This window comes from Phyllobates terribilis, unplaced genomic scaffold, assembly GCF_046119375.1.
Source record: "Phyllobates terribilis strain yellow unplaced genomic scaffold, ASM4611937v1 Scaffold_12__6_contigs__length_324123572, whole genome shotgun sequence".
In the NCBI taxonomy this organism is placed as follows: Eukaryota; Metazoa; Chordata; class Amphibia; order Anura; family Dendrobatidae; genus Phyllobates; species Phyllobates terribilis.
This window is the reverse complement of record NW_027362772.1, coordinates 43,835,164-43,907,079: the sequence shown is the minus strand read 5'-3', so window position 1 is coordinate 43,907,079 and position 71,916 is coordinate 43,835,164. Positions and strand designations below refer to the sequence as shown.

At 48.4% G+C, this 71,916-nt stretch overlaps 1 protein-coding gene across 6 annotated transcripts; it reads left to right on the top strand.

Annotated features, from left to right (window-relative positions):
- Positions 1-40,586: 40,586 nt before the first annotated feature.
- Positions 40,587-57,379, top strand: LOC141173028 (chemerin-like receptor 2). 6 transcript variants are annotated; one of them, XR_012252573.1, is made up of 3 exons: positions 40,609-40,758; positions 43,221-43,283; positions 50,430-50,718. XR_012252573.1 is itself a non-coding variant. In XM_073657655.1 (3 exons), exon 3 carries the CDS (start codon positions 55,710-55,712, stop codon positions 56,685-56,687), a length of 978 nt encoding a protein of 325 aa, XP_073513756.1. In that variant the 5' UTR covers positions 40,609-40,758; positions 43,221-43,283; positions 55,689-55,709; the 3' UTR covers positions 56,688-57,379. The 6 variants fall into 6 exon arrangements, 4 of the variants coding, with proteins under 4 accessions (XP_073513759.1, XP_073513756.1, XP_073513758.1 ...); XR_012252572.1 differs by having other exon boundaries at positions 50,427-50,718; XM_073657655.1 differs by lacking the exon at positions 50,430-50,718 and adding an exon at positions 55,689-57,379.
- The last annotated feature ends 14,537 nt before the right edge of the window (positions 57,380-71,916 follow it).

The following is a 71,916-nucleotide window of genomic DNA, read 5'->3' as shown; positions in this document are numbered from 1 at the left end:
CACCTTTCTTTGAGAAGTAGTGCCGACTGGGCATCTGGTACTGGGGCACTGCGACGGACATAAGGTCTCGAAAATCCTCTGTGTCCACCAGGCGGAAAGGCAGCATTTCTGTAGCCAAGAGCTTGCAAATGGTGAAATTCAACCTCTTAGCTTTCTCATGGCTAGGAGGAAATGGTCTTTTACTTGTCCACATCTGAGGGACCGAGGGCTGGCTATTGTGCTTAGACGGGGTTGATAAGGGTGTCCCTGGCAAACTGCCGGTCTGTGAGGAAGATGCAGGCGGACATGTTAGGTTGCCTTGATCCAAAGGTGGTGCTATCGATGTCGGACAGCGCTCAACACCAGCTGGTGTTACCACCTCCAAAGAAAATGATGACCTGCCAATCACGCTGGCTGTTGCGGGTAAAGAGGTGGCAGGTCTGCGCCCCAAAACAGGTGTGACTGCTGTCCCCCCAGTCACAGAGGATGAAGAGGCCACGGATGCACAAGATATGGCAGACGGTAGTTGGCCCGACCGGCTAGGCCGCATTGTAGCACACTGAGCTTCCCACTGCAACTTATGCTTCATGTCCATGTGCCGGTTCATGCATGAAGTACTCAAACTATGTATTTTTTGGCCTCTACTTAGCTTTTGCTGACAAATGTTACAGATAACACGAGTTGGGTCATCTTTATCGATCTGAAAAATTGCCCAGGCTATGCAAGGCTTAGCACCCATGCGACCTGAAGAGCCACCACGACTTGTAGTGAGAGGCAGAGTTGTGTTTGAGGATGCAGTTGTTGACGTGCTTCCAGTACTACGTCTCTGTCCAGGAAGGCGCAACCTGACCTCGTCGTCACTAGCATCTTCCTCCACCTCCTCTGCTGACCTCATCTCTTGGCTGACTGTGGGTTGACAGTAAGTGGGATCTCCAACCTCATCATCATCACCCTGTGCGTTATCACACCCGTGGTCCTCAGAGCCAACCTGTTCCTGCCCTGACAAAAAAGTAAAGTTGTCGCTCCAATCAGGTATTTGAGTCTCATCATCGTCTTCCTCATTGTCTCCACCAACAGGAGTTACAGTTTGGGAATGAGGGTCTACATTATGGTCAGAACCTTCTGCGTCTGGTCTTGGATCCGACTCATAAAGATTCTGGGCATCAGTGCAGATCATTTCCTCGTCTGGATTCACAGAAGCGCTGGAGTCGACCTTTGATTCCCAGGCTATAGTATGAGTAAACAGCTCTGCAGACTCAACCATCTGTTCTACCTCATACTCAGACGGGCAGCTGGAGATTTGGGAGCTGTGAGGAAGCAAGTGCGATTGGGGTGACACCTTTGAGGACTGGAGTATTTGTGATGTTGAAGTTGATGTGGAGGAGAGCCCACTTAAAGGAGCACTTGATATCCATTGAAGCACCTGCTGTTTTTGTGCCTCATCTGGAATTTGTAGCGATTGGCGTGGCCGTAAGAAAGGGATCTTATCACATTGTCCGCTAAAAGATGTAGACATTTTAGTTTGGCTGGAAGATGGTCTTTCTTCTGCAGATGTTACTGTTGCTTTAACACCTACTCCACGGACACAACCTTTTTTCCCCTTCCCAACACGCCTATTCCCCTTTCCACCAGCAGCAGGCCTTTTTCCACTCATTTTGGTGGTTAACTAATTCACAACTCTGGAGTTGTTTGCACAAAAAAACAATGGATGGGAACCGAGCAGAGCTGAGTGGCCAAACTGGGGTATTAGGCCAAAACTATTGGCTGAGTTAGATGCAGAAAAAAATTATATTCAATTTGCAACCTGATGGAGGTCAGTATAGATGGACTAATAGAACAAGTCCCACACACAGCTAGAAGCCCAAATATTTTTTCAGAGGTAGATGCAGAAAAAAATTGTATTCAGTTTGCAACCTGATGGAGGTCAGTATAGATGGACTAATAGAACAAGTCCTACACACAGCTAGAAGCCCAAATATTTTTTCAGAGGTAGATGCAGAAAAAAAATATATTCAGTTTGCAACCTGATGGAGGTCAGTATAGATGGACTAATAGAGAAAGTCCCACACACTGCTAGAAGGCCAAATATTTTTTCAGAGCTAGATGCAGACAAAAAATTATTTTTAATTTGCAACCTAATGGAGGTCAGTATAGATGGACTAATAGAGAAAGTCCCACACACTGCTAGAAGGCTAAATATTTTTTCAGAGCTAGATGCAGAAAAAAATTATATTCAGTTTGCAACCTGATGGAGGTCAGTATAGATGGACTAATAGAACAAGTCCCACACACAGCTAGAAGGCCAAATATTTTTTCAGAGCTAGATGCAGATAAAAATTATTTTTAATTTGCAACCTGATGGAGGTCAGTATAGATGGACTAATAGAGAAAGTCCCACACACTGCTAGAAGGCCAAATATTTTTTCAGAGCTAGATGCAGAAAAAAATTATATTCAGTTTGCAACCTGATGGAGGTCAGTATAGATGGACTAATAGAACAAGTCCCACACACTGCTAGAAGCCCAAATATTTTTTCAGAGCTAGTTGCAGAAAAAAATTATATTCAATTTGCAACCTGATGGAGGTCAGTATAGATGGACTAATAGAATGATGCTATGCCCAAAAGATTTTACTTCACTAGGTGCAGTAAAAAAAATTGGTATTCTATACACAGGTGGTATATCTTGCAACACAGATAGGCTACTCCACTGACTAACACACTCTGCAATAGGCCAAAAAGGATTAGCTTTGCTAGATTCAGCCAAATGCTGTGAAAAAAACTTGCACAGCACTGGCACAGACCTGCCTGGCAAAAACTGATAGAAATTGATGTAACCTAGTCCTGAAAAGGACTGCAATTACAATTAGTCTTTACTCCCACAATCTATCTATTTAAGAGCACAGACCTGCCTGATAAAAGTCGAAGGAAATGCTGTAACCTAGTCCTTAAAAGGACTGCAATCACAACTATTCCCTACTCCCAAGCTATCTGTAGATTTGTGTGAAAATTGGCTTGAAATTAACAAGGTATAGCGCACACAGCAACAGCGGTGCCGTCTAACACGCAGCTGCAGCAGTGAGAAAATGGTGGCGACGGGGAAAATGGCTTGGTCTTATAGGGCATGGACATGTGACATACACTGCCAATGACACATGCCCTTGCTTGTGTGAAAAAAGCACTTCGCTCCGTGTGTGCGCTGCTGATAGGCTGACAGATTGCACCTCCCCACTGTAAATGCGGGAAAGAGAAAAAAAAATGGAGATCTTCATTATTTCTGCAGAGATCCATCCCCTGCCCCTCCCCCCACCCCGCTGTACACTCAAACTGCGTATTAACATTAATTTTCATCATTTTTGAGAAAAAATCCAGTTATGATTTTGGTGCACAAACAGTTATCGAACATAACCTCGATCAGCCGAATTTTTCTCAAATCGTTCGTGTTCGCCGAACAGCTCGAACACCGCCCAAAACAGCTCAAATTTGAGATTGGCGAACAGTTCGAGTCGAACAACGCTCATCTCTACTCTGGGATAATACTGAAAACAGAGAGGAGCCAGAGGTGTAATTGGAGCAAGTTTTAAATCTGTAGTACAGTGGATGTGGACAGAGCAAGAGAATTTGCCGGACACACAGCAGGGGATCAGCTGACGTTACTGAACCCCAATAACACTGCAGCAAGTGTTGACTGTGTAGACGGCACTTCTGAGCGGCAACTGGCGGTATTGGAGCTCAGGGATAATACTGAAAACAGAGAGGAGCCAGAGGTGTAATTGGAGAAAGTTACAAATCATTAGTACAGTGGATGTGGACAGAGCAGGAGAATTTGCCGGACATACAGCAGGGGATCAGCTGACGTTACTGAACCCCAATAACACGGCAGCAAGTGTTGACTGTGCAGATGGCACTTCTTAGCGGCAACTCGCGGTGTTGGAGCCCAGGGTAAATAGTGAAAACAGAGAGGAGCCAGAGGCCTAATTGGAGCACTTTTAAAATCAGTAGTAGTGTGAATTTGGACAGAGCAGGAGAAATTGACGGACACACAGCAGAGGAACAGCTGATGTTACTGAACCCCAATAATTCGGCAGCAAGTGTTGACTGTGCAGACGGCACTTCAGAGCAGCAACTGGCAGTGTTGGAGCCCAGGGTAAATAGTGAAAACAGAGAGGAACCAGAAGCCTAATTGGAGCACGTTTAAAATCAGTAGTAGTGTGAATGTGGACAGAGCAGGAGAAATTGCCGGACACACAGCAGGGGAACAGCTGACGTTACTGAACCCCAATAACACGGCAGCAAGTGTTGACTGTGCAGACGGCACTTCTGAGCAGCAACTGGCAGTGTTGGATCGCAGGGTAAATAGTGAAAACAGAGAGGAGCCAGAGGCCTAATTGGAGCACGTTTAAAATCAGTAGTAGTGTGAATGTGGACAGAGCAGGAGAAATTGCCAGACACACAGCAGGGGAACAGCTGACGTTACTGAACCTCAATAACACGGCAGCAAGTGTTGACTGTGCAGACGGCACTTCTGAGCAGCAACTGGCGGTGTTGGAGCCCAGGGATAACAGTTCAGGTGGTAGAAACATGAACACAACAGGAGACCTGGATACTGTTGCAAACCAATTATTTAATCTAGAAGAGGACTGGCAATTTCATGCGAGATCCAGGCCTTGTTCATTTTCAGAAAAGTAAGCCGGTCAACAATATCGGAGAATAGTCGGATGCGACGGTCTGTTAGTACACCACCTGCAGCACTAAAGACACGTTCCGATAATACACTAGCAGCAGGGCAAGCCAGCACCTCCAATGCATACTGGCTAAGCTCTGGCCATGTATCCAGCTTACAGACACAAAACTTGAAGGGAGAAGAGCCGTCTGGGAGTACACTGAGAGGGCAAGACATGTAGTCTGCCACCATCTGACGGAAACGTTGCCTCCTGCTGACTGGAGCTGTCTGTGATGGTGTAGACATTTGTGGCGGGGACACGAAACTTTGCCACATTTGGGCCATACTGGTCTTGCCTTGTGCTGAGGCCATGCTTCTGCTCCCTCTTTGTGCAGAGCTTCCTCCACTGCCTCGATGCACTGAAATGCTTTGGAAAGCACTAGCAGCACTGCTCTCGGGTCGAATGGAGAGCATGATGGAATGCACCAGTGCGTCTTGGTAGTCCCGCATTTTACGCTCCCGGTTCAACGGTGTTATGAGGCTTTGTAAGTTGACCCGGTAGCGAGGATCTAGGAGGGTGGACACCCAATAATCAGCCATGTTGAGAATGTGGGCGATGCGGCGGTCGTTTCTCAGGTCTGCAGCATGAAATCAACCATGGGCTGCAGACTGCCAACTGGCCAAGAAACGCTGTCCCCTGCTTGAGGCGCAATTCTGCCTGCTCTGCATCACCCCACCCTCACTCTAGATACTGACTACTAGAGCATTGTGTACCTCCCTCCTCTGGACAGATGTCTTCCACCTCCATTGACTCCACCTCATCCTCCTCACAAAGTGTCCCCTGCCTAGGCCTTTGTGAGGAACCATGTTGCACAGACTGTACAGAAGCAGATGGCATTTGTGATTCCTCATCCTCCACCTCTTCCAAAACCTCCTCCCTTAGTGCTTGCAGTGTTTTTTCAAGCAGGCAGATAAAGGGGATAGTCATGCTGACTAGTGCATCATCTGCACTCGCCATCCGCATGGAATAATCAAAGGCACGCAAAACGTGGCAAATGTTCTTCATAGAGGCCCACTCAGTGGTTGTGAAGTGTGAACGGCGTGCACTGCGACTTGTTTGTGCCTGCTGCAGCTGGTACTCCATTACTGCTTCCTGCTGCTCACACAACCTCTCCAACATATGTAACGTTGAAATCCACCTGGTGGGTAGGTCACATATGATGCGATGTTCCAGAAGACGTAGTCGGCGCTGCAGAGCTTCAATGCGCGATCTTACGTTGCTGGAATGCCGCAAGTGAGCGCACTCTATGTGTACCTTGTGCAGCAGTGCATCAAGATCCGGATAGTCCCTCAAAAAACTCTGCACAACCAAGTTGAGCACATGTGCCAGACCTGGGATGTGAGTGAGGTTGCCTAGGCCCAGAGCTGCCATCAGATTTCGACAATTGTCACACACTACCATGCCTGGCTGGAGATTCGCTGGCACAAACCACATATCGCTCTGCTGCTTGATGGCATTCCAGAGCTCCTGCGCTGTGTTGCTTCGATTCCCCAAAGAAATTATTTTTAATACGGCCTGTTGACGTTTGGCCACGGCTGTGCTCATATCGGTCGTAACAGGTAACCGTTCACGGGTTGATGTAGAGGTAGACCGTGACGGCTCCTGCAGCGCTGATTCAGAGAAACTGGAGTATGAGGAGGAATCAATGTGTACAGACTGGATTCCTGCAATCCTTGGAGTTGGCAGAACACGTACAGCGTCAATCTCAAGATCTGTACCCGGCTCCACAACATTTACCGAATGGGCAGTGAGGGAAAGGTATCGTCCCTGTCCATGCTTACTGGTCCACGCATCGGTGGTCAGGTGGACCTTGCTACTGACGGCGTTTTGTAGGGCATGTTTAATTTTTCCCTCCACATGCTTTTGCAGGGCAGGGACGGCTTGCCTGCTGAAATAAAAGCGGCTGGGCACGATGTATTGTGGGACTGCCAATGCCATCAAGTTACGGAAGGTGTCATTCTCCACCAGCCTGAATGATAGCATTTCAAGGGCCAGTAGTTTTGCAATGCCAGCATTCAGAGCCTGTGCACGGGGATGGTTTGCCGAGTATGGGTGCCTTTTCTCCCATGCCTGTGCTAACGATAGCAGTAGACTGGCCTGGGAGTGTGAGGATGACAGGGAACGTGGTGCTGTGGGTGGAATGACACTGTGTCTCTGTACAACAGTGCCAGAGGTTCTTCCATAGCGATCCTGTGAGGAAGCAGAACCAGCTGTCTGTGAGCTGGAGGAAGAGGCTACAACACAAGCTGAAAAGGTGGTAGGTGGCGCTGTAGGTTGGCCAAGGTCTTCAGTGTGTCTTTGTAACTCCACCACTTGCTTGGTCCGCACATGTTTCCACATATTTGTGGTATTGAGGTTGCTGCCACTTTTCCCTCTTTTCACCTTCTGATTACACAGCTTGCATTTGACAAAGCAAATGTTATTTGCAACTGTGTCAAAAAAGGACCAGGCACTGCAAGTCTTGGGAGCGTCCGTTTTGGGTTTTGGAAGAGCCATGCTCCTAATGGGTGCCGAAGTGGAGGCTACAGGCAGCCAAGTCTGCCCCCTCCCTCTCCCTCCTTTTTGGGCCATTCGGGGAATCTCTTCCTCAGAGCTGCTCCCACCACCTTCCAGTCCCTCACGCCATGATGGGTCAAGGACCTCATCATCTACACCATCCTTTTCAAACAACTGCTTCTCCTGGGTAGTCACAACAGCACAGTACGCACCAGAAAGTGGCACCTGAGTCTCATCATCAGATGTGTACTGAGGTGTGTTGCTTATCATAGGCACTGACCCACCCGCCTCTTCAGATTCAGAGAGACAAAGCGGTTGCACATCACTGCATACTACCTCTTCTTCAAATTCTCGAATTTTGCTTCGCTGGCCCCCTCTTTCCAAGCCAAGAGATTTAGAGAACAGAAGTAGACATGGCTCCTGTCCAGGGCTCTGTGACTGCCTGGGCAATTTGGCAGGTGGTGAAGAGACAGATGGGTGCTCTTCAGTGCTCAGGACCTGAGAGGATCTGGAACTAATTAAAGTCGATGCATTAGCTGCCATCCATCCGACAACGGCTTCAATTTGGTCCTCCCGCAGCAGTGGGGTACGGCTAGCTCCTGCAAAGCTGCGCATAAAGGACTGTTCCCTGGTAAAACTGGGGGATGCTGAGTCACTGGTGCCCGCAGCAGGCACAGAATCCCCACGTCCTCTCCCTGCAGGCACAGAATCCTCACGTCCTCTCCCTGCAGAAACTCCACGCCCATGACCACGACCACATGCCTTACTCCCTGCCTTCTTCATCTTGGTAGACTCATAAAAATAGGCAGAAAAGTACTAAGTGCTTAGTGTGCTTATTCCTGAACAGCTGCTAACACTTATAAGAAACAGTAATTTTACAAAGTGTGGACTAGACTTTAATATGTGCTAATGTGGCCTACACAACTGTAAAGTGGAGTGTTTGGTGAACTTTATTTAGTTTTTTTTTGTCACAAAAAGACACTGGATGTGCCCAAAGATGTAATACCGATAGTATCACAAACTTTTTGTAGCTATTACATTGCAGGAAGGTAACCTACAATGCAATAGATGAGGCTACAAAAATTAGGCTAATACTAATCTGGCTGGGGCTGAAGGGCACAAGGCTGCAGAAAGGCTCCTCTATCTACTCCTATATAGTGTGTTTGGAACCAATGCAGCTGGATATGGATTGAACCACCACACTAATAGGAGAAATCAGGAAAAATGATCAATTAGCAAAAAAGGACAATGTATGAGACAGTGACGTACGCTGAGCGCACTACAACCAGACGTGGCTGAAGCACACACTACAGTGTGAGCTGCACTCACACACAGAGACCTTGAAGACAGCCGTGAAGAGTGCAGATGCAGAGCACTGTGCACTAGCGCTGCAAGACAAAATAAAACTTCTCTATCTACTCCTATATAGTGTGTTTGGAACCAATGTAGCTGGATATGGATGGAACCACCACACTAATAGGAGAAATCAGAAAAAATGATCAATTAGCAAAAAAGGACAATGTATGAGGCAGTGACGCACGCTGAGCGCACTACAACCAGACGTAGCTGAAGCACACACTACAGCGTGAGCTGCACTCACACACCAGACCTTGCAGACAGCCGTGAACAGTGCAGATGCAGAGCACTGTGCACCAGCGCTGCAAGACAAAATAAAACTTCTCTATCTACTCCTATATAGTGTAGTTGGAACCAATGTAGCTGGATATGAATGGAACCACCACACTAATAGGAGAAATCAGGAAAAATGATCAATTAGCAAAAAAGGACAATGTATGAGGCAGTGACGCACGCTGAGCGCACTACAACCAGACGTGGCTGAAGCACACACTACAGCGTGAGCTGCACTCACACACAGAGACCTTGCAGTCAGCCGTGAACAGTGCTGATGCAGAGCACTGTGCACTAGCGCTGCAAGACAAAATAAAACTTCTCTACTCCTATATAGTGTGTTTGGAACAAATGTAGCTGGATACGGATGGAGCCACCACACTAATAGGAGAAATCAGGAAAAATGATCAATTAGCAAAAAAGGACAATGTATGAGGAATTGACGCACGCTGAGCGCACTACAACCAGACGTGGCTGAAGCACACACTACAGCGTGAGCTGCACTCACACACAGAGACCTTGCAGACAGCCATGAACAGTGCAGATGCAGAGCACTGTGCACAAGCGCTGCAAGACAAAATAAAACTTCTCTATCTACTCCTATATAGTGTGTTTGGAAACAATGTAGCTGGATATGGATGGAACCACCACACTAATAGGAGAAATCAGGAAAAATGATCAATTAGCAAAAAATGACAATATATGAGGCAGTGACGCACGCTGAGCGCACTACCACCAGACCTGGCTTAAGCACACACTACAGCATGAGCTGCACTTGACTCGCCCCCTGGGCCGCGTGGGGAACCTGGAACCGGGCCTTTGGTGGGATGCTGGGGGTTGTAGTCACCGTGGTGATGACCCGGTCCCGTGGCTCAGGGTGGTCAGACCAGTGGCAGTCAATGGATAGGGTTTTCATTATTGTCCGACTACGCCACCCGTGGATTGCGGTCTGGATAAACTGCCGCTGCAGGGCAGACCGCTGGGGCTGGTGTTGGTGAGCAGCACAGGGATGGTATAACTCCCCACAGGAAGAGTGTAGCCCCAGGGCAATGTAGGTGAATGATGGGGATGATGGTGCGTGGGAATAATAACTCAGAGTCTCTGTAATGCAGTCCAGGATCTTTACTCACAGTTCATGACTCCACGTTACTCCTGCCAGCTGTAACTTCCCGCATCGCACCATGTTCACCAGGTGATGGGGCTCGGCCAACTCTCAGATAATTTTGGAGCGCTTCGCACGACCCCCTTTTCGTGTCCTTCCTCTGTCCTGTCAGACCCCAACAGTGACCACGCTTCTGTCCGGCTGCCTCGGGCCTTCCCTGGGCAACCTTCGGCGCCAGTTTCCCTGACCCTATGTGGTGCCTTCCTAGCGGGTGTAGCGAGGGGCTGCACCATATAAAATGTCACAGCCTCTGGTTTCTAGTTGAGGGTAGTTCCCCGCCTCCACTAGTTTCGAAGACCGGTCTCCCCCTTGGCCTGACCCCACTACTCAGGTAGATGCGGGCGTATGGTGGCTATCAGCTGGTCCACACCCCTGGGGTCCCTTCTCTCCTCTGTGTTCCTGGAGCCTCCTCCGCTCTTCTTCATCTCTTCTCCCCAACTCTCTCTCCTTTCAGTGCTGACTGGGTCTCACAGGCTAGACCAGCGTCCGGAGCAGAGCTCCACAGAGTCCTGCTCTGTCATATCTTCTCTCTGACTGAACTCCACCGACTTCTCCCATGGACTCCACCCTGATCTAACATGGTGCCCACCTTTTATACCTCCCTCTAGGTGCACCCAGGAACTGCTTCCTCCCTGCTCCTGCACTACTGGGTTCCCCCTTTCCGAGGTGTTCCCTCCCCACACTCCAGCCAGGGACAGGGACTGTCGCGCTCTACTTGGAGCATATCGGTCGCCCTGCCCCCCGGAAAATGTGGTGTAATGCATGCAGGTGTCGGGGTCCTAGTCCATACTCCATCCTTATTTGAGAGTGAGAAATTGCACATCTGGATGAGATGCAATACCTCTGTAGCAACCGAACCCCCAGGGTGCTACATTCCCCCCTGGTAAATCACAGCACGACCGCGGGCTGGAACAGAGCAAAAGACAGTTCAAAACATGCACATTTTTGGAATGCATCCACATATAAGATTATAAACCATTATAACTCATCCCTTTATGGGAGGCAATTTTTCTTTTAACAGTTACGGTCGTCATCAAAAATTTTTCACTTTCAATATAACTTTCAGCGTACAAATTTAAAACAGATTTTCAAGTAGAAAAACACAAAACTCTTTCAGCAGCATCATTACGACGGAGTCCTTCAGCACTTTACAGCTCCTGCTGCGACTAGGTGTCCATTTTTAAGGTGAAAAACTTTTTAGCAAAACCTTTAAACATGAGGGACCCGTTCGTAAACCGTCAACGAAGGCCCTGGGGTGGCTGCAGGGCGTAGCTAATCTAGCTACCGGACCTTGTCTTCGGCCACCTCTAACGGGTTTTTGTTCTGAGGTCAGTTGTTGTAGTTTCTTATAAAACCAGTAGGGGGCACTTTAAGAAGTGCAACTATTTACAGAGTTGACCGCTCCCAGTCCTCGGTCGGATAGCTCCTAAAGAGTGGCTGCTCCCAGTCCTCAGCCGGATATAAACAAAGAGTTGGCTGCTCCCAGTCCTCAGCCAGTTATTCAAACTACATACAGGCAACAGTCAGGCAACAGTCCCTATCCAGGGTGAACGTTCTCTTCTGTACCCAAACGGGCAACTATTTACAGTGCACTCACATTTTAATAGCTGTGTCCTCCTCCACCCTCTGGACATTGAGGGCATACCACCCTTTTAGGCCTCGATGCCGGGTGTACGTTACCCGATCTCCCGGGAACAGCTCTCATCTCCGGTGTCCCTTTGGCAGGTGGCCCTCCACATCCCTGCTGTCAACGTAGAGATCAGTGGCTGTGGTAGAGTCCCGGATAATCCCCCACCCTTTCTCCTGGTGGACCTTCAACACAGTCCCAGCTACTTTAGGACCGCGTGCTGCATGGGGGTTTCTACGAGTCTGCGTCTTCTCCTCCGCGCTCTGGGCCTACAGCTATTCCCTCTTCTAACGCCGCGCCCTCTCCTCCTTTGCTAGCTGTGCACAAATCTCTCGCCTACGGACTGCGGCCGCCCGCGTCTCCTACGCAAACCCCATCGGATCCTCCCGGGACTGGTCCCATTCTATCTGGACTTCTTCCTCCGGGAGCTGGGAGACGGCGACTGGCTGTGGTACGGGCAGGAGTGGAGCAAGCAGGGCCTCGGCCTCTGTGGACAGGTCTTTCCGCCGACTGGGGTGAACCCATCCCTCCGGCACAGGGACCGGCTCTCCATCGGGTCCGGCGAGCCGGCTGCACAGGTCAGTCCCAAGGGGTGGTGGCTTCGGGACCGGGGGCGCACGTGGTTCAGAGGCGCCTGGGGAAGCCAGGCCTTGCGACCGGGCCTGGAGCGAGCCGTTTCCGACCGCATCCGGGGTCAGGGGGCACGGCCTAGGGCTTGACTCGGCGACGGGACTCACGGCTTGGGGCCTGCGTGCCGGCGGTGGGAGCGGGGTAGGCGCAGCGACGTCCGGGACGTCTGGCTCCGCGACAACGTCTAGAGGCAGGTTGGTGGCATTAGGGTTGGTGGCGGGGGTGTCCTCCTTACCTGCCTCCAGGGCTATGCTGCTCTCAGCCTCAGGCTTCCGCTCCTCGTCCTCAGGGGCTGGCTCGCTGGTCGATGCTGGCGGTGTCCCGTGCTGCTGGGCTGCGATCCGCCGGGCCGTCTCCACTCTCCACTCTTCTACAGCTTCTCGCTGCGCCTGGACCATCCTCCGGTCCAAATCCTCCAACGCCGTCCGAAGGAACTCTGGGTCTCCTCCTAGGGAGCTGCGTCATCAGCTCCTTGAGGCTGTACGGGGCTACGATGGCCTGCAGCAAGCCACCCGTCTGGGTGCTAGAGTCAGCGCTGCTTGCCATCTCCCGGTGTGGTCTGCCGAGACTGATCCAAACCACATCCTGCTCCCCGGTTTTCTTCTCTTTCCGCTCCCATTGGGGGTGGTCCTGGGGCCATATTCTGACAATCACTCTCAGGGGCAGCCCCCCCACATTGATGGACATCTCTGCAGCCGCACTCATGGCTGATGCGGGTGGACTCCGCCGTTGGCGCCATTCTGGGACCTCACCCACGATGGGAGGTGGCTTCTTGTTATCTTTTGGCGCGCACATTATGGCGTCTGTTCTTCTGGGGTGGACGCCATTTTCAATACAGTTAAACAGTCTCTTTTCAGGCACGCAATACCCGCTTGTGGCGGGTTGGTCACGATCCTGCCGACTACGCCAAAGCTGACTCGCACCCTGGGCCGCGTGGGGAGCCCAGAACCGGGCCTTTGGTGGGATGCTGGGGGTTGTAGTCACCGTGGCGATGACCCGGTCCCGTGGCTCAGGGTGGTCAGACCAGTGGCAGTCAATGGATATGGTTTTCATTATTGTCCGACTACGCCACCTGTGGATTGCGGTCAAGATGAACCGCCGCTGAAGGGCAGACCGCTGGGGCTGGTGTTGGTGAGCAGCACAGGGATGGTATAACTCCCCACGGGAAGAGTGTAGCCCCAGGGCAATGTAGGTGAATGATGGGGGTGATGGTGCGTGGGAATAATAACTCAGAGTCTCTGTAATGCAGTCCAGGATCTTTACTCACAGTTCATTACTCCACGTTACTCCGGCCGGCTGTAACTTCCCTCGTCACACCATGTTCACCAGGTGATGGGGCTCGGCCAACTCTCAGATAATTTTGGAGCGCTTCGCAGGACCACCTTCTCGTTTCCTTCCTCTGGCCTGTCATACCCCACCAGTGACCATGCTTCTGTCCCGCTGCCTCGGGCCTTCTCTGGGTAAACTTCGGCGCCAGTTTCCCTGAACCTATGTGGCGCCTTCCTAGCGGGTGTAGCGAGGGGCTGCACCATATAAATTGTCACAGCCTCCGGTTTCTAGGTGAGGGTAGTTCCCCGCCTCCACTAGATTCGTGGACCGGTCTCCCCCTTGGCCTGACCCCACTACTCAGGTAGATGCGGGCGTATGGTGGCTATCAGCCGGTCCACACCCTTGGGGTCCCTTTTCTACTCTGTGTTCCTGGAGCCTCCTCCGCTCTTCTTCATCTCTTCTCCACAACTCTCTCTCTCTCCTTTCAGTGCTGACTGGGTCTCACAGGCTAGACCCGTGTCCGGAGCAGAGCTCCACAGAGTCCTGCTCTGTCACATCTTCTCTCTGACTGAACTCCATAGACTTCTCCCATGGACTCCACCCTGATCAAACATGGTGCCCACCTTTGATACCTCCCTCTAGGTGCACCCAGGAACTGCTTCCTCCCTGCTCCTGCACTACGTGGTTCCCCCTTTCCGAGGTGCTCCCTCCCCCCACTCCAGCCAGGGACAGGGACTGTCGCGCTCTACTTGGAGCATATCGGTCGCTCTGCCCCCCGGAAAATGTGGTGTAATGCATGCAGGTGTCGGGGTCCTAGTCCACACTCCATCCTTACCTGAGAGTGAGATATCGCACATCTGGATGAGATGCAATACCTCTGTAGCAACCGAACCCCCAGGGTGCTACACACACACACACAGAGACCTTGCAGACAGCGGTGAACTGCACAGAGAACTGTGCACTAGCGCTGCAAGGCACAGCAGTTTATAAGGTAGCTTGGGTAAAGCAGAATAGAGAAAATAGGTAGCTAAAACTGTCCCTCAGAACAGCAGCGTCCTATCCCTAACTGAATTCACAGCAGAGTGAGCTCAAAATGGCGGCGGCGGCTTTTATAGTGCATCATGACATCATTTCAGCAGCCAATCACAACATGCCATTAGTTAACATGCCTACATGCCTAACAGGATGTGCCCACGCTTCTTAGGATTCTCATTGGCTGAATAAAATGAAACTGGCTCATTGCATTATGGGAACTTCCGATTCCGGTATCCGATATTCTAAAGGCATCGAAACTAAGTATCGGAATTCCGATACCGCGAATATCGGCCGATACCCGATATTTCAGTATCGGAATGCTCAACCCTAGTAGGTATTCTACAAGATTCTCAACATATCCATCTCAATTAACAGTCCTTCTGAGGACTAATCCAGCTGCAGAGATATCAGTGCTAGGCAGGCAGGGTATATAACAGACTGCAATGCACATAGCAAGAGGGTCCATTCCAGTTCTGTCTGCTGGTGCTTTTACAAATATTTGTAGAACTAGCCCCAGGTATCAGGGGCCAGGAATATTTTTTTTTATCTTAATCCTGATTATTTGCTTAAAAAGCAATCCAGAGAACACCGTTTTCCTGTGCCATTTGCTTGTTGGCTCTTCAGAATACAGCGAGATCCTTTCCATATTACAGCGCTAAAAATCCAGCTATTTAAAACTGTGGTTTATCTGTTACACAGATCACAAATAATTGCGCTGAAAATTCTGTCATTTCTGGCCTTCATTAAAATTTTGTGTCAGTGTGTCAGCGAACTTATTGACACCAGTTTGCTGTTGTTAAAATAGTTACCTACAGGCCAGGTATTTAAAACTGTGGTTTGTCCTTCACACGGATCACATGTAAGTTGGCTCCAAATTCAGCCATTTGTAGTGAGCGTGGAAGACATTGTCGTCCATTTAAAATGGGCACGGTGGGTGGCAAGGGACGGGAAACTTAATGTGATGGTGATGATGGTGCATGCAGAGGAAGTCGGCAAAGGAAGGAACATAAAGAAAGGGGGTCCCGCTAAGTGCTTCTGATATACTTGAGGGAGTGCTGAACCCCTGCCTGGCAAATGCAGTGCGACGCGGGAGGCTGACAGCTGGACAGTGTACCCGAGGAACCTAAAGAACTGTGAGTAAACTCGGATGACTGTACTCCACTGCTTCTGTCAGTTATTTCTACCATGCTACTGCTCCTGCACTACAATGCCCAGCATTACCATCTGCAACTACACTGCCCCGGGGGCCCGCTCCACCTGTGGGGAGCAGAAACATCTCAGCTGCCATCCCATCGCCACCTGGAGGCCTGCAGCAACGCTGGTACCCATTACCAGGAACCACAGGTGGCATCACGAGACAAAAGTGTTAGCAAACCCCTTTTAAAGAGTGACCCCAGGTACGGGCCCGGGAGCCAACCGCCGTGATATCCCAAGTAGATAAAGGCCCGGGTATTGAGTCCCCTATATCCCCCTGGGCGAGTCAGTGCCACAACAAACCCCCACATCTTCTCGCTCGAGCTTCCTGTCCCAATTAATAGGGGACCGCAGAACATCATTATTGAACACAGAGCAGTGTGAAAAGATTATTGGTTGGATAGCAGATAATTAGGGATGAGCGAGTATGCTCGTTACTATTCGGTACTCGGGCTACTCGTTACTCCGCGAGTTTCCTTGTGACTACTCGCTAGGAGTAACGAGTATAATGTAAGTCAATGGGAAATGTGAATAAGCCGCATGATTGTTTAAAAGCCGGCGGCTTTTTACCAGCTTTTTAAACAATCACTCAGCCCCATACTGCTTCCCCGCCGCCTCCCATCTCAATCCTAAGTTAGGACCGGGCAAGGAGCGCAGCACCAGAGACCGGGAGCGAAGGACCCGGGCGGGGAAGCCGGCAGTGAAAAGACTTCATCGCCAACCTTCCCGTTCGATGCTGCGCTCCCCGCTCCCAGATGTACGCTCCCTTCTCCATGGTGCTTCGCTCCCCGCCCGGTCCTAACTTAGGATTGGGATGAAAGGCGGAGGGAGGGAGCGGGGGTCGCAGATCAGGGAGCTGCAGGCTTTCCCGCCGGTTACTTCAAATGAACAGCTGAGGTATCAGCTGATGCTGATAAGCTGTTCATTTGAAGTAGCTGCGGTGCCCTCAGAGGGCTTTCCCGCCGATTATTTCAAATGAACAGCTGAGGTATCAGCTTATGCTGATCAGCTGTTCATTTCAAGTAACCGTGGTGCCTTCAGAGGGTTAATGTGAGTTCATGCTTGATTGCATCAACTCAAATGAACTTTCCCATGGCCGCACAGCTCAGCTACATCTCTGGTAGAGAATCTCTACCAGAGATGTAGCTGAGCTAAAGAAGAAGACTACATTGGACTACCTCGGACTGAAGATAATTTTTTCAAGAAAGATGGAGTCTCTAAGTGATTTTTGTTTTATATCTAATAAAATATTTTTTTCTATGTGTTGTGTTCTTTTAATTACTTTACAAGAAATTCATGGCTGTCATGTCTAATATTAGCGTGACTCTATGAATTTCGGGCTTAGGGCCAGCGGATAATACAAAGCTGGCCCTAACCGCTTTATTACCTCGTGAGCCACCGCACCAGGGCCCTGGATGAGTTGGGTAAAGCGCCAGAAAATGGCGCTTCTATGAATGCGCCATTTTCTGGGGTGGCTGTGGACTGCAATTCGCAGCGGGGGGCCTCAGAAAACTTGGGCCACCCTGCGCTGCGGATTCCAGCCCCCAGCTGCTTTGTTGTACCTGGCTGGACACAAAAATAGGGCGAAGCCAAAAGAGTTTTTTTTATAATTATTTCATGAAATTCATGAAATAATAAAAAAAAGGGCTTCCCTATATTGTTGTGTCCGGCCAGGTACAAATAAGCAGCTGGGGGTTGGGGGCAGCCCGTTCCTTGATGCTGTACCTGGCTGGCATACAGAAATATGGCGAAGCCCACGTCAACGTTTTTGGAAAAAATTAATTAAAAAATAAAAAAAATAATAATTTAGGAACTGCATCTTTATTAACCCCTCAAGTGTCAATTAGTGTTAAATTAAAGGATTTATTAAAAAAAAAATTGGCGTGGGATCCCTCATAATTTTAGTCTCTAGTGGAGGTTAAGCAAACGGCTGGGGCAGATGTTTGAAGTCTGGGAAGCGCGTGATACCCACAGAGCTTCCCAGGCTACTAATATCAGCCCCAGCTGAATACCTAGCCTTTACTAGTTATTAAAATGGGGGACCTAAAAAAAAAATGACGTTTTTATTTTAATAGCTAGCTAAGGCTAGGCAGACAGCTGGGGGTTGATATTAATAGCCCAGAAAGGGTGCCATGAATATTGGCCACTCCCAGGCTAGAAACACCAGCCCTCAGCTGCCCCACAAATGGGGCATCCATAGGATGTGCCATTTCTGGCACCTAGCCTCGCTTTTCCCACTGCCCTGTAGCGGTGGCAGTGGGGTAATAGGGCTGGGGTTGATGTCTGCTTATAATGCCAGCTGACATCAAGCCCAGGTTAATAATCTAGAGGCGTCTATAAGACGCCCCCATTACTGACCCCATAGTGTAAGTAAAATGTAATTCTACTTACCGTCACGCCCATTCCAGCTGAAGCCAATGTCTTCTGCAATAAAAGTAAAATAATAAACCAAGGAACTCAGCTCACCTCATGAAGGTCACTGACAGTGTGGGAGAATTCTCCTGTGCATGCGGTGCCGGCAAATGACGTCACCGCTTCAGCAGGAGAATTCTCCCACGCTGTCAGTGACGTGCATGAGGTGAGGTAAGTTCATTGGACGTGAACACGGCTCATCTGGATACCGTCACAGCGAGACACTGAGGAGCTTCTCAATTTCTTCGGCATGGCAAGCTGGATGGCAGCGTTCTGCTGCGATCCAGCCTGTCATGTCAATGTAGCAGACTTGAAGCCACCCTGGGAACCATGGAAAGGTAAGGATGAGGTTGGTTTATTATTTTACTTTTATTGCAGAAGACATTGGCTTTAGCTGAAATGGGCATGACGGTAAGTAGAGTTTAATTTAGGATATTAAAGGAATCCTGTCTTTATTTCAAATAAAATATTTTATTCTGGGTGTGGGTGTTTGTATTTTACATTTTACTTACACTATGGGGTTAGTAATAGGGGCGTCTTATAGACGCCTCTCCATTACTAACCTGGGCTTGATGTCAACTGGCATTATAAGCAGACATCAACCCCAGCCCTATTACCCCACTGCCACCGCTACAGGGCAGTGGGAAGAGCGAGGCTAAGTGCCAGAATTGGCACATCCTATGGATGCGCCATTTCTGGGGCGGCTGACGGCTGGTGTTTCTAGCCTGGAAGGGGGCCAATATTCATGGCACCCTCCTGGGCTATTAATATCAGCCCCCAGCTGTCTGCCTATCCTTTGCTAGCTATTAAAATAGGGGGACCCCACATCATTTTTTGGGGGGTTCCCCATTTTAATATGTAGCAAAGGCTAAGTATTCAGTTGGGGGCTGATATTAGTAGCCTCTGAAGCTCCATGGGTATTACCCCGTTCCCAGGCTTCAAACATCTGCCCCAGCCATCTGCTTAACCCCTGCTAGAGACTAAAATTATGGGGGAAGGCTATTTTTTTTTTATAACTTCTTTATTTTAGCACTAAATGACACTTGAGGGGTTAATAAAGATGCAATCCCTAAATTATTATTATTTTTTTTATTTTTTAATTAATTTTTCCCAAAAATGTTGACGTGGGCTTCGCCATATTTTTGTATGCCAGCCAGGTACAACATCCAGGAACGGGCTGCCCCAACCCCCAGCTGCCTTTTTGTACTTGGCCGGACACAACAATATAGGGAAGCCCTTTTTTTTATTATTTCATGAATTTCATGAAATAATAAAAAAAAAAATACGTGTGGCTTCACCCTATTTTTGTGTCCAGCCAGGTACAACTAAGCAGCTGGGGGCTGGAATCCGCAGCGCAGGATGGCCAAAGCTTTCTGGGGCCCCCGCTGCAAATTTCAGTCCGGAGCCATCCCAGAAAATGGCGCATTCATAGAAGCGCCATTTTCTGGCACCGTACCCAACTCATCCAGGGCCCTGGTGCGGTGGCTCACTGGGTAATAAAGGGGTTAGGGCCAGCTTTGTATTATCTGCTGGCACTAAGCCCGAAATTCATAGGGTCATGCCAATATTAGACATGAAGACATGACCGCCATGAATTTCTAGAAAAGTATTTAAAAAAAAACACAACACATAGAAAAAAATATTTTATTTGAAATAAAACAAAAAAACACTTAGAGACTTCATCTTTATTAAAAAAAAATATCTTCAGTCTGAGGTAGTCCAATGTAGTTTTCTTCTTTAGCTCAGCTACATCTCTGGTAGAGATTCTCTACCAGAGATGTAGCTGAGCTGTGTGGCCGTGGGAAAGTTCATGTGAGTTCATGCAGTCAAGCATGAACTCACATGAACCCTCTGAAGGCACCACGGTTACTTGAAATGAACAGCTGATCAGCATAAGCTGATACCTCAGCTGTTCATTTGAAATAATCGGCGGGAAAGCCGGCAGTGAAAAGACTTGACCGCCTGCTTTCCCGTTCAGAGCTGCGCTCCCCACTTCCTGATGTGCGCTCCCCGCTCCCCCCGCCGCCCCCATCCCATTTCTAAGTTAGGACCGAGCGGGGAGTGAAGCACCATGGAGCGGGGAGCGTACATCAGGGAGCGGGGAGCGCAGCATCGAACGGGAAAGCCGTCGGTGAAGTCTGTTCACTGCCGGCTTCCCCGCCCGGGTCCTTCACTCCCCGCTCCCTGGTGCAGCGCTCGCCACCCAGTCGTAACTTAGGATCGGGATGGGAGGCGGCATGGGGATCGGAGGATCCGGATGGGATGCTGCGGGGAAGCAGTATGGGGCTGAGTGATTGTTTAAAATCTTACTCGCATTTCCCATTGACTTACATTGGACCTGCTACTCGTAATGAGTACCTGAGTATTGGGACCTACTCATTATGAGAATAGAGAGTCTGATTATTTCACTACTCGCTCATCCCTACAGATAATGCTTCCAGTCACTTAACCACCACCACCACCCTTTCTTCCACACGGTCAAGTCTCTGTAGCCGTGAGTCTGGACGGCATATTCCTCACCCTGATCCTCCCTCCTCCCACCAAGCTGAGTGCCCGGAGGCAACTAATCCCACACTTGGACACCACAAAGAGATGTTCACTTTTCCATTTATAGATTCGGGCCTCTAGCCTGATCCACTTGAAATGGGGCAAGAGGAGATTGCATGTAACGATGCCCTAATATCTGAGCAGCCACAGTCATACAAAGGCAATGGTGAGAAAGTGTCATAAGAGGTGGACAATGATGAGACACAATTGCCAGAAAGTCAGGAGGAGGACCAGGGTGCGGAAGTGGAAGATGAGGTGGTGGATGATGTAGTATCTGTCCCAAACTAGCAAGAGGACATGCAGAGTGAGGACAGCAGCACACAGGGGGAAGGAGACCGAACACCCCAACAGGCAGGAAGAAGCAGTGTTGTGGCCGCAGACAGAAGGCGGGCCACCATTCCCCGTAACACCAACACAAAGGAAGTTGCCAGTTAGGTCTTCTACAGTCTGTTTTTTTAAAGACTCCCCCCAAAAAGGCCATTTGCACCACCTGCCAGGCCAGCATCAGCTGGGGTGGCAAAACTACCAGCCTGACCATCACCAGCATGATCAGGCACATGGCAGCAAAGCACCCAACTTTGTGGGCTGAACCCCAGGGGCCAGGAACAGTGTCTGCGGGTGACACCACTGCTTCTTCCGCTGTTGTGCGTCCAAGCCAATCCCCTGTCCATAGTGCATGCGAAGATGCCTCCTTCTTTGCACCGATCGTTGCACACTCTCAACTAGCACAATCAACAAGCATGTCCTTGTCCCGGCGCAGCGTTCTCGTTGTACATACCACAGTCCTTGGAACATAAATGAAAATACGCAGCCAACGCCCCACAGGTCACATTACTAAAAACCCACATTTCGCGACTGCTTGCGCTCAAAATGTTGCCTTTTAGGCTTGTGGAGATGGAAACTCTCCGCAGCCTGATGACGGCGGCCGTCCCTCGGTACTCAGTCCCCAGCCGCCACTATTTCTCCTGGTGTGCCGTCCCCGCAATACACAAGCACGTGTCCCACAACATTAGCCATGCCCTCAACAATGCAGTTACTGGGAAAGTCCACCTAACCTCGGACACATGGACAAGTGCTTGTGGACAGGGAAGGAACATCTCGCTGACGGCACACTAGGTTAACATAGTGGAAGCCGGAACCCGGTCGGACCTTGAGACGGAACACATCCTCCTGACGCCGAAGATTGTGGGTCCTAGGTCAATCAGTGTTGCTCCCAGAGTCTACAGCTCCTGCACCTCATCCCCCTCAGCCTTCTCCTCCTCTTCAGCCTCTTCCTCCTCTTCAGCCTCCATCTCCGAAATTACAGATCCGGATAGTGGAACCTGTGTACTTTGATGCAAGGAGGGACCAGAGGGGGGTAACTAAGTGCCTACTCAGACCGACCCAGGTCACACGGCGGCTCAGTCAACTCCTTGAACCAGGGAGGGACCGGACAGGTGAACCAGGTGCCACTCTGGGACCGTCCTTGTGTGAGAGCAGGTGACTCCCACGGGTCAGATGACAGGAGCTGACCAGTACAGCGGATGAGCACGGCAGGTAGGCTGGCAGGTGATCCAGGTAGACAAGCAGGCGGGTACAGCGGATAGCCAGACGGGTACTCCCGTTAAACGAGCAGGCGGGTATGGCAAGGAACTTGGCAGGTGCTCCGGGTAGGCAGGCTGGCGGGCACGGCAGGTAACTGGTAGGTGCTCCGGATAGGCAGGCTGGCAGGACTGTTAGACAAACTGGTGGGCAGGACTGTAGGACAGACTGGCGGGTAGGACTGTTAGACAGACTGGCGGGCAAGGGACCAGAGGGCTGAGGAGAGTGTTAGCACACAAACAACAACCTTGCACAGGCACCTCCATTTTGGAGGAGGTGCTTAATATAGGGGCAGTTCTCCGGCCATTGGCTGGGGACTCTTTAGGATGACGTTCGCGGCCCCTTTAAGAGGGAGGGAGTGCGCGTGCCCTAAGCACAGTGCCCAGGAAGCTGCACGCAGTGCACACCTCAGCATCAGGTGAGCAGGAAGACGCCGGACCGGGGACGGCGTCTGTGACCTGCAGGCGGCAGAGACGCCTATGCTTCAGACCACATCAGTCACAAGGTGAAAGCACTGCAGCACTATTTCAGCAAAGCAGCAACAGGCTGTGCTGAAGCTAATATGCTTAGGTGACAAACCATGCAATGCTGAAGAGTTGTGGAAAGCTCTGAAAAAGCATGCAGATCTGTGGCTGACACCGCTGACTCTACAGCCAGGCATGGTCATGTGTGACAATGACTGGAACCTGGCAGTGGCTCTGAGGTGAGGCGATCTCACATATGGACCATGCCTGGCCCACATGCTTAACCTCATGGTTCAACGGTTTCTAAAAACCTACCCGGGGCAGCGGGATCTGCCTGTCAAAGTACGCCGCCTGTGTGCCCATTAGTACGTTAGCCACAGTTTCCGCCGCCCTTGCCATGCTTCAGCAGCGTTTGCAGCTTCCGGCTCACAGACTGGTGTGTAATGTCCCCATGCATTGGAATTCTACACTGCAGATATTAGGAAGTATTTGTGAGCAGAAAAGGGCAGATGTTGAGTTCCAGCATCAACAAGGCCATTGGTATTCAGTTCAGACTCCACACATAAGACCTCAGGAGTTGACATGGATGTCAGACATATGTACCATCCTCCAAAACTTTGAGGACTCCACCAAAGTGGTGAGCGGGGATGACACCATAATTAGCATCACCATCTCGCTTCTCTGTCTTCTGGAATGCTCTCTGCTCACAATCAAAGAGGATGCACTGCAGGCGGAGCACGATGAGATCAAGCAAGGAACCATACAGGGTGATTACACACAGCCCAGCCTCATCTCATCCCAACATGAATTGGGTGACAATGAGGAAGAGGAGGAGGATGCGGAGGAACAGGAACTAGTTTCATGCGCTATAGACGGTACTACCTGCACAACTATCATACCGTCTCTTCTGTGTGGATGGCCGGAGGACAGGCAGGAGGAGGTAGAAGAGAGAATGGTCAGTCGTCCTCTTTGTGTGGACACGGAAGTCTTGAAAGTTAGCAGTTTGGCACGCATGGCTGAGTTTATGTTACGCTGATTTTCCCTTGACCCTCGCATTCTCAAAATTTTGGGTGACAGTCATTACGGGTTGGTGACACTTCTAGACCCACGCTAAAAGAAGACGTTTCTATCTCTTATTCCTGAGGAGTACAGGTCTACAAAAATGGGGCAGTACCAGAAGGCCCTTGTTGTGGAAATAGTAAAAAATTTCCCATCTGAAAACGCTTGCCGCAGAGGTCACAGTTCGTTGGACAAACAAGAAGTGCAGACGAGAGAGACACAACTTCAATCGAGCAGAGACAGAGGAACACTGTCAAAGTTCTGGGAGAGTTTTTTAAGCCCCTCCCATCGCACAGGCCCTGAGGCGCGGGGTACTCTCACACGGAGTGAAAAGTTTGGGAAGATGCTGAGGGAGTACCTTGCCATCCGTACCAACATCCTCCGTGATTCCTCTGTGCCTTATAATTATTGGGCATCCAAGCTGGACACATGGAATGAACTGGCTCTCTATGCCTTAAATGTCTTGGCCTGCCCTGCCGCTAGCACGTTATTAGAGTGAGTTTTTAGTGCCGTTAGTGGAATTATAGCTGATAAGCGCATCCTCCTATCAACTGAAAATGTTGACAGGCTGACTCTTAGAAAAATGAACAAGGGCTGGATTGGGCTAGACTTCTCATCACCACCGAATGAAAGCAGCATAATGTAAACTCATATACAGTGTCTTTTTTTGGGAGGTATATTCCCATGCACCTTTTCACACCCTCACATGGGCATACGTTTCCTGATTTTGGCTATTTGCTCTTGTCCTCCTCCTTCTCCGCATACTTATCCTCCACCACCATATCACCAGCGTGACTGTGGTCTGTGATGCAACACCCACATCATTTTTGTAAAGGGTGTTTTTGATGCCCGTAAAAAAAAATTCTATACAGTATGTTCACTTGTACCCCCCAGCGGTAAATGTTTGTCAGCCCATACACTTAGTGCATGGGCATTACAAGTATAGGAGACCCGCTTCTTTCTGGGAACATTTTTTTTATAAGGCCCTCCTCCACGTCTTTTCCAAGGGGCATTGGAGTGCCTCACAATTTTTGGCATCCCCTGCATTCACTGCATAGGCCAACACTATGGGAGACCCACTTCCTAATAATGGGAACATTTTTTCATGAGGCCCTCTGCGTCTCTTTCAAGGGGCTTTGGAGTGCCTCCCAATTTTTGGCAGCCCTTGCATTCACTGCATAGGCAAAAAGTATGGGAGACCCACTTTTGTAATAATGAGAACATTGTTTTCAGGAGGCCCTCCTCTAAGTCTCTTCAAATGGGTATTGTGGTGTGTCCAAATTTTGGGCAGCCTTGCCACTCACTGCATATGCAATAACAGTATAGGAGACCCACTCTTTTGTAATGGGAACAGCAAAGCATAGCCGGCTGATGGCTCTCTAAGAATAGTGAGGGCCGACTGATGGCCCTTTAAGAATAGTAAGGGTCACCTGATGGCCCTATAAAAATAGGCTTTATGACTTTCAGAGTCCCTCCTTCATAAAGGAAACAGCATGTGTCTGATGATGTGTCACACACCACATGGCCAGATAAGGTTGTAAAATGTTAAAATGACATTTCCCGGTGAATGCATTTGTCATGGTTGAAAGCAATGCAAAAGTGCAAAAACACATCAGAAACACTACGTGTGAACATAGCGCAAGGTGTGGAGGAGTATTTTTGTTTTTGGCTATTTATTTTGCCTTATATACAAGTCATTACTCTGGAAAGGATGTTCCTTAACATATTTCCCAGGAAAATCCATTTTGGTTTCGTTTTTGTATGTTTTATTGTGAGTCCGTAAAAGTGGCGTAATACCTCTGACAACATTGTTGACAGCAGTGACCTGGGAGTCAGAAATGCTTCCAGGGGTCTTCCCCATGCTGTTCCCATGTAATTTGAGCACTGTTCCCATCGATTTGGGCAATTTTTAGGTCCTCTGCAGACTGCCGGGGTGAGCCGCTTGAGAAATGCTCGAGTTTCCCATAGACTTATGTGGCACCCCAGGGGTCTGGTTTTCCACAGTAATGTAATGTTATGTCTGAGAGCAGGTGGGAGGTCCTTTGGTCAGGGATCCTGTGCATGCCACACCTCCTGCCCAGTCTTGGGAGGGGAAGAACTTCCCCTGTATAAACCCGGGGCTGAGGCAGGGAGAGTCAGACAAGGAGAGTGGAGACAAGAAGCAGCATAGGAAACAGGAGAGTTCCAAGGAGTCAGGGGCTGGCAGCTGCAGCGCTCGCCCTGACTAAGAAGATTCTTTACCGGACCCGGAGTCCGAGGCTGTGGGGACTAACTTCTACCCAGCAGCAGAATCCGTCAGGCAGGGGATTTCAGGTCCTCTGGCCCAGAAGCCCGAAGGCACGGTCACACGCGTGGGACCAGCACCGCCATCGTGGAGCGGAAGCCATTAGAAGGCCCCGAGTCACCGGCCATACGGGTGAGCACCACACGGTACACTCAGGGACGTGGGCTACTTACATCAGCTTCTAGCAAGGTAGCCAGAAGAGTACAGTCAGTTTGTGAGGCCTACAACTACGCCTGGCCAGGGGAGATCCCATTTGCTCAAAGACTGACCAGGCCCCGTTTGCTAGCAAGTACTCCGGGAGGGTCTATCGTTGTTACCAGTAAAGACCCTGAACTACACCGTACCGTCTCTGAGTGGTTCCTGCTACCCCCATCATCCACGTCGGCTGCCCTGAGGCCATACCCCTCCCGTTGGGGGTTATACTATCACGCTGCACAATCCTACCACCGGCCTCAGCGGTCTGCCCTGCAGCAGCAGCTCCCTGGCTGCACTCAACGGGGGGCGTAGTCATCAACTATTTACTACTAATAGACTGCCGTCTAGTTTGACTCCCTGGGCACGGACCGGGTCACCGCCACGAGACTACAACCCTCCACTGATCCGGCTCCGGGTAGGCTCCCGCATGCGCAACGCAGCGCGACACAGGCCCAGGGGCGCGTCAACTTTGGCGTAGTCGGCAGGATCTCGTGCCCGCAACCACCGGGTACTGCGTGCCTGAAAAGCAAAGACTGTTCAAACTTACCAGTGGTGAAGATTCCCGCCATCTGTGAAGATTCCCGCCATCCGTGGAGTTTTCCCGCCATCCGGCGCCATCTTCTACCTTCTTCCCGCCATCCGCGAAGTTTTCCCGCCATCCGGCGCCATCTTCGACCTTCTTCCCGCCATCCGTGGAGTTTTCCCGCCATTGGACGCCATCTTGAGGACGCCGCGCGGGAAGAAGAGGGGCGTGGACTCCGAAAGCGCGCGAGAGCTGAAGCCCCGCCTCACGTCCGGACGTTGCGTAAGGTCCTGGAAGGAGCCCAGCAGACGCCGACGTCACCGGAGCGCGACGGAAGGTCCTCAACCCTGACGATCCACTGCGGAGCCGCGGCCTACGGAACAGGATCATCGCAAGGTAGGCCACGGTCCACTAGGGGGGAGGAAGATGTCGGATACGGAGGAGAGCTTCACTGCCTCAACCCCCGCCAGCGCCACCGCTGCTGCAGTTATGCCCTTCACCATGCCCTATATCCCGGGAGCAGCTTGGCTACCCCAGTACTCAGGGGAGTCACATACCCTGCATGACTTTAGAGAAAAGCTGGATAGCCTCTTCCAGGTGTACCCCCTCACAGAAGAGCAAAAAGTGAGCATCCTGGTGGCCCAACTAACTGGGGCAGCCAAAAGGGAAGTAAAATCCTGGCCACCTGGGAGGAAGACTGTCGCAGGGATACTAACCCGGCTGAAGGACACCTTTGATACCCGCACCTCAGCCGAGATTAAGCTTAGATTCTACGGGTGCAAGCAGCGAGCGCATGAGAGTATAAGGGACTATGCACTAAACCTACAAGAGGCCCTGAGGGCCATAAAGCAGACCGACCCTGATGGGGTGGGAAACGAGGACAGGCTGTTGACTGAACAATTTATAGAGGGTTTATATTGCAATGCCCACCGAACCCAGTTGCGGGCAATGGCCTTACAGGATCCCCATCTGGACTTTGCACAGTTCAAGGACAGAGCCATCCGGGTGCTCCGAGAACCGGCACCAGGTGGCATTGTGACCCACAGACGCCCCACTACCACTTACTACCAGGAGGCGGCGCCCTTGTCAGCAGGGCCTGTGGGAGCTGATGCGCAGGCTTTGAACAATGACCCGGCTCCAGACCTACACCATCAGGTCCAAGAGCTAGCTAAGAGCGTTGCTGCGCTAACCCGAACTGTGCAGTCTTTACAGGTTTCCACCCCAGGGAAGATCCAGCTGGCATCCGGACCGGAGGACATCCCGTGGCGTCGACCAAGGAGGACCCCACCGGCCAGAGGAAGACCCAGTGACCGATACAGTGAGGACGGACGACCCATCTGCCGCCGCTGCAATCAACCCGGACATATGGCAAGGTACTGTTCTTTAAACGGGCACAACCTGGGGTAGAGGGCCAACCCCCAGGAAAAAGATCACCAGGCCCATCGAACTAGCGCGACAGATATGTGGGAGGACGTCCAGTCTTGCCTGTGGTACTGGATGGCATTCCCATGAGTGCCCTACTGGACACCGGGTCACAGGTCACCACCATCCCGTACGTGCTCTTCAAGCAGTACTGGAATGACTCGGATATTACCCGCTACCCAGACGACGACTTGAGTATCATCACCAGCAATGGTCAGCCCGTGCCACAGATCGGATTTAAAGAGGTGACCATCAAAATTGGTAGAGTCGAACTGGCCGCACAGAGACTGATCATTGTAGATATTGATAAACATGAGAGTCACCCAAAAATAACTCTAGGAACTAATGTAATTGAAAATTGTCTTGCAGAGGTGATTTTCCTTTTACAGCAGGTTGCCAAGAATGCCAGCTCCGGCGAGCAGCGGGTGCTCCAGAAAGAGATCCGGGCACTGATGCAACGGCAACAAGTGGAACTCTCCGGCGGTGAGATTGGTAGCGTAAGAATGTGTGACCCTTTTCCTATTGCCATGCCCCCAAAAAGTGAAATGATGATTTGGTGCCGGGCAGCTATTGGTCTGAGAGGTAGAGATTACCAGGCAATGGTAGAACCAGTTTACTCAGACAGTAGGCCCACCATTTTGACAGCACGGGGGGTCGTCAATGTACGCCATGGGAGGGTGCCCGTTCGCATAATAAATATCGGGGAGAGGGAAGTGTACCTGCCCCGGTATGCCACGCTAGCCAAATTATATATCACTAATCAAAATTCTATACAATCTGTGGAACCCTTGCCTCCATCTCACCCGGAGGAAGGTAACGGCTCTAAGAAAGACATGGAGGACTGGTGTCAGCAACTACATCTGGGTACTGACTCCACTCCCTCACATCAGAAACAAGGAGTCTATCGGGTGGTTCAAGAGTATGAGAGAGTGTTTAGTAAACACCCGTTAGACTTCGGGCGAGTCAAGGGGGTAGAACATCGCATCCCCACGGGAGATCATCCTCCCATAAAAGAGAGGTATCGACCCGTACCCCCTGCACATTACCAACACGCCAAGGGGATGCTTAGAGACATGAAGGAGGCTGGGGTAATCCGGGATAGTTGTAGCCCCTGGGCTGCCCCACTAGTTTTAGTCAAAAAGAAAGACAACACCATGAGGATGTGTGTAGATTACCGGAAAATCAACCGTATCACACACAAGGATGCGTACCCCTTACCAAGGATAGAGGAGTCATTGGCTGCTTTAAGATCTGCTAACTTCTTCTCTACCTTGGATCTCACTAGCGGGTACTGGCAGGTTCCTGTAGCAGAGGCGGACCGGGAGAAGACCGCATTCACCACCCCGATGGGACTTAGTGAGTTCACCTGCATGCCGTTCGGACTCTGCAACGCCCCAGGAACCTTCCAACGATTAATGGAGTGCTGTCTGGGCCACAGAAACTTCGAGACGGTCCTGTTGTACCTGGACGATGTCATCGTATACTCCAAAACTTATGAGGACCACCTGAAACACCTGGCGGAGGTGTTCGAAGCTCTGGCGAGTTACGGCCTAAAGGTGAAACCCTCCAAGTGTCACCTCCTGAAACCAAAGGTGCAATACCTGGGACACGTGGTGAGCGCTGACGGAGTGGCTCCCGACCCCGATAAGATCACCGCAATTAAGGGATGGCCAAGCCCCTCCAGCGTAAAAGAAGTGCGGCAGTTCCTAGGGTTGGTAGGCTACTACCGAAGGTTTATTCCCGGTTTCACCAAAAAGGCAGCGCCTATGCAGGACCTCCTGATAGGCCAGTCCCGGAAGGCCAAGAACCAGAAGCCGCCCTTCAAATGGGAAGAGCTAGAAGAAGAGTCCTTCCGCCAGCTGAAGATGGCCCTCACGGGGGATGAAATCTTGGCGTACCCAGACTATAGCCAGCCCTTTATCCTCTACACCGACGCCAGTAACATCGGGCTAGGAGCCGTACTGTCCCAGATCCAGCAGGGGAAGGAACGAGTAATCGCCTACGCCAGCCGAAAACTGCGACCCACCGAAAGGAACCCCGAGAATTACAGCTCATTTAAGTTAGAGTTCCTGGCCGTAGTATGGGCAATCACTGAGCGCTTTAAGCATTACCTCGCTTCTTCCCGGTTCACCGTGTACACGGATAACAACCCGCTGACACACCTGGACACGGCAAGACTCGGTGCCCTGGAGCAGAGGTGGATGGCCCGTCTGTCCAACTACGAGTTCACAATTAAATACCGGGCAGGACGCTCCAATACCAACGCGGACGCCCTGTCCAGGATGCCCAACCTGCCGGACGGAGGAGAAGATCCGGAGGGACTGGAAGAAGTTGAACTCCCTGCGTTCCACCGTCATGGGACTATTCAGTATTCCCACCGGGTAAGGAGTAAGCAGGCTGCTACGTTGAACCCCTTACCCCACTACAACTGGGCGGAAACGCAAGACAGCGACCCTGCCGTCCGACTGGTGAAGGAGATGCTGACTCGGCCGGAGGCTCGCCTTGAACCAGACGCTCCGGAGGAAGCCAAACAACTATGGGCAGAGAAGAGTCGACTGTTCCTTTACAAAGGGAAGTTGTGCCGCAGAATGGTTAACTCCCGGACGCATGAATTACTCTGGCAAGTAGTGGTGCCACGAAGAGACGCAGCCATGGTGATGGAGGCATACCACGATGGAGCTGGACACTTTGGGTGGAAAAAGCTGGAGTTCCTGCTGCGCGAGCGGTTCCACTGGGTAGGCATGAGGGGAACCATCGAGAAGTGGTGCAGAGATTGTGGCCCGTGCAACCTGAGAAGGAAGGACCGAGCCAGCCAGAAGACTCCCCTGCAGTCCATCGTCACCCGGCAACCGTTGGAACTGGTAGCCTTGGATCATGTAAAACTGACCCCAAGCAGAAGTGGCTACGTCTACGCGTTAACCATCGTGGATCATTACTCCCGGTTCTTGGTTGTCGTCCCCGTCAAGGACTTAACGGCTCAAACAGCAGCTAGAGCCTTCCAGCAGCACTTCTGCCGTCCACACGGGTACCCGGACCAAGTGCTGACGGACCAGGGACCTGCCTTTGAAGCGGAGGTCTTTCAGGAATTCTGCAATCTGTATGGCTGCCGGAAGATAAGGACGACACCCTACCATCCGCAGACTAATGGACTTTGTGAAAAAATGAACCAGGTGGTAATGGATCTTCTAAAAACGTTGCCCCTGGAAGAACGCAGTCTGTGGCCTGAAAAGTTGCCCGATCTGGTGGACCTATACAACCACATCCCGGTAGGTTCCACCAACTGTACCCCGGCTTACCTAATGAGGGCAAGACCTGGTAAGTTACCTGTTGACCTAGAAATGGGAGTCCTGACCCCCGAGGACACTTCACCAGAAACAGACTGGGACACAGAGAGGCAGCAGCAGTACCGGAGAGTACAGGAGAGCGTGGAGCGAAGTCTCTGTCAGGCTAGGGAAAGACAAGAGAAAACTTACAACCAGTATGCTCCCGCTGTTCCCCTGGTACCCGGAGAGCAGGTCTTGAAGAGGAAGAGACGGCTCCACAAGTTGGACGACCAGTGGGAGAAGGACCCGTACACCGTACTGCCCTCAAGCCACGAGAACCCGAAGGTCTGTACCATCAGTAAAGACGGAGGGGAAACCACAGCCATTGTATCCCGGGACCACCTGAAGAAGTGTCCCGAACAACTGAGGAACCCTGAAGAGGAACAAGAAGACCATCGACCCGTGGAAGAAAGGGAAGATATGGTTAGTACCGTGCTCGGGGACTTCCCTCAGTCTTGGACTCAAGTCAATGGTGCAGTTGTGGTACCCGTACTCACCTTCCTCCAACCATCATCCCAAGAACCTACGGAGCAACGGGTAGAGCTGGAAGAACAGCCGGTCCAGGAGGCAGAAGACTCCACACAAGCAGAACAGGAGAATCAACCCTCTGCTTATAGTGAGCCTGCCGTACCCCTAGTGAGACAAAGAGCCGGTAGACAGCTGCCCAGTTTACCCTTGACAGCTCCTACACCCTGTAGTTCAGGGCCAGACAGTCAGCTCCGTAGGTCCACTCGGGCCACTAGAGGCCAGTTACCCGCACGCTGGAGAATTTAAAGTGTATAAATTGTTTTATTTATGTTTTTCTGTGTCTTGTTGCTTGTGTATAATTTTGTGTTTCTAGTTATTTTTAGGAATCCTTGGTGGATTTACCGGGAATCCTTGTACATAGTTGGAGCGTAACCCAGGATGGACTAGAGACTGTTAAGGACTCGGGGTAGGACAGACCCCTACCTGGTTACGTCTCCCTGTGTTGGTGAAATGGACACCTTGCTCTCTTCAGAGACTGCACCCGGTTGCGGACATGCCGTAACCATCTTTATATGTTTTCTTATTGTATTATTAATGTTTTTGCCTTGTTATGTTTTTCTAAATGTGTTTAGTCCCGGAGTACTAAATTTCACTAGGGGGGAATGTGGCACCCCAGGGGTCTGGTTTTCCACAGTAATGTAATGTTATGTCTGAGAGCAGGTGGGAGGTCCTTTGGTCAGGGATCCTGTGCATGCCACACCTCCTGCCCAGTCTTGGGAGGGGAAGAACTTCCCCTGTATAAACCCGGGGCTGAGGCAGGGAGAGTCAGACAAGGAGAGTGGAGACAAGAAGCAGCATAGGAAACAGGAGAGTTCCAAGGAGTCAGGGGCTGGCAGCTGCAGCGCTCGCCCTGACTAAGAAGATTCTTTACCGGACCCGGAGTCCGAGGCTGTGGGGACTAACTTCTACCCAGCAGCAGAATCCGTCAGGCAGGGGATTTCAGGTCCTCTGGCCCAGAAGCCCGAAGGCACGGTCACACGCGTGGGACCAGCACCGCCATCGTGGAGCGGAAGCCATTAGAAGGCCCCGAGTCACCGGCCATACGGGTGAGCACCACACGGTACACTCAGGGACGTGGGCTACTTACATCAGCTTCTAGCAAGGTAGCCAGAAGAGTACAGTCAGTTTGTGAGGCCTACAACTACGCCTGGCCACAGGAGATCCCATCTGCTCAAAGACTGACCAGGCCCCGTTTGCTAGCAAGTACTCCGGGAGGGTCTATCGTTGTTACCAGTAAAGACCCTGAACTACACCGTACCGTCTCTGAGTGGTTCCTGCTACCCCCATCATCCACGTCGGCTGCCCTGAGGCCATACCCCTCCCGTTGGGGGTTATACTATCACGCTGCACAATCCTACCACCGGCCTCAGCGGTCTGCCCTGCAGCAGCAGCTCCCTGGCTGCACTCAACGGGGGGCGTAGTCATCAACTATTTACTACTAATAGACTGCCGTCTAGTTTGACTCCCTGGGCACGGACCGGGTCACCGCCACGAGACTACAACCCTCCACTGATCCGGCTCCGGGTAGGCTCCCGCATGCGCAACGCAGCGCGACACAGGCCCAGGGGCGCGTCACTTACATTGGGTTCGCTGCTCGGGTTGAGCACCCGAGTATTCCAATGTGCTCGATCCGAGCAATGAGCACCCGAGCATTTTAGTGCTCGCCCATCACTAATTTTTATTTTTTCCACCTTCATTTCTTCCTCCACTTTTTCTTAGAGATACAATATTTTAATTTCTCCTTTGAAATAGCCATCTTAGGACTTGTTTTTTTAATGAAACTTATTGTAGTTTTAAATGCCACCATTCGTACTAATAAATGGGAAGCAATGGTGAAATAGTGAAAGAAAAATATAATTCCTTGATTTAGTTTTTTTGCTTTTTTACAACATTTAATGTGCTGTAAAAATGACTTAGAAAATGGAATATTAAAGTCATATCATTAAGGCAATGCCAACTATATATGCTGTTGATTATTTTTTTATTTAAGTGGAGAAACCAAATTTAGAAATATGTTTAAAAAAGTTTGGTTTACATTTGCTCAAAAATTTTATGATTTTTTAAAAATAAACCATTGAAGAATCAGCCAAAAACACTTACAGTCTCCGAACATTTCCCACAATGGTGAGCATAAAAAACACATATGCAATAAACTTTATAAAAAAATGCTAATTAAAAGAAGAATGATGTGCAAATGAAAAAGAGGTAAAAATAAACACCAAAGCCAAGACATAAAAAGGAGCAAATACAATACTGAATGGAGCCCAAAGACTTCAAAAAGTTGCCGAATTTTTGATTATATTTTAGTTTAAATTGTTAGAACTGTGTGAGACTTTACAGTACAACAACTTTATTTGTTCTCTTCTCATATTCAGAAAGAAAATAAAAACCTAAAACAAAACTAAAGCCAAAAAAACTCCAGCAATATATGAGAAAAAATGCAAAAATAATGGATACAATAAAGCATATTATTTCCTTGTAAAATTTAACCTATCACGATTTTAACCATTCAAGGACTGAAAATGATGAACTACATTATTGAGTTTGTGTGGCTAAGACAAACTTTGAAGCCATTTACGTCATGGGTCATTGTCATTGGTTTGTTTACTGGGAGATATTGGAAATGGTCTTGTCATCTGGTTCACGATCTTCAGAATGAAGAAATCTGTATTCAGTGAAGAAAGCTTTCTCCAATAATGAAGTAGGAGATGACAGTTGGTGCTTATAAGATTCTATGAGGAAGGCGGAATAGGAGGAGCCAGAGGCTAACAGAAATTCTGCTGCAAGTTCTCCTGAATCGTCAGTTACAGCTCTCCGTAGTACTTGATAAGCACCAACTGTCTAAGTTATGGGAAAATCTATATTCAGGGAAGACAGCTTTTTCCATTAGTGAAGTAGGAGATGACAGTTGGTGCTTAGAAGATTCTATGGAGAGGACGGAATAGGAGGAGTTAGAGGCTGACAAACATTCTGCTGCAAGTTCACCTAAATTGTCAGTTACAGCTCTCCATAGAACTTTATGAGCACCAACTGTCAGTTCCTAATTCAGTAAAGGGAAAATCTGTATTCAGTGATGAAAGCTTTCTCCATTAATGAAGTAGGAGATGACAGTTGGTGCTTATAAGATTCTATGAGGTTGGCAGAATAGGAGGAGCTAGAGGCTAAGAGAAATTCTGCTGCAAGTTCTCCTGAATCGTCAGTTACAGCTCTCCGTAGTACTTGATAAGCACCAACTGTCTCAGTTATGGAAAAATCTATATTCAGTGAAGACAGCATTTTCCATTAGTGACGTAGGAGATGACAGTTGGTGATTATAAGATTATATGGAGAGGACGGAATAGGAGGAGCTAGAGGCTGACAAACATTCTGCTGCAAGTTCACCTAAATTGTCAGTTACAGCTCTCCATAGAACTTTATGAGCACCAACTGTCATTTCCTAATTCAGTAATGGGAAAATCTGTATTCAGTGATGAAAGCTTTCTCTTTTAGTGTCAGAGGAGATGACAGTTGATGCGTATAAAATTATATGTGGAATAGGAGGAGCTGGAGGCTAACAGACATTCTGCTGCAAGTTCTCCTGAATCGTCAGTTACAGCTCTCCATAGAACTTCATGAGCACCAACTGTCTCAGTTATGGAAAAATCTGTATTCATTAAAAACAGATTTTACCTGCGAATGGAGAACTCTGTAGATGAGGAATTATCAGTCCAGGAGGAGGAAGAAGCTGATTTCTCTAATGAGATATTTTGCAAAGTTTTTTATTTTAATGTGTAAAAAAAAATGGCAGCTACATTCTAAGTTTTTCAGCTGTAATGTTTTTATTAGTTATTCTGGGATTTTTTCTCCTCTGTTTGGCTGTGACTGAGGACGTTAATTAGATAAACTGCTTCCTGCTGCCTCGGACTGCGCTGTTACTCATCTCTCCCTCGCTGGCAGCAAGCCAGATGATCTCAGGAGCATTTTTTCGTCTCGCTCCATGTTTGCTCCTCCTGTACTTTTCTGGATTGTACTCAGCTCTGCTGAGTTCTTGCATTGTGCTGTCTACATTGCTCATAGCCACATCCAGCAAAGAATTAGTGAAATATTTCATGTATTGAGGTCTGTTACCCTGCGGCTGCTTTTGGTGCGCATAGATCAGCTATATGACCCTGCTGCCTCCAGCATAAGTGTATATGAGATATCCATGATCCGGGGCTTTCCGCATTTGTGGACTAATTCTCATCCATCACAGGTTACTCCTTATAAACCAATAGTGGAATTCCCTTAAGGCTATGTTCACACTAGGCATTTTTTCAGTGTTTTTTTCTGCAGGAAAACTTGCTCTCTTGGCAGTAAAGAAGCAGGTTTTGTTTGGTTTTCTTGCAGTTTTTGCTGTGTTTTTGCTGTGTGTTTTGTGTGTTTCTTTGCTGCATTTTTTGTTGTGTTTTTTGCTTTGTTTTTGCTGCATTTTTTGTGTTTTTTATGCATTTTTTGGTGCGTTTTTTGTGTGTTTTATGCATTTTTTGTGGTTTTTGCTGCATTTTTGCTGTGTTTTTGCTGCATTTTTTGAGTGTTTTTCCTGCATTTTTTGCTGTGTTTTTTGCTACGTTTTTGTCGTGCTACATTTGTCTTTTGTGCATGCTGATAAAGCTTACTGCAAAAATAAAATCTGATTCTATTTCATCAGGTTATTGCACAAAATGCAGGAGAATCTCACTGAACTAGAATATCATCAAAAAGTTCATTTATTTCAGTTCTTCAATACAGATAGTGAAACTCCTATATTATATAGAGTCATTACACACAGAGTGATCTATTTCAAGTGGTTATTTCTGTTAATGTTGATGATTATGGCTTACAGCCAATAAAAACACAAAAGTCATTATCTCAGTAAATTAGAATACTTTATAACAACAGCTTGAAAAATGATTTTAAAATCCAAAATGTTGTCCTACTGAAATGTATGTTCAGTAAATGCCCTCAATACTTGGTCGGGGCTCCTTTTGCATCAATTACTGTATCAATGCGGCGTGGCATTGAGGCGATCAGCCTGTGGCACTGCCGAGGTGTTATGGAAGCCCAGGTTGCTTTGATAGCAGTTAGTGATGAGTGAGCATGCTGGTAACTAGAGATTTACGAGCATGCTCGGGTGTTTTCCAAGCATCTTTAGCAAGCTCGGGTGTTATGTTTTCGTCAATCCGTGCTCATGATTTGCGACTTGTTGACAGCTTTAATTCATGTGAGGAATGCCTGTTTCTTAGGCATTCCTCACATGTATTAAAACTGTCAAACAGTTGCAAATCATGAGCACAGACTGATGAAAACATAACACCCGAGCACGCTGAAGATACCCGGCGAGACCTCGAGCATGCTTGCCGAAAGGATTAATAGAATATACTCGCTCATCACTAATAGCAGCCTTCAGCTCGTCTGCATTGTTGGGTCTGGTGTCTCTCATCTTCCTCTTGACAATACCCCATAGATTCTCTATAATAGATTCTCTATGGGGTTAAGGTCAGGTGAGTTTACTGCCAATCAAGCACAGTGATACTGTTGTGTGTAAACCAGGTATTGGTACTTTTGGCCGTGTGGACAGGGGCCAAGTCCTGCTGGAGAATGACATTTTCATCTCCAAAAAGCTTGTTGGCAGAGGGAAGCATGAAGTGCTCTAAAATTTCCTGGTTGACGGCTGCGCTGACTTTGGTCTTGATAAAACCCAGTGGACCTACACCAGCAGATGACATGGCTCCCCAAACCATCACTGATTGTGGAAACTTCACACTAGACCTCAAACAGCTTTGATTGTGGCCTCTCCACTCTTCCTTCAGACTCTGGGACCTTGTGGAATGTGTCATTGACTTCTGGACATATGTCAAGTCAGCAGTCTTCCCCATGATTGTGGAGCCTACTGAAACAGACTAAGGGACCTTTTTTAAATGCTTAGGAAGCCTTTGCAGGTGTTTTTTATTAATTATTCTAATTTACTGAGATAATGACTTTTGTGTTTTCATTGGCTGTAAGCCTTAATCATAAACATTAACACAATTAAACACTTGAAAAAGCTCACTCTGTTTGTAATGACTCTATATAATATGAGTTTCACTTTTTGTATTGAAGAATTGAAATAAATTAACTTTTTGATGATATTATAATTTAGTGAGATGTACCTGTAGCTGCAAAATCCGACACCTGACACGGGTGAAAAACGCTGAAAAAATGCTGAAAGTAGTGACATGCCCTACAGTATTGTAGAAAAAAGATGCAAAGCACAAAATACTGAGGACAAAAAAACCAAGCTGTGTGCATGTGATTTCTGAAATCTTATAGACTTAGATGGTTCTGTAAAATGCAGCTGAAAAATTGCACAAAAAAATGCATAAAAAATGCTGAAAAAATGCCTAGTGTGAACCTAAGGCGAAAACGGAGAGAAGATGGCGATTTCCGAGTAGAGTAAATTTGAAAAGAGAGATTAAAATCAAAAACAAGGAATTTCCTCACCTGATTAAGTTGTGAATATTAAAAATGAATGAAATATGTAAATGTTTACTTCCTTTTTGTACCTCATAGTTTGTTTCTGGGGTGCAACTTTAATCACATCAAAATGACCTTTATGTTTAACAGTGAGATGTTGTGAAAGGCTTTATTTTTTTTTGTTTTTTAAATCATGCTATGTGATTTTCTGGGGTTTTTTTTAGATTCTTTCTGTCACAGGAGAAGTGTACCTACGATAAAAATTACAGACCTCTCCATTCTTTGTAGGTGGGAAAACTAGCAAAATCGGCAGTGTATCAAATACTTATTTTCCACACTGTATCTATGTGTGTATATATCTATATATATACAGTACAGACCAAAAGTTTGGACACATCTTCTGATTTAAAGATTTTTCTGTATTTTCATGACTATGAAAATTGTACATTCGCACTGAAGGCATCAAAACTATGAATTAACATATGTGAAATTATATATTTAACAAAAAAGTGTGAAACAACTGAAAATATGTCTTATATTCTAGGTTCTTCAAAGTAGCCAAATTTTGCTTTGATGACTGCTTTGCACACTCTTGGCAATCTCTTGATGAGCTTCAAGAGGTAGTCACCGGAAATGGTCTTCCAACAAACTTGAAGGAGTTCCCAGAGATGCTTAGCACTTGTTGGCTCTTTTGCCTTCACTCTGCGGTCCAGCTCACCCCAAACCATCTCGATTGGGTTCAGGTGTGGTGACTGTGGAGGCCAGGTCATCTGGCGTAGCACCCCATCACTCTCCCTCTTGGTCAAATAGCCCTTACACAGCTGTGTTTGGGGTCATTGTCCTGTTGAAAAATAAATGATGGTCCAACGAAACGCAAACCGGATGGAATAGCATGCCGCTGCAAGATGCTGTGGTAGCCATGCTGGTTCAGTATGCCTTCAATTTTGAATAAATCCCCAACAGTGTCACCAGCAAAGCACCCCCACACCATCACAACTCCTCCTCCATGCTTCACAGTGGGAACCAGGCATGTAGAGTCCATCCATTCACCTTTTCTGCGTTGCACAAAGACACAGTGGTTGGAACCAAAGATCTCAAATTTGGACTCATCAGACCAAAGCACAGATTTCCACTGGTCTAATGTCCATTCCTTGTGTTCTTTAGCCCAAACAAATGTCTTCTGCTTGTTGCCTGTCCTTAGCAGTGGTTACCTAGCAGCTATTTTACCATGAAGGCCTGCTGCACAAAGTCTCCTCTTAACAGTTGTTGAAGAGATGTGTCTGCTGCTTGAACTCTGTGTGGCATTGACCTGGTCTCTAATCTGAGCTGCTGTTAACCTGCGATTTCTGAGGCTGGTGACTCGGATAAACTTATCCTCAGAAGCAGAGGTGACTCTTGGTCTTCCATTCCTGGGGCGGTCCTCATGTGAGCCAGTTTCTTTGTAGCGCTTGTTGGTTTTTGCAACTGCACTGGGGACACTTTCAAAGTTTTCCCAATTTTTCGCACTGACTGACCTTCATTTCTTAAAGTAATGATGGCCACTCGTTTTTCTTTACTTAGTTGCTTTTTTCTTGCCATAATACAAATTCTAACAGTCTATTCAGTAGGACTATCAGCTGTGTATCCACCTGACTTCTGCACAACACAACTGATGGTCCCAACCCCATTTATAAGGCAAGAAATCCCACTTATTAAACCTGACAGGGCACACCTGTGAAGTGAAAACCATTTCCGGTGACTACCTCTTGAAGTTCATCAAGAGAATGCCAAGAGTGTGCAAAGCAGTCATCAAAGCAAAAGGTGGCTACTTTGAAGAACCTAGAATATAAGACATATTTTCGGTTGTTTCACACTTTTTTGATAAGTATATAATTCCACATGTGTTAATTCATAGTTTTGATGCCTTCAGTGTGAATGTACAATTTTCATAGTCATGAAAATACAGAAAAATGCACCCAGGATAAACTGATTGCTTGACGATCTGATTTGGACAGTGGAGAAATACACAGTTGCAGGAATCAGTATTTCGTAAGAGCTGAAAAGACTGATGATGTCATACTTCCGTTTACTCAATGAGGCGGGTGCAGCTGTTCACAGCAGACGGTTATCAGGCAGAGGAAAGAATACAGCAATACAATGCTTGTAAAAGGGATTCTGGCCAGGACAATGTGAATACACTCGATAGATGACAAGGAAGAATTCGAGGAGCCCTGAAATCTTCATAAAGGTAACATTCGTCCTGTATGTTGGCACTGCTCGCTGAAACTGTCATCCCCAAACCCTACCTTATTGATGGCACGCGGTATGTGAGGGCCAAGGAACTTCCCGGGGGCCCCAGAAATTATAGCGAAGAAGGGAGTCTCAGTGTCTTTAGGGACCTCAGACTGTATAGCTGCCTGGACGAGCTCGCACATGTACAGATCAGTCATTTTTACTGTCGTGTGCTCGCAGGATGCAGCTGGATCTGGTATCATAACCTAATAAGACAGTCTGCCGCTCAGTGATCGACTGATGAAGAGAGCGCTCGGAGCTTGTGCTGTTCCTGCAATGACTCCTGTCTCCTCGCCCCTCCGAGCAGTGATGTCTGAAGCTGTAAGGACATCGTATGTATACTGCCCCATGCCAAGTGCTGCTGCCCCTTCACATCTCCTCAACGTGCCAGAGTCCTGGACCTAACATCTGATATTTATTACTGATAAGCCAGTAAGACAATCCCCCACATATTACCATGTAAAAATATATGTATTATTCATCTATCTATCTATCTAGTTATCTATCTAATATATATTATCTATATATCTATCTATTATCTATCTATATATCTATTTATTATCTATCATCTATCTATCTTTTATCTATCTATTATCTATCCATTAATCTATTATCTATCTATCTATCTATCTATCTATCATATATCTATCTATCTATTATCTATCATCTATCTATCTATTATCTATCTATTATCTATCATCTATCTATTATATATCTATGATCTTTCTATTATCTATTATCTATCTATTATCTATCTATTATCTGTCTAATATCTATCTATTATCTATCTATCTATCTATCATCTATCTATTATCTATCTATTATCTATCATCTATTATCCATCTATTATCTATATATTTTCTATAATTTATCTGTTATCTATAATCTATCTATTATCTATATATTATCTATCTATTATCTATGATCTATTATCTATATATTATCTATATATTTTCTATCTATCTTTCTATTATCTATTTATTATCTATCTATTTTCTATTTATTTCCTATGTTTCTATTATCTAACTATATATCTCTCTATCTATTATCTATTATTTATTATATATGTATCTTTCTATTATCTAGCTATTATCTATTTTTCTATCTATTTACCGTACTTACAGTATCTGTCTATCTATCTATCTATCTATCTATCTATCTATCTATCTATCTATTATCTATCCATGACATATCAGGCTCCTCTTAGTCTGTGGCGGGCACTGACATATTGTGCTGCTATGCCCGCTGCACTTTCCTCTTCCCCCAGTAGTATAGGCAGTTTCTCTTCCTCCTCCATGGAAGTGAAGTCAGGGAGGAGATAGGACAGTCTCATGAAGTGAGTGTCCCTCACTGCATAGTATTTGGGGACTTCAGCAAGAAGTGGGCCTCATCCTCCACGGCCTCCTAGGGGCACTGCTGGCAGAGTCTGCGCTCACTGTATCTATCTATCATCTATCTATTATCTATCTATCTATCTATCTATCTATCTATCTATCTATCTATCTAGCTATCTAGCTATCGATTGGTAAATCTTTATTTGCATGCATAGCTAGAAGATAAATATATATTCTCTAGAGATGTCTTGGAATAGCCCTTCACAGGATAATACTTGTCCAGGACAGAAATATTGATGACCACTACTTAGGATAAGCCATGAAAATCAGACTGGTGGGGTACCGGTAACCGGCATACCCATGGGTCAGTCATCATCAGCTGCAATGGCAGCTGGATTTAAACCGAACAGTATGTGGATTCAAAACAGCACAGCTCCACCCTCTGCATAGTGACTATTCATTGGTACTGCAGTTCAGCTCCTATGGGAGCAGTATTTGGGAACAGCCACTGCACAGAGTGTAGAGCTGCGCTGTTTTTGCTCACAACACTATACCTGTTTAAATCCGTCCACCACTGCAGCTGATAACAGCTCATCAGTGTGGGTTCAGTGTTGGACACCAATAGAAAGTGTGGACAGCAGTGTGAGTGGCCTATTCTTACTTCAGCACCTCTGGTACTGTCCTGGGTATGGATTTGGACCCCTGAGCCTGTGCTTTGTGGACAGCTTCTCTGTGTTTAGTTTCTGTTATCCTTGCATCAGTCTTCTTAAGGTAACAGGTGTTTTTATTTACTCATTTGTCTGCCCTATCACTTTTCGAGTGTGTCTTTTTATACTTTACCCCTGCTTGTATTTCCTGCTGGCGATCATCTCATTTAAATAACCAGCCATACTGCTGTCGTTTAAGCCAGTCAGTAAAAGACCAGCTTGGGTTTATCTCTTTGCTGTTTATGTTCTTTACCATGCACCTATCTTCTGTTTCTTTTAAGAAAGGAGTCAGCATATTTTCTAACAGTACATACTTAATCCTTTATTTTATATTTTGTGGTTTGTTTTACTCATGCTGGGATCTCTTTCTATTTCAGCACACCACACTTTCCCTTCTGTTGATAATTTGCATTCTGCTCTGCCCTGTGTTTCTATAGGAGGTACGTATAGCACTCGATGGCCTTTTAGGCAGCATACGTTCAAGTCGCCATTGTCTAGTCTGTGGTTAGGGCTATCTCAGCTCACACAGGAACCAATAGGAACATCAGAGTTAGGATCAGTATCTTTTGTCTGTACAGAAACCGGCAGAGTCAATTGCAGTTTTTAGTGTGTTACCTATTTTTCCGAGTGAGTTGCTCCATAATCAAAGGGGATATCTTCAGTATTGAATCATAGAAACAGGATGAACAGCAGTGGGAGAAGCCTCTTTTTACCTCAGCACCCCTCCAATATTAGATCAGAAAGACAGAGTGGATAGCAGTGTGAGCAGCCTCTTCTTACCTCAGCATGCCTGGTATATCCAGTATTAAATCAGATAAACAGGGTAGCAGTGTGTGCTGCCTCTTCTTACCTCAGCATCCCTAGTGTTTACAGTATTAGATTACAGAGACAGGGAGGACAACAGTATGAGCAGCCTCTTCTTACCTGGGCACTCCAGGCATCTCCAGTATTAGATCAGATAGACAGTGTGGACAGCAGTATGAACAGCCTCTTCTAATCTCATCACTCTTGGTATCTCTAGTATTAGATCAGATAGACAGGGGGGAAAGTAGTGTGAGAAGCCTCTTCTTACCACAGGACCCCTGATATTAGTATCTCCAGTATAAGGTCAGATTTTCAGGGTGCATAGCAGTATGAACAGTCTCTTCTTACCTCAGTCCCCTTGGTATCTGTATTATTAGATCACATAGACAGGGTGGAGAGCAGTGTGAGCAGTTTCTTCTTACCTCAGCAACCCTGGCAGTGTCAGTAGTACGTGCTAGCACATTTTTCTACCTATGAAGAGATGGGACAGAGCCTCTTCTATGTATTATCACAGGCTTCTATTAACATTCTAGAACAGGTCTTACTCAGTGTAGCAAGGTGTTCATCATTTAAATGAGGCTCAGCTCAGAGATGTCAACTTGGATTTGCCCTCTTCCTGGTGACTCACAAGTAAAGGGTCACAGCAAAAATGGGAATGATCATTTTGAGAGTGTGAAAAAAATTTCCAACACAACCAACATTGGGGCATCAAGCGACAGTGTTCCCTATAAGCTGGGCAACCTTAGTCTTATTCTTCAATATGAGTTTTAAGCGAAAAGGAAAGTTATTGGATTTTCAGGTGTGCACCAAATAATGGAGATGAATCCAATAGTAGTTGTTAAAACTAGAGAGGAGCGAATCTTTTGAAATGCATTTTTGATTGGGTGTGGGTCTAGAAAACAGATGAACCGTAATAAAGTTGGGTGAGTTGACATTTCCGAATGCCTTTAACTCTCTGTCCCACATGAATGTGTGAATTTTTAACTGCATTTTGGCTACATAGAGTGTGTTAATAATTTTATGGTTCTCAGCAAACATATTGATCAAATTGTGTGAGCAAATCTACCAGTGACAAGATATCCTGTTCACAAGAAAACAATACAAATAGGCTTACTTCTTTTCAGGACAAGATTACAAATTTAAAGTGCAGTTAGGTTCCAGTTCAAATTAAAAACCACCTTAGGCTGATGGGAGAAGCTAAAGTGGGGAAAATAAATATTTGATACACTGCCAATTTTGCAAGTTTTCCCACCTACAGTTGTGCTGAAAAGTTTACATACTTCGGAAGAATTTTTGCTTTCTGGGACTTGTTTCAGAGAATCTGAATGATAACAAAAAACATGGGTGAAGCCATTTACTGTCAAACTACTGTGTTTTCTCTTTTTATATCTTAACCCCTTTACCCCCCAAGGTGGTTTGCACGTTAATAACAAGGCCAATTTTTACAATTCACAGAACTGTCATTTTATGAGGTAATTACTCTGGAACGCTTCAACGGATCCCCCTGATTGTTAGAATGTTTTTACGTGACATATTGTACTTCATGATAGTGGTAAAATTTCTTCAATATCACTTGCATTTATGTGTGAAAAAAACAAAAATTTGGCGAAAATTTTGAAAATATCACAATTTTTAAACTTTGAATTTTCATGCCCTTAAATCAGAGAGATATGTCACACAAAATAGTTAATAAATAACATTTCCCACATGTGTACTTTACATCAACACAATTTTGGAACCAACATTTTTTTTTTGTTAGGGAGCTATAAGGGTTAAAAGTTGACCAGCGATTTCTGATTGTTGCAACAAAATTTACAAAACCATTTTTTTTAGGGACGACATCACATTTGAAGTGACTTTGAGGAGCCTTTATGAAAGAAAATACCCAAAAGTGACACCATTCTAAAAGCTGCACCCCTCATGGTGCTCAAAACCACATTCAAAAAGTTTATTAACCCTTCACGTGCTTCACACCAATTAATTTAAAGTGAAAGGAAAAAATTACCGTATTTTTCGGACTATAAGACACACTTTTTTCCTCCAAAATTTTGGAGGAAAGTGTGGGGTGCGTCTTATAGTCTGAATACTATCTCCCTGTATATCCTGTGGCTCTTCATGGTAGGAGGTCTGGGGGAGCAGCAGCGGGGTATCAGCGGGGTACAGGAGGCAGAAGCCAACTGCTGCAGCCTGCGCTGTGCCCGCTACTAAAGAAAATTAATATTCCCTGCTCCCCACGCCCATGGGCGTGGGGAGCAGGGAATATTCATTCTCCTTAATAGCTGGCACACTGTACCGCAGTGCGGCTCCTGCTGCACTCTGCGGTCTGTGTGCCCACTCTTAAAGCTCATGAATATTCACTACAACCCACTCCCATGGGTTGTAATGAATATCCATGGTCTTTAATAGCAGGCACACTGACCGCAGAGTGCAGCAGGAGCCACGCTTCGGTACAGTGTGCGCGCTCTCACCTGTGAGAGGGCGCATGGCAGGGACGCCATGCGAGTACTGCCATGCGCGCCCTGCCATGCGTGGCTCACACAGTGAGAGTGTCAGCAGCAGAGCAGGACAGCGCTGGAGGAGAGAGGTGGTGAGTATGATTGTTTATTTTTTTTGTGGGCAGCAGGATGGGGGCTCAAGGGGTGCCAAGCATACCAGGATGGGGGCTCAAGGGGTGCCCAGCATACCAGGATGGGGGCTCAACGGGTGCCATGAATACCAGAATGGGGGAATCAAAGGGTGACATGAATACCAGGATGGGGGATAAAGGGGTGCCATACATACCAGGATGGGTGATCAAGGGGTGCCATACGTACCAGGATGGGGGCTCAAGGAATGCCATGCATACCAGGATGGGGGCTCAAGGGGTGCCATGCATACCAGGATGGGGGCTCAAGGGATGCCAAGCATACCAGAATGGGGACTCAAGGGGTGCCATACATACCAGGATGGGGGCTCAAGGGGTGTCATACATACCGGGATGGGTGATCAAGGGGTGCCATGCATATCAAGATGGGAGCTCAAGGGGTGCCATACATACCAGGATGGGTGATCAAGGGGTACCATACATACCAGGATGGGGATCAAGGGGGTGCCATACATACCATGATGGGGTATCAAGGAGTGCCATACATACCAGGATGTGTGATCAAGGGGTGCCATGCATACCTGGATGGGGGCTCAAGGGGTGCAATACATACCAGAATGGGGGATCAAGGGGTGCCATGCATACCTGGATGGGTGATCAAGGGGTACCATGCATACCAGGATGGGGATCAAGGGTTGCCATGCATACCAGGCTGGGTGATCAAAGGGTGCCATGAAAACTAGGATGGGGATCAGGGGGTGGCATGCATACCAGGATGGTAGATCAAAGGGGTGCCATGAATACCAGGATGAGGGATCAAGGGGTGCAATGCATTCCAGGATGGGGATGAGGGCCATGTATAGCAAGATGGGATGGGGTCAATGTATACCAGGAAGGAAGGGCCATACATACCAGGATGGAGGATATTAATAGAATTGGGGGACATTACCCCAATACCAGTGTTAGCAGCAGACTCCCTCCCCTATAACAGGGCATCATGACCACATTTTTTGCTTACATTTTTTTTCCCTATTTTCCTTCTCTAAAACCTAGGTGCGTCTTATGGTCCAGTGCGTCTTATAGTCCGAAAAATACGGTAACATTTAACTTTTTTCATTAAAATTTTATTTTAGACCCAAATTTTATTTTCACAAGGGTACCAGGAGAAATTGGACCCCAAAAGTTGTTGTGCAATTTCTCCTGAGTACGCTGATACCTCATATGTGGGGGAAAGTCATTGTTTGGGCGCACGGCAGGGCTTGGAAGAGAAAGAGCGCCATTTGACTTTTTCAATGCAATAATCGCTGGGCATCAGGGGCTCCCCATGTCGCATTTTGAGAGCCCCTGATGTGCCTAAACAGTGGAACCCCCCACAGGTGACCAGATTTTGGAAACTAGACCTCTTAAGGAATGTATTTAGATGTGTGGTGAGCACTTTGAACCCCCAAGTGTTTTGCAAAAGTTTATGACATAGAGCCAAAATCATTTTTTTTTCACAAAAACGATATTTAGCCGCAATATTTTTATTTTCGCGATGGTACTGGGAGAAATTGGACTCCAAATGTTGTTGTGCAGTTTCTTCTGAGAACACTGATACCTCATATGTGGGGAAAAGCCATTGTTTGGGCGCATGGCAGGGCTTGGAAGGGAAGGAGTGCCAATTGACTTTTTTAATGCAAAACTCGCTGGAATTGACAGCGGACCCCATGTCGCGTTTGGAGAGCCCCTGATGTGCCTAAACAGTGGAAACCCCCCACAAATGACCCCATTTTGGAAACTAGACCCCTTAAGGAACTTATTTAGATGTGGGGTGAGCAATTTGAACCCTCAAGTGTTTTGCAAAAGTTTATGACGTAGAGCCGTGAACAAAAAAATATAGGAGAAATTGGACCCCAAAAGTTGTTGCGCAATTTCTCCTGAGTATGCTGGTACCCCATGTGATGGAGAAAACTACTGTTTTGGCGCATGTCAGGGCTCGGAAGGGAAGGAGTGACGCTTTGGAATGCAGACTTTGATGGAACGGTCTGCGGGCATCATGTCACGTTCTCAGAGCCCCTGATGTGCCTAAACAGTGGAAATGCCCAACAAGTGCCCCCTTTTTGGAAGTGATAACTGATTTTTAAATTTTATAATGTAGCGTCATATGTCAGTTGTGTAGGACAACCTAACGAACACTACACAACTGATGTAAGACAACCTGACGAACACTACGTCAGTTTGTCAGGTTGTCATAAGTCAGAAATTAATTTAGTAGTCCATGGAAGTATAGTACCTTTTGAAGCAGTCTTTCATGCACAGGCCAGGTTTGTCGGGGCAGGTGTCACATTGATAAATGATGTCCTTACGTATTCCCCTTTTATAACACACTCGGCACTTCTTTTGTGACTTACCTTTTTATCCGCTGTGAGGGATCTGCCCCGGGAAATGCTCGCCTGTTACAATATGAGGTACTTCAGTTCTGGAGGTACTGGCATCCTCTCCGTCACCGCTGCAAAATATCAGGCCCTTGATTTCTTTCTCCTGGAACTGAAGATGCGACGTATAAGTATGGCCTGCAGATTGTGACTGATGGAAAGCGTTGTGCATTGCCATCTGAACGATGTGCAAGGCCAGCTTCTTCTACCATACTCTGGCCTTTCTCAAAGCACTGTATGGCTAGAGGACTTGATCAGAGAGATCCACTTCCCCCATGTACTTGTTGTACCCCACTAAGTCTGGTTTGGTTACCTGTGTAGTGGTACCTCGTACAGTGCTGTGGGTGCTGCCATCACCATGTATGGTGGTCAAGAAAATGACATCCCTCTTGTCCTTGTACTTGACCACCAGCAGGTGGTCGCTACGTTGGGCTCTGCTCTCACCCCTTCTGAGCAGCTGCCCAATTAGCGTCTTTGGGAGGCCCCTCTGATTTTTGCGGATAGTACCACAGGGTGCGGTACGTCACGCAGAGAAGAACTTGAAGAGAGGGACACTGGTATAAAAGTTATGTACGTACAGGTGATAACCTTTATCCAGAAGTGGGTGCACCAAGTCCCACAAAATTTTCCCACTTACTCCCAGAACAGGGGGGCATTCAGGGGGTTTAATCCGGGAGTCCTTCCCTTTGTAAACTCTAAACTTGTGAGTGTACCCTGAGGTATTCTCACACAGCTTATACAGCTTGATTCCATATCTGGCCCTTTTACTGGGCAGGTACTGCCGGAATCCAAGCTGCCCCTTAAAAGCGATTAAGGACTCATCCACGCAGATGTCCCTTTGGGGCATGTACACTTCAGTTAACTTGTTGTTGAAGTGTTCGTTGACCGGCTGAACTTTGAAAAGACGATCAAAGTTTGGGTCATCGAGTGCAGGACACCTTGCATTATCTTGGTAATGCAAGAACTTGTGAATAGCCTGAAAATGTTTCCGGATCATGATTATTCGGAAAACTGGAGTGTTATGCAAAACGTCAACACTCTAGTATTGCCAAAGTTCTGGCTTCTTCAGTATCCCCATATGAAGGACCAGGCCCCAAAACTTCATCATTTCTTCTGTGTCTAGAGGAGACCAGTTAGAAAATGAAGAAGAGGGGTTTTGTTCCAAAAATTGATGAGCGTATAAATTAGTTTAGCCCACCATGAGGTTTACAACATCCTCAGAGAAATAGACTTTGAAAAAGTCTATTTCTGTGAGGCCAGTGGTGTCAAACTTGATTCCTGATTCCGCCAAGAAATCAGGAATCATTGTCTCATAATTTTCGGGGGTGAGGTCCATATGGGATCAGTAGTGGGGGGCGCTGGATCATCTTCTCTCCTGGGATGACTACAGGGTGGTCCAGCAGCACCTGATGAGGAAGAGGAGGAAGAAGAGGAGAAGGAGGAAGACGACGAGGAGTCAGAAAAATAAAGAAATGTGGGATCCTCGCCTTCACTGCCAGTGTCGGAGACAAGAAAAGTGTATGCCTCCTCCGCTGAATAGCGAGTTTGGGATGAGCGGGACATTTTTTGTTATGTATGTGGTGCGTGTGTTTCAGTACTTTATTTAGAGTGTGTGGAAAAAGGAAATACTGTATGTGGTGCAAACAGCGAGCACGAGTGTGGATTGGTGAACTATGTCACCGATCAACACTCGGTGGCCACTGGATGTGCGCATGGATGTGTGGTGAGTGGGAAGATCACAGATGGACTGACCAAAGTCTTCTCTGTTCTTCTTTCATCAGCAGGCTCTGGAGCAGGATCAGCATCAGGTCCGGCGCAGGAGACCAGGAGCCCGGAGAAGGAGACTGGGAGCCCGGAGCAGGAGACTGGGAGCCCGGAAAAGGAGACTGGGAGCCCGGAGCAGGAGACTGGGAGCCCGGAGCAGGAGCAAGAGACCGGGAGCAGGAGACCGAGAGCCTGGAGCAGGAGATCGGGAGGCCAGAGCAGGAGATGGAGTCTGGAGCAGGAGACAGAGTCCAGAGCAGTCCTGGAGCTGGAGACCAGAACCGAGAGAATTAACAGGGACATTGGGGTGATGGGGATTGGGGTGGGAAGGGGGATAAAAAGATGGGGGAGTGGGAAGAGGGGGATTGGGGTGGATGAGGGAGATCAGAGATGGACTTACCAAAGGATCAGCAGGATCAGCAGCAGGACCGGAACAGAAGACCCAGACTGGAGCCGGAGCCCGGAGCAGGAGACTGTAAGCCCGGAGCAGGAGACCGGTACTGGAGATGGAGACCAGAACCGAGAGAATTAATAGAGACACTGGGGTGAGGGAGATTGAGGTGGGAAGGGGGGTAAAAAGACGGGGGAGTGGGGAGAGGGGGATTGGAGTGGATGAGGGGAGATCAGAGATAGACTTACCAAAGAGTCAGCAAGATCAGCAGCAGGAACGGAACAGAAGACCCAAACAGGAGACCGGGAGCCTGGAGCAGGAGACCGGGAGCCCGACACTGGAGACCAGGAGCCTGGCGCAGGAGATCGAGACCCGAGCTGGAGACCGCTGTAGGAAGCACAAAAAAAAATGGTGGGAAGGGGGGAAAGAAGAAGGGGGAGAGGGGATTGGGGTAGATGAGGGGAGAACAGAGATAGACTAACCAAAGTCTTCTCTGTTCTTCAGCAGGATCAGTAGCAGGATCAGCAGCAGGCTCTGGAGCAGGGACCACAGCAGGTCAGGAGCAGGGGACCCAGGATGCCGGAGCAGAAGATCCAGGAGCAGCAGCAGCAGTGACTGGAGCAGGTGTGAAGATAGTCTTGTGGTGTCAAAGAATATTCTGTGGCACTACAAGGCCCAGTGACAGACAGATCAGATGTGACCACTCTGTAGAAATCCTCACCAAGTGTGAGGGTTTGCAGGGCGGTCACTGGGGGTGATAGAGTGGTGACAGACCGGTCACCACCCAGACACCTCCCGGTCAGGTAATCTGATTGGAGCGATCGATGATGACATGGATCGCTCCAATCAGAGTACCAGAATACAGGTGACTGGGAGGTCACAGGGAGGTGTCACCTTCCTGTGACCCCCTGTGGTGCATGCTATGCCCCAGCCATCTGATTGGTGACATTGATTGCACCAATCAGACATGGCTAAGAGAGAGCATGCACCACAGGGGGTCACAGGGAGGTGACACCTCCCTGTGACCGCCCGGTCATCTGTATTCAGGTACTTTGATTGGAGCAATCGATGTCATCATCGATCGCTCCAATCACAGCAGTCTGGGGGCTTTACAGTCATTGCAGGGGGTCATGGGGTGGTGACAGGCAGGTCACAAGCTGGTCACCGCCCCATGACCGCCCTGTCACCGCGTGGTCTCACTACAATCGGTGCGATTGATGTGATCGCCGATCGCACCGATCTTAGCGCTTTGAGGCCAGGGCTGGGGTCTCCTAGCAACAGCCTAGGATCGGTGCTCTTAGGAGCATTGATCCAAGGCTGCAGATCACTGTTTCGGCAATCAGATTACCAGAAACAGTGACAAAGGCTGTGATTGGCTGTTCAGATGTGAACAGTCAATCACAGCGATAGCTGGTGCAGGGGTGTGGCGACACCCCCCGTGATGACGGCGCCATCTACCCAGAGATAAGATGGCACCGGAAATTTAATGCGATCACGCGACTTTAGTCGCGGTGCCGCATTAAAGACAGGGAGTACTAATACGTATCAGGCTATTAAGTCCCAGGGCGCTGATACGTATTAGTACACCCTGGGCCTTAAAGGGGTTAATGACAACCAAAAACATCCAAATCACCATGATCAAAAGTTTACATAACCTGGTGATTTTGGCCTGATAACATGCATTGAATTTGACCCAAATGGTTTGAATGGCTACTAAAGGTAGCATCCTCACCTGGGACCTGTTTGCTTGTAATCAGTGTGTGTGCATAAAAGCTGAGGGAGTTTATGGGATCCCTTCAGACTCTAGCATCTTTCATCCAGCCATTATCAACGGATCTACGGGAAAAGATAGTTAAACTGTGTAACACAGGAAAGGGAAACAAAAAGATATCGAAGGAATTGATAATGCACTGGTAGCAGCATTCAAACTGAGATTAACAAATGGAAAATCAGGGAATCTGTAAAAACCAAACCACGGCCAGGTAGACCAACAAAAATTTCAGCCACAACTGCCAGGAAAATTGTTCGGGATGCAAAGAAAAACCCACAAATAACATCAGCTGAAATTTAGGACTCTCTGAAAACTAGCGATGTGGCTGTTTCAAGATGCACAATAAGGAGGCACTTGAAGAAAAATAGGCTGCGTGATCGAGTCACCAGAAAAAAGCCATTGCTGCTCAAATGCCACAAAGTATCTCACCTTCAATATGTCAAACAGCACAGAGACAAGCCTCAAAACTCAGTTCAACTACCTTTTCTCATAGATCCATTGATAATTCTTTTGCTTTCAATCCATGACTCACAATCCAGAAACGTCAGTGGCTGGATAAAAGAATCTGTCTGAATCCCAGAAACTCCCTCAGCTTTTATGCACAGACACTGATTACAAGCAAACAGGTCACAAGTGAGTTTGTTACCTTTAGTAGCCATTCAAACCATTTGTGTCAAATTCTGTGCATGCTATCAGGCCAAAATCACTAAGGTATGTGAATTTTTGGTCAGGGTCATTTTTGGATCTTTTTGGTTGTCATTAAGATTTAAAAAGAGAAAACACAGTAGTTTGACAATAAATGGCTTCACACAAACAATAACCATGAGTGGAGAAAAAGTTTTTTTGATATCATTCATATTCTCTGAAACAAGGCCAAGAAAGCAAAAATTCTGCTGGGGTATGTAAACTTTTGAGCACAACTGTACAAAGAATGGAGAGCTCTGTAATTTTTATTGTAGGTACACTTCGACTGTGAGAGACAAAATCTAAAAAAAATCCAGGAAATCTAGTTTGTCTAGATCAGTGTTTCCCAAACTCCAGTCCTCATGGCCCTCACAGGTCATGTTTTAAGGATCGCCTTAGTATTGCACAGGTGAGAGAATTCCTGATGCCTTGATAGTAATTCCATCACCTGTGTAATACTAAGGAGATCCTGAAAACATGATCTGTGGAGGCCATGAGGACTGGAGTTTGGGAAACACTGCTCTAGCCTCATGCAGGTAAAGGACTTTTGGTGATATCATGGTCATGGTCAGTTTTAACCTCGGAATAGAAATGCAGGGGCCCCTAAGAGAGTGAGGGCACCGAATAATTAACCAGTTTGCTATCTCCCCTCAAACGTCGATCCTGACTGTAAATAGGGATTATTTTTGAGTAGAGTTTATAGTTCTAGCGTATTCAAAAATTCCTTTAAAATCATATTAGGGCTTATATTTGGGGCAACACTACAAGATTTGTTGTGAGAGAGTGCAGGATTGTTGATCACTGCTGGAAACCAGCAAAGCCTTGATAATATTATTATAATTATTAGTATTATTATTAATAATAATATTTATTATTATAGTGCTATTTATTCCATGGAGCTTTACATGTTTAAAAGGGGTATACATAGTAAACAACAAGTACAATAATTTGAACAAAAACAAGACGGAGACTGGTACAGAAGGAGAGAGGACCCTGCCTGCGAGGGCTCACAATCTACAAGGGATGGGTGAGGATATAGTAGGTAAGGGTAGAGCTGATCATGCAGCGGTATGGTGGATCGAGAGTTACTGCATGTTGTAGGCTTGTCGGAAGAGGTAGGTCTTCAGGTTCCTTTTGAAGGTTTCAGTGGTTGGCGGGAGTCTGATATGTTGGGGTACAGAGTTCCAGAGTAGGGGGGATGCACAGGAGAAATCTTATATGCGATTGTGGAAAGAGGAGATAAGAGGGGAGTAGAGAAGGAGATCTTGTGAGGATTGGAGGTTTGCGTGTGGGTAGGTACCGGGAGACTAGGTTACAGATGTATGGGGGAGACAGGTTGTGGATGGCTTTGTATGCCAAGGTTAGGGTCTTGAACTGGAGTCTCTGGGAAATAGGGAGCCAGAGAAGGGATTGACAGAGGGGAGAGGCCAGGGAATAGCAAGGGGATAGGTGATATAAAAACACACTGGCAGCTACACTGATGTAGATGTCAAAAAATGAAATTAGTCAGGCAGAGTACTTTATCGGATCAGAAAGTGCACAGAAGCATAGTGTGTATTGCAATGGTAGAATACAACCTATGTTAGTGCAGGAAGCCAGCTGAAAGACACTGTACATGATCCATCAGGAGCAGTGGAAATAAAGCAGGATGGTTGCAAAGGAAACTGAAGGGTAGGTAGAGTCTGGAGGGTCATCTTTTGGGGGGGGGGTGAGATTTGTAAAATTAGTTATATTGCCACAAATGAATAAATATATGTGTACAATATTATAAGACCACATTGTGATTTTGGGAATAGCTATCTTATGCTCACCCTGGAGCACTCAGAGAGCTTTGTTTACAAGTTTCTAGTACAGAACTGCAATATAATGTAACTATATTGTTGAATTTTAACAAAGGGAGATTATAGAAAATATATTCTGGATTATTGCATGCTGGACTAGAGGAGTTGTGCTGAATACTGACACTTTTGATTAATAATTCTAGGCCTGAAGAGATTTGTTTCTCTAGATTTTTTTTTTATGTGAAAAGTAAAATCTCATAGTGCCATCTGCTGGCTGATATATGATAACACACTGAAACGGCAAAACAATGAAAATACTTAATAGAGGAGGCAGAGTAGAATGGCATGCTTTTCCTAAGAAAATCCAGGAGATTAATGATTGGCTTGTAAGGTGCAGGCTGCTTCCCATGAATCCACTCTGAGCACAGAAATTTCTTGCTTCAGGGTATGTTCACACAGAGTTTTTTTTACCTGTCAAAAAATTCTTCTAAAAAGCATGAGTTTCTTTGTGTAGTTTTGAAAAGACACATGCTGTTTGAAGCTGTTTAGATCCACATATATATATTGTGTATTAAAAAAAAACTAATATCCTCATCTCTTTTTACTCTATAGATGACATCATATAATTTATTTTTCTTTTTACAATCTACAGTTAATCCCTTCGATTAAGAAAATGGAGAATTACTCAAACCTCGACGTCAACATTACCTGGAAAAAATATTGTAACATCACTGGAAATATCACTGCTGATTCCAATATTACCGACATTATATCGGCTGTTATTTGTGCCTTGGTTTTCCTATTGGGGACAACAATAAATTTTTTTGTCTTATGGATCAAAGTCTTCAAGATGGAAAAGACATATCGAGCAACCTTGTCTTTTCACTTATTCATGGCAGGTTTTATTTTCTCGTTGATTCGACCTTTGGACATGGTCTACTTTGCCTTGGAAATCCACTGGCCCTTTGGCTCGTTTATGTGCAGGCTTGACGGTGCTATTTTCTATCTCTACATGTTTGGGAGCGTTTTCATTCACACATTATACAGTATAGACTACTGGCTGGTGATCATGTTTCCCTTCCGTTACATTTCCTATCGGACTGTGAAGTTGGCTTCAAAGCAGCTGCTGGGCGTCTGGATCTTCTCTCTTGGGCTCAGTGTGTCTTATTTCATCTTCAAAGACACATACGATTGTCCGAACTCCACAAATTGTGTCTATGGCATTCTGCAAAGCGAAAAGGTCCAGTATCAATCCATAGTGACCATTGCATTTGTCCTTGGTTTCATCGTTCCTTTCCTGGTTATCATTTCATGTGTTACTATCACAGGATTCTTTTATCACAGGAAGAAACCCTCAAGATATACGACAAGCCTCAAACTGATCTTCTCCCTCCAAATAATTTATGGCCTTTGTTGGCTTCCACACCACGTCTTCTCCTTTCTGTCTTCCTTTGCGACCGGAGAAAGGGTTTCAAATTCATCTATTGACAAGGGTCTAAATTTCACCATGGCCTTGCCCTCGTTGACGGCTGTTATAAACCCTTTGATGTATGCTTTTATTAGTCCAGATTTTCAAAAAGCTTTTTCAATACAGTCAATGCTTAAAAAAAAATTTGCAACCAGGAAAAATCTGGCTGTACCTATCTTGTAACAAGCTATTGATAAGCAAACAATGTAACAGTCAACTTGACAACTCCTCTTCTCCATTAATCAATGGCAGCCAATGAAGAAAAATCCAGCTTTTGATGGAGCTTCCACTATAAATCCAGTTATATTTCTACACTTAAGAAGTCTATAGCCAGGAACTGACTATAATCTTAGTCTGGATTGTAATATAATCACAGCATTGAATATTATTGTATATAGGTATATACCAGCAATAACACCTTGATGGTTGTTCGCACTGCTTGTATGTATTTGGCTGAGCTGTATATACTGTTTTTGCATGTGTTTATTCCATCGCCCATCGGTCCAGCTAGTGGTGATTTCATGGCAGCAGGGACCTACTGAAGAACTTTGCATTGGCAACATCTGTAATCCCATAGGAGATTGTCAATTATTCAACAGCCTTCAATATTACAGTATTTCTCTGCATTGTAAATGCAATCAAGTGACTGAAGGTCCAATTTCCCTAAGAGGACAAACTAAAAATTCCCACTAAGGACAAAAGCAACATAACGTTTGAGTGGTTTTCCTTCTGGCACTTCAGTTTTCTTCTACAACCCAAAGACATACTGATCGGCAATCTATATTATGAACCTCAATAGGGAAAATGATGAAGATATCAGTAAACTGCTGTTGAATATGTTGGTGCTTTATAAGTGAGTAAAATAATTAAATGTCTAGTTTGTTTCAGGAGCTTTTTCTTATGGTATCACTCTCTGACAAGTTTATATAACCTTTTGATTGAAGAATTCTTTACTTGCTGGATTAAGCATTGTTTTCCCACTGATCGTGTAGAGCTGGGATGTCAAACTCAAATACACAGAGGGCCAAAATTAAAAGCTTGGACAAAGTCCCGGGTCAACTTTGATATGTATTAAAAAATGTCTACAATTGAGGACATTTTTCCTTATCATAAAATATAACAATGAATCTTTTCATACATAAACAAACTTAAAGGGGTTATCCCACGAACAAAGTACATTTTAATTTATAGATCTTAGAATTAAATATTGGAATCATATAATATGTTATGTAACAGCAGTAAAAAGCACATGGGCCAATTTAAATATGTAATAATAAAGACTAAAAAAACTTGAATAATCCAATAATAAAGTATGATGCAAGCAAAAGTGCCCCCCAAATACAGTATGAAATCCCCACAAGGATTTCCTCCATAGGCCTGACATAGTCCTCCATACAGAATAATAGCCCCACATAGTCCTCTACACAGTATAATGGTCTCACATGGTCTTCCATAAAGTATAATGACCTTACATAGTCCTCCATAGTGTATAATGATCTCACATAGTCCTTCATACAGTATAATGGCCCCACATAGTCCTCCATACAGTATAAGGGCCTCAGATAGTCCTCCATGCAATATAATGGCCTCACATAGTCCTCCAAACAGTATAGTGGCCTGATATAGTCCTCTATACAGTATAATGGTCTCACATAGTCCTCCATACAGTGTAATGACCTCGCATAGTGCTCCTTACAGTACATCCATCCAGAATGCTGATAGAGCTCAAAGTGCGAAGGCGGGGGAGGATGGGGGCAAGTCCGGTGTCGCGGGACAAAAATACTCACCCAGGAGTCCAGATTTGGCCCATGGGTCAGAGTTTGACATATGTGCTGTAGAGTGTTGTGCATCTCCATCTTCATATATAACCTTTTCCTTGTAAGCTGAAAGCAGACAAGGCACCAAAATGAAATTCTCTAGAATGATAGATTCATCTTATCATTGTTGACATCTGAAATTGCCAAATCAAGACTTTAGAGGGGCAGAAGTACATACAGCACATTGTAATTTGCATACTTTAACAGGCAGAACATTTATCGTGTAAGACACTTATAGGAACTTAGGACAGATAACTATTAACTACTAGATGGTGGCCCGATTCTAACGCATCGGTTATTCTAGAAAATGTATGCGGCCGACCGGGCGCGACTAATCAGAGAAGCAGTGGTTAAATGGGTTGTGCACTACTTTAAATTAACCCCTCAATGTATCCAATGTATCCCCCCGGGGCCCCTAATGAATTATGGAGGACCGGGGAGCGAGGCCGCCGGTCGGGGAACTTCTGCTGCGAGCAGCCGGGAGATGACCGGCTATCACAGGGTGAGCGTGTGAGCGGGTGAGCGTGGGAGCGGGTGAGCGTGTGAGGGTGAGGGTTTGAGGGTGAGCGTGGGAGCGTGTGAGGGTGAGCGTGGGAGCGTGTGAGGGTGAGCATGGGAGCATGTGAAGGTGAGCGTGGGAGCGTGAGAATGTGAGTGTGAGAAGGTGAGCGTGTGAGGGTGAGCATCCGAGGGTGAGCGTCCGAGCGTGAGCGTCCGAGCGTGAGAGTCCGAGCGTGAGCGTCCGAGTGTGAGCGTCAGAGTCAGAGCCAGAGCGTGAGCGTCAGAGCGTTAGCGTCAGAGCGTGAGCATCAGAGAGTGAGCGTGAGCATCAGAGCCTGAGCGTGAGCGTCAGAATGTGAGCTTCAGAGCGCGAGCGTGAATGTCAGAGCGTGAGCGTCAGCGTGAGCATCAGAGTGTGAGCGTCCGAGTGTGAGCGTCCGAGCGTGAGCGTCAGAGCTTGAGCGTCCGAGCGTGAGCGTCCGAACGTGAGCGTCCGAGCGTGAGCGTGAGCGTCCGAGCGTGAGTGTCAGAGCGTGAGCGTGCGTGAGCATCCGAGCATGACCGTCAGAGTGTGAGCGTCAGAGCGTGAGCGTGAGTGTCCGAGTGTGAGCGTGTGTGAGCGTCCGAGCGTGAGCGTCCGAGCGTGAGCGTAAGAGCGTGAGCGTGAGCGTCCGAGCATCAGCGTCTGAGCATGAGCGTCTGAGCATGAGCGTGAGCATCCGAGCGTGAGCGTCCAAGCGTGAGCGTCAAAGCGTGAGCGTCAAAGCGTGAGCGTCAGAGCGTGAGTGTGAGCGTCCGAGCGTGAGCGTCAGAGCGTGCGCGTGAGCATCAGAACCTTAGCATGAGCGTGAGCGTCAGAGCGTGAGTGTCAGAGCGTGAGCGTCAGAACGTGAGCGTCCGAGCGTGAGCGTCAGAGCGTGAGCGTCCGAGCATGAGCGTGAGCGTCCGAGGGTAAGTGTCAGAGCGTGAGCGTCAGAGCGTAAGCGTGAGCGTCCGAGCGTGATCCTGCGTGAGCATTTGAGCATGAGCGTCCAAGCGTGAGCATCAGAGCTTTAGCGAGAGCGTCCGAGCGTGAGCGTCAGAGCGTGAGCGTGAGCGTCCGAGCGTGAGCGTGAGCGTCCGAGCGTGAGTGTCCGAGCATCCGAGCATCCGAGCGTGAGTGTCAGAGCGTGAGCGTGCGTGAGCATCCGAGCATGAGCGTCAGAGTGTGAGCATCAGAGCGTGAGCGTGAGTGTCCGAGCGTGAGCGTGCGTGAGCGTCCGAGCATGAGCGTCCGAGCGTGAGCGTAAGAGTGTGAGCGTGAGCGTCCGAGCATCAGCGTCTGAGCATGATCGTCTGAGCATGAGCGTGAGAATCCGAGCGTGAGCGTCCAAGCGTGAGCGTCAAAGCGTGAGCGTCAAAGCGTGAGTGTGAGCGTCCGAGCGTGAGCGTCAGAGTGTGCGCGTGAGCATCAGAACCTTAGCATGAGCGTGAGCGTCAGAGCGTGAGTGTCAGAGCGTGAGCGTCAGAACGTGAGCGTCCGAGCGTGAGCGTCAGAGCGTGAGCGTCCGAGCATGAGCGTGAGCGTCCGAGGGTGAGCGTCAGAGCGTGAGCGTCAGAGCGTAAGCGTGAGCGTCCGAGCGTGATCGTGCGTGAGCATCTGAGCATGAACGTCCAAGCGTGAGCATCAGAGCGTTAGCGTGAGCGTCCGAGCGTGAGCGTCCGAGCGTGAGCGTGAGCGTCCGAGCGTGAGCGTGAGCGTCCGAGCGTGAGTGTTCGAGCATCCGAGCATCCGAGCGTGAGTGTCAGAGCGTGAGCGTGCGTGAGCATCCGAGCATGAGCGTCAGAGTGTGAGCGTCAGAGCGTGAGCGTGAGTGTCCAAGCGTGAGCGTGCGTGAGCGTCCGAGCGTGAGCGTCCGAGCATGAGCGTAAGAGCGTGAGCGTAAGCGTCCGAGCATCAGCGTCTGAGCATGAGCGTGAGCATCCGAGCGTGAGCGTCCAAGCATGAGCGTCAAAGCGTGAGTGTCAGAGCGTGAGTGTGAGCATCCGAGCGTGAGCGTCAGAGCGTGCGCGTGAGCATCAGAACCTTAGCATGAGCGTGAGCGTCAGAGCGTGAGTGTCAGAGCGTGAGCGTCAGAACGTGAGCGTCCGAGCGTGAGCGTCAGAGCGTGAGTGTCCGAGCATGAGCGTGAGCGTCCGAGGGTGAGCGTCAGAGCGTGAGCGTCAGAGCGTAAGCGTGAGCATCCGAGCGTGAGCGTCAGAGCGTGAGCGTGAGCGTGAGCGTCCGAGCGTGAGTGTCCGAGCGTGAGCGTCAGAGCATGAGCGTCCGAGCATCCGAGCGTGAGTGTCAGAGCGTGAGCGTGCGTGAGCATCCGAGCATGAGCGTCAGAGTGTGAGCGTCAGAGCGTGAGCTTGAGCGTCCGAGCTTGAGCGTCCGAGTAGAGATGAGCGTTGTTCTACTCGAACTGTTCGCCAATCTCAAATTCGAGCTGTTTTGGGCGGTGTTCGAGCCGGTCGGCGAACACGAACAATTTGAGAAAAATTCGGCTGTTCGAGGTTATGTTCGATAACTGTTCGTGCACCAAAATCATAACTGGATTTTTTCTCAGTAATGATGAAAATTAATGTTAATACGCAGTTTGAGTGTACAGCGGGGCGGGGGGAGGGGCAGGGGATGGATCTCTGCAGGAACAATGAAGATCTCCATTTTTTTTTCTCTTTCCCGCATTTGCAGTGGGGAGGTGCAATCTGTCAGCCTATCAGCAGCGCACACACGGAGCGAAGTGCTTTTTTTCACACAAGCAAGGGCATGTGTGATTGGCAGTGTATGTCACATGTCCTTGCCCTATAAGACCAAGCCATTTTCCCCGTCGCCACCATTTTCTCACTGCTGCAGCTGCGTGTTAGACGGCACCGCTGTTGCTGTGTGCGCTATACCTTGTTAATTTCAAGCCAATTTTCGCACAAATATACAGATAGCTTGGGAGTAGGGAATAGTTGTGATTGCAGTCCTTTTAAGGACTAGGTTACAGCATTTCCTACGACTTTTATCAGGCAGGTCTGTGCTCTTAAATAGATAGATTGTGGGAGTAAAGACTAATTGTAATTGGAGTCCTTTTCAGGACTAGGTTACATCAGTTCCTATCAGTTTTTGCCAGGCAGGTCTGTGCCAGTGCTGTGCAAGTTTTTTTCACAGCATTTGGCTGAATCTAGCAAAGCTAATCCTTTTTGGCCTATTGCAGAGTGTGTTAGTCAGTGGAGTAGCCTATCTGTGTTGCAAGATATACCACCTGTGTATAGAATACCAATTTTTTTACTGCACCTAGTGAAGTAAAATCTTTTGGGCATAGCATCATTCTATTAGTCCATCTATACTGACCTCCATCAGGTTGCAAACTGAATATAATTTTTTTCTGCATCTAGCTCTGAAAAAATATTTGGGCTTCTAGCAGTGTGTGGGACTTGGTCTATTAGTCCATCTATACTGACCTCCATCAGGTTGCAAATTAAAAATAATTTTTTTCTTCATTTAGCTCTGAAAAAATATTTGGGCTTCTAGCAGTGTGTGGGACTTGTTCTATTAGTCCTTCTATACTGACCTCCAGCAGGTTGCAAATTGAATATAATTTTTTTCTGCATCTAGCTCTGAAAAAATATTTGGGCTTCTAGCGGTGTGTGGGACTTGGTCTATTAGTCCATCTATACTGACCTCCATCAGGTTGCAAATTAAAAATATTTTTTTCTGCATCTAGCTCTGAAAAAATATTTGGGCTTCTAGCAGTGTGTGGGACTTGGTCTATTAGTCCATCTATACTGACCTCCATCAGGTTGCAAATTAAAAATAATTTTTTTCTTCATTTATCTCTGAAAAAATATTTGGGCTTCTAGCAGCGTGTGGGACTTGTTCTATTAGTCCATCTATACTGACCTCCATCAGGTTGCAAATTAAAAATAATTTTTTTCTGCATCTAGCTCTGAAAAAATATTTGGGCTTCTAGCAGTGTGTGGGACTTGGTCTATTAGTCCATCTATACTGACCTCCATCAGGTTGCAAATTAAAAATAATTTTTTTCTGCATCTAGCTCTGAAAAAATATTTGGGCTTCTAGCAGTGTGTGGGACTTGGTCTATTAGTCCATCTATACTGACCTCCATCAGGTTGCAAATTAAATAAAAAAAATTTCTGCATCTAGCTCTGAAAAAATATTTGGGCTTCTAGCGGTGTGTGGGACTTGGTCTATTAGTCCATCTATACTGACCTCCATCAGGTTGCAAATTAAAAATAATTTTTTTCTGCATCTAACCCAGCCAATAGTTTTGGCCTAATACCACAGTTTGGCCACTCAGCTCTGCTCGGTTACCATCCATTGTTTTTTTGTGCAAACAACTCCAGAGTTGTGAATTAGTTAACCACCAAAATGAGTGGAAAAAGGCCTGCTGCTGGTGGAAAGGGGAATAGGCGTGTTGGGAAGGGGAAAAAAGGTTGTGTCCGTGGGGTATGTGCAGAAGAAAGACCATCTTCCAGCCAAACTAAAATGTCTACTTCTTTTAGCGGACAATGTGATAAGATCCCTTTCTTACGGCCACGCCAATCGCTACAAATTCCAGATGAGGCACAAAAACAGCAGGTGCTTCAACGGATATCAAGTGCTCCTTTAAGTGGGCTCTCCTCCACATCAACTTCAACATCACAAATACTCCAGTCCTCAAAGGTGTCACCCAAATCGCACTTGCTTCCTCATAGCTCCCAAATCTCCAGCTGCCCGTCTGAGTATGAGGTAGAACAGATGGTTGAGTCTGCAGAGCTGTTTACTCATACTATAGCCTGGGAATCAGAGGTCGACTCCAGCGCTTCTGTGAATCCAGACGAGGAAATGATCTGCACTGATGCCCAGAATCTTTATGAGTCGGATCCAGGACCAGACGCAGAAGGTTCTGACCATAATGTAGACCCTCATTCCCAAACTGTAACTCCTGTTGGTGGAGACAATGAGGAAGACGATGATAAGACTCAAATACCTGATTGGAGCGACAACTTTAGTTTTTTGTCAGGGCAGGAACAGGTTGGCTCTGAGGACGACGGGTGTGATAACGCACAGGGTGATGATGATGAGGTCGGAGATCCCACTTACTGTCAACCCACAGTCAGCCAAGAGATGAGGTCAGCAGAGGAGGTGGAGGAAGATGCTAGTGATGACGAGGTCAGGTTGCGCCTTCCTGGACAGAGACGTAGTACTGGAAGCACGTCAACAACTGCATCCTCAAACACAACTCTGCCTCTCACCACAAGTCGTGGTGGCTCTTCAGGTCGCATGGGTGCTAAGCCTTGCATAGCCTGGGCATTTTTTCAGATCGATAAAGATGACCCAACTCGTGTTATCTGTAACATTTGTCAGCAAAAGCTAAGTAGAGGCCAAAAAATACATAGTTTGAGTACTTCATGCATGAACCGGCACATGGACATGAAGCATAAGTTGCAGTGGGAAGCTCAGTGTGCTACAATGCGGTCTAGCCGGCCGGGCCAACCACCGTCTGCCATATCTTGTGCATCCGCGGCCTCTTCATCCTCTGTGACTGGGGGGACAGCAGTCACACCTGTTTTGGGGCGCAGACCTGCCACCTCTTTACCCGCAACAGCCAGCGTGATTGGCAGGTCATCATTTTCTTTGGAGGTGGTAACACCAGCTGGTCTTGAGCGCTGTCCGACATCGATAGCACCACCTTTGGATCAAGGCAACCTAACATGTCCGCCTGCATCTTCCTCACAGACCGGCAGTTTGCCGGGGACACCCTTATCAACCCCGTCTAAGCACAATAGCCAGCCCTCGGTCCCTCAGATGTGGACAAGTAAAAGACCATTTCCTCCTAGCCATGAGAAAGCTAAGAGGTTGAATTTCACCATCTGCAAGCTCTTGGCTACAGAAATGCTGCCTTTCCGCCTGTTGGACACAGAGGATTTTCGAGACCTTATGTCCGTCGCAGTGCCCCAGTACCAGATGCCCAGTCGGCACTACTTCTCAAAGAAAGGTGTGCCTGCGCTCCACCAGCATGTCGCACACAACATCACCGCTTCTTTGAGAAACTCTGTGTGTGACAGGGTGCATTTCACCACAGACACTTGGACGAGTAGGCATGGACAGGGGCGTTACATGTCGCTGACTGGGCACTGGGTAACTATGGTGACAGCAGGACAAGGGGCTGCTGTCCAAGTCTTGCCGTCCCCACGAGTTGTGCGTCAATCCTCTTTATGTCATTTTTCCTCCACTGCTTCTGCCTCCTCAACCTCCTCTCGGTCTTCCACCTGCACCCAAAGCCTGTCTGGTCATGCCACAAGCTTTCTAACTGCGCAGAAGGGATCCTGCACACCTCCTTACTATGCTGGCAGTAGGGCTCAACGTCATCAGGCGGTTTTTACATTGAAATGTCTGGGAAATGTGAGTCACACAGCTGAGGAGTTGTGGTCAGCTCTGGAGAACCAATTTCATGAATGTTTGTCTCCACTGGACCTGAAACCAGGGAAGGCCGTGTGCGACAATGCTGCAAACCTGGGTGCGGCCCTTCGCCGGGGCAATGTCACACACGTGCCTTGTATGGCTCACGTGTTGAACCTGGTTGTCCAGCAATTTTTAGCCCACTATCCCAGACTAGATGGCCTTCTGCAGAGGGCACGGTCGCTGTGTGCTCACTTCCGCCGTTCGCATCCCGCAGCTCAGCGACTTACATCTCTACAGAAGTCGTTGGGCCTGCCACTTCACCGGCTAAAATGCGATGTGCCTACCCGGTGGAATTCAACTCTGCACATGTTGCAGCGACTGTGGCAGCACCGACAAGCCCTGGTGCAATACGTTCTGACGTATAGCCTGGGCCAACGAGATTCAGAGGTGGGGCAAATCACGCTGGAGGAGTGGTCTCAGATCAGGGACCTATGCACCCTTCTGCACAGTTTTGAAATGGCGACGAAGATGTTTAGTGCTGACGATGCCATTATCAGCATGACTATTCCGGTGATTTACATGCTGGAGCACATGTTAAACAGAATTCGGAGTCAGGTGGTGGCACAAGAGGAGGTGGAGGAAGTAGAGGAGGAGGAGTTGTATGCGGAAGGGCTAACATCTGCAAGGTCCAGACGGTCGGCAGCACCAGGGCGGCAGGCATGTGAGGGTGGGGGAGATGATTTTACCAGGGCGCATGGTAGCAGCCAAACTAGTGAGGAAGGTGCAGGAGCCCAGGAAGAAGTGGAGGACAAACTGATGGAAGACTCATCAGATGAGGGAGACCTTGATCACATTTCTGTTGTGCGAGGTTGGGGGGAGAGGACAGAGGAAGGAAGCATGATTGTTACCTCGCCACCAACACAACAGGGACTTGGTGCTCCTGGATGCGCAACACACATGAGTGCCTTCTTGCTGCACTACCTGCAACATGACCCTCGAATTGTGAGAATTAGAAATAATCCTGACTACTGGGTTGCCACACTGTTAGATCCCCGGTACAAAAGTAAATTTGCAGAAATTATTCCTGCCATAGAAAGGGATGCACGCATGCAGGAGTATCAGCAGAGACTGTTGCAGAATCTTACATGTGCTTTTCCACAAAATACCAGTGGTGCACGTAGTGAATCTCACAGTTCCAACTTGCCAACCGTGGTCTGTATGGAATTGTTCAATAAAGGGCCTAAAATTCAGATAACATAGATGGGAGAGGTCTCTATGAATAGGAATTCCTAAGTATTTGATACCCTGTGAGGGCCAGGCAAAGGGAAAGTTGGACTGGATGGAATCCTATATGGATTTAGGGAGGGAGACATCGAGAGCCTCAGACTTCGCTGCATTGATTTTAAAATTTTACCATGTAACAAAGTGATCTATTTCAGCCATAACAGCAGGGATGGATATATGTGATTGAGTGATATATACTAGGACATCATCAGCAAATAGAGAGCACTTGTACTCGGTGCCTCCCACCTCAATCCACCTAATATTGGGGTTATGGCGAATTGATGAGAGCAGGTGCTCCGTCACTAGGATGTATAAGAGAGGGGACAGAGGACATCCCTGCCTTGTCCCATTGGTGATTGTGAAAGGTGATGAAAATGTTCTGACGCACCCCCTGGGCCTTGGGACACCCGGAGCCGGACCCTTTTTGGTGGATGCTGGTGGTTGTAGTCTTCGTGGCGGCGATCCGGTTCCGTGGCTCAGGGCGGTCAAACCAGTGGCGGAACTATTTATGTGGTTTTGATGTTTAAATGTCCGACTACGCCACCCGTGGATTGCGGTCAGAGTGAACCGCCGCTACAGGGCAGACCGCTAAGGCTGGTGTTGTGGGTGCAGCAGAGCGTAGCATAACTCCCCACGGGAGGAGTATAGCCTCAGGGCAGTGTATACGGAGGATGGGGGTGATGGTGCAGGGCAGCAGCAGTAACGACACGGAGTCAGTGATGCAGTTCAGGGCCTTTACTCACAGTTCTTATTATCCAGACCACGTCTGCAGGTAACGGCTGCCCACGTCGTACTGTGCTCACCAGGTGAGGGGCTCAGACAACTCCCAGATAACTTTGGAGCGCTTCACAGGACCCCCTTTGTGTGTCCTTTGTCTGGCCTTTCTTACCAACACTTCTGTCCGGCTGCCTCGGGCCTCCTCTTGGTAAACTTGGCGCCAGTTTCCCTGACCCTATGTGGTGCCTTCCTAGCGGGTGGAGCAAGGGGCTGCGCCACATAAAATGTCAGAGCCTCCGGTTTCTAGCTGAGGGTCGTTTCCTGCCTCCACTAGTTCGGGGACCAGTCTCCCCCTTTGGCCTGACCCCTCCACGCAGGTGGATTCGGGCGTGCGGTGGCGACTCGCCCGTCCGCACCCCTGGGATCCCTTCATTCCTCGTTCCTGGAGCCTTCTCCGCTCGTCTTCCTTCCTTCTCCCTCTTGCAGGCCTGGGCCTCTGTTACTAGGCCCGCCTCCGGAGCAGAGCTCATGCAGAGCCCCTGCTCCCTGCCACTTCTGCTCAGACTTCTCTGCACTGAACTAAGATGGTGCCCACCTTTTATACTCCCTTCTCAATGCACCCAGGAACTGCTTCCTCCCTGCTCCTGCACTGCAGGGTTCCCCTTCCTCAGTGTTCCCTCCCCCCACTCCAGCCAGGGACAGGGACTGTCGTGCCCATCTCAGGGGCATATTGGTCGCCCTGCCCCACAGCAATGTGGTGTAATGCATGCAGGTGTCGGGTCCTGATCCACACTCCTTCCTTATCTGAGAGTGAGATATCACACCTCTGGGTGAGGTGCAATACGTCTGTAGCAACCGAGCCCTCGGTGCTACAGTTCCATTTATCTTCAGCCTAGGTGACGTATTGTGATACAGGGCCGTGATTTTGGCTATAAAAGGGTCCCCTAGACCCCTACCCCAAGCTTTTTAAGAGAATTATATATGGCGTGCCAGGAGACTCTATGGAATGCTTTCTCAGCATCCAACGAGAGTATCTACTTACAAATTTTTAACTGCATCTAGCCCAGGAAATACTTTGTGCCTAGTAGCAGTGTCTGCTAGTCAGCGGATTATCCCGGCTGTTAAGCAAGCTACACCACCTGTAGTTTGGACACTTAATTTTTTCAAAGGAAATGCTTCGGGACCACGGGATACTTAGTGAAGAGCATCAGGAGGCACCCCAAGGCATAGGGGCTGGGACTGGCACTAGGATGCCTTGCGGTGGACAGCCGAGCTCGATCCTTATAAAAGCTTTTTAACTGCAGCAGCTTTAGTGGACGCTACTGGAGCTGGAATTACGCGGCTGCTGGCATGAGACTTGCCCTCCAATAGATCCTTGTAAATGGATTTAAAGTGTATTCATTCAAATTAGAGGGACAATTTAAATTAAAAAGCTTAGAGCTGCCTCCACCACAGGGGGGCTCTCTCGACCCACCAGCGGACAGGCACCAGTATTGGGAGAGGGGGGCTGGCCGTCAGGGTTCACCGCGGCTCTGGCACAAACCCGGCGACACGGAGGTGGCACGGGCAGTAGCGGACTGGCCGTCTCGGCTTCTCACTTTTTGGATTTTAGAAGGGCATGACATGCCTATATCTGTGTCTCCCCCTCCTTTTACTCCTCCACCTCTTTTCTTTTCGCATGACTATATGTACTTGTCACTTTTCCATGTGTTAGTTGTGTCTTCTGAGCAGTTTGTCAGCTTTTGGACACCTTTGAAGGTGTTTTCTATGTGTTTCTATGTGTTTTTGTTTGCCTGCCATTGGTTTTAACGGTGTTCGAAGGTGTTCGACGAACAGTTCGACGAACAGTTCGGCGAACACACGGGTGTTCGACGAACCGAACCGAACTCGAACACTACGGGGGTGGCTCAACACTACGTCCGAGCGTCCGAGCGTGAGCGTAAGAGAGTCAGCGTGAGCGTCCGAGCGTAAGCGTCTGAGCATGAGCGTCTGAGCATGAGCGTGACCATCCGAGCGTGAGCGTCCAAGCGTGAGCGTCAGAGAGTGATCGTCCGAGCGTGAGCGTCAGAGCTTGAGCGTCCGAGCATGAGCGTGAGCGTCCGATGGTGAGTGTCAGAGCGTGAGCGTCAGAGCGTAAGCGTGAGCGTCCGAGCGTGATCGTGCGTGAGCATCTGAGCATGAGCGTCCAAGCGTGAGCATCAGAGCTTTAGCGTGAGAGTCCGAGCGTGAGCGTCAGAGCGTGAGCGTGAGCGTCCGAGCGTGAGCATGAGCGTCCGAGTGTGAGTGTCCGAGCATCCGAGCATCCGAGCGTGAGTGTCAGAGCATGAGCGTGCGTGAGCATCCGAGCATGAGCGTCAGAGTGTGAGCGTCAGAGTGTGAGCGTGAGTGTCCGAGCGTGAGTGTCCGAGCGTGAGTGTCCGAGCGTGAGCGTGCGGGAGCGTCCGAGCGTGAGCGTCCGAGCGTCAGCGTAAGAGCGTGAGCGTGAGCGTCCGAGCATCAGCGTCTGAGCATGAGCGTCTGAGCATGAGCGTGAGCATCCGAGCGTGAGCGTCAAAGCGTGAGCGTCAGAGCGTGAGTGTGAGCGTCCGAGCATGAGCGTCAGAGCGTGTGCGTGAGCATCAGAACCTTAGCATGAGCGTCAGAGCGTGAGTGTCAGAGCGTGAGCGTCAGAACGTGAGCGTCCGAGCGTGAGCGTCAGAGCGTGAGCGTCCGAGCATGAGCGTGAGCGTCCGAGGGTGAGCGTCAGATCGTGAGCGTCAGAGCGTAAGCGTGAGCGTCCGAGCGTGATCGTGCGTGAGCATTTGAGCATGAGCGTCCAAGCGTGAGCATCAGAGCGTTAGCGTGAGCGTCCGAGCGTGAGCGTCAGAGCGTGAGCGTGAGCATCCGAGCGTGAGCGTGAGCGTCCGAGCGTGAGTGTCCGAGCATCCGAGCGTTAGTGTCAGAGCGTGAGCGTGCGTGAGCATCCGTGCATGAGCGTCAGAGTGTAAGCGTCAGAGCGTGAGCGTGAGTGTCCAAGCATGAGCATGCGTGAGCGTTCGAGCGTGAGCGTCCGAGCGTGAGGGTAAGAGCGTGAGGGTCCGAGCATCAGCGTCTGAGCATGAGCATCTGAGCATGAGCGTGAGCATCCGAGCGTGAGCGTTCAAGTGTGAGCGTCAAAGCGTGAGCGTCAGAGCGTGCGCTTGAGCATCAGAACCTTAGCATGAGCGTGAGCATCAGAGCGTGAGTGTCAGAGCGTGAGCGTCAGAACGTGAGCGTCCGAGCGTGAGCGTCAGAGCGTGAGCGTCCGAGCATGAGCGCGAGCGTCCGAGGGTGAGCGTCAGATCGTGAGCGTCAGAGCGTAAGCGTGAGCGTCCGAGCGTGAGCGTGAGAGCGTGAGCGTCCGAGCGTGAGTGTCCGAGCGTGAGCGTCAGAGCATGAGCGTCCAAGCATCCGAGCGTGAGTGTCAGAGCGTGAGCGTGCGTGAGCATCCGAGCATGAGCGTCAGAGTGTGAGCATCAGAGCGTGAGCGTGAGCGTCCGAGCGTGAGCGTAAGAGAGTCAGCGTGAGCGTCCGAGCGTAAGCGTCTGAGCATGAGCGTCTGAGCATGAGGGTGACCATCCGAGCATGAGCGTCCAAGCGTGAGCGTCAGAGTGTGATCGTCCGAGCGTGAGCGTCAGAGCGTGAGCGTCCGAGCGTGAGCGTCAGAGCGTGCGCGTGAGAGTCAGAACCTGAGCATGAGCATGAGCGTCAGAGCGTGAGTGTCAGAGCGTGAGCGTCAGAACGTGAGCGTCAGAGCGTGAGCATCCGAGGGTGAGCATCAGAGTGTGAGCGTCCGAGCGTGAGCGTCAGAGCGTGAGCGTCAGAGTCCGAGCGTGAGCGTCAGAGTCCGAGCGTGAGTGTCAGAGCGTGAGTGCCAGATCGTGAGCGTGAGTTTCCGAGCGTGAGCGTCAGAGCATGAGCGTCAGAGCGTTATCGTCCGAGCGTTAGCGTAAGAGCGTGAGCGTCCGAGCGTAAGCGTGACCGTCTGAGCGTGAGCGTCCGAGCGTGAGCGTGAGCGTCCGAGCGTGAGCGTTAGAGCATGTGAGCGTCAGAGCGTTAGCGTCAGAGCGTCCGAGCGTGAGCGTCCGAGCATCAGAGCGTGAGCGTCCGAGCGTGAGAGTCCGAGCGTGAGCGTCAGAGCGTGAGCGTCAGAGCGTGAGCGTGAGCATCAGAGCGTGAGCGTCAGAGTGTGAGCATCAGAGCATCCGAGCGTGAGCGTCCAAGCGTGAGCGTCCGAGCGTGAGCGTCAGAGTGTGAGCGTCCGAGCGTGATCGTCCAAGCGTCAGAGCGTGAGCGTCCGAGCATGAGCGCCCGAGCTTGAGGGTGAGCGTCCGAGCGTGAGTGTCAAAGCGTGAGCGTTAGAGCGTGTGAGCGTGAGCGTCAGAGCGTGAGCATCAGAGCGTCCGAGTGTGAGAGTCCGAGCGTCAGAGCGTGAGCGTCCGAGCGTGAGCGTCAGAGCGTGAGCGTTAGAGCGTGTGAGCGTGAGCGTCAGAGCATGAGCGTGAGAGCGTGAGCGTCCAAGCGTGAGTGTCAGAGCGTGAGGGTGAGCGTCTGAGCGTGAGTGTCCGAGCGTGAGCGTCAGAGCGTGAGCGTGAGCGTCCGAGCGTGAGCATCAGAGCATGAGCGTCAGAGCGTGTGAGCGTGAGCGTGAGAACGTGAGCGT

Excerpts from the sequence above, each read along its gene's own strand:
- LOC141173028 (XM_073657658.1), top strand. The coding sequence starts at position 40,717 with ATGACAAGGAAGAATTCGAGGAGCCCTGAAATCTTCATAAAG. Across the intron at positions 40,759-55,688 it reads GCCCTGAAATCTTCATAAAG|TTAATCCCTTCGATTAAGAA; the intron begins GTAACATTCGTC and ends TACAATCTACAG.